This window comes from Henckelia pumila, chromosome 3, assembly GCF_033568475.1.
Source record: "Henckelia pumila isolate YLH828 chromosome 3, ASM3356847v2, whole genome shotgun sequence".
NCBI lineage: Eukaryota > Viridiplantae > Streptophyta > Magnoliopsida > Lamiales > Gesneriaceae > Henckelia > Henckelia pumila.
This window is the reverse complement of record NC_133122.1, coordinates 30,614,408-30,676,346: the sequence shown is the minus strand read 5'-3', so window position 1 is coordinate 30,676,346 and position 61,939 is coordinate 30,614,408. Positions and strand designations below refer to the sequence as shown.

Below are 61,939 nucleotides of genomic sequence, written 5' to 3'. Positions count from 1 at the left end.
GTAAACGAGGCATAACCATAGTTGATATGTGACAGCTTAAACTTTGACTTCAAAGAATTTTCTTATATAAAAGCAAATCCAGCCACTGATCATGAACATGGTAAATGTTATTATAAATGTTTTTTTAAATTTATGATAAAATGATGACTTTGTTTAAAGTATATCCGGTTTTGTGCAGATGTTATTGGAATTTTGATAAAAGTCTGACAACTCATCCGTTATATGAAACAAGACAAGATGACTTTTGGTTACAGAAGGGAAATAATTTTGTTGAACTCAATGTAAGTTCATTGACCATAATCACCTCATTCAACAATTATTTATAAGTATTTTTTCTTGCAGGCTCCAAACTATCACGATAAACTTATGGGATGATCTGGCCCTAAATGAAGGACAACTTCTAGAAGAAAATCGTACTCAGAACTCAATCGTGGCCTTCTGCAATCTTAAAATGAGTATATATAATGGTATCATCATTAAAATGTTTATCATTTACTTCTTTGAAACAGGTACAAACAATATTAAAGCTTGGTATATGGTTTTCAAAAGGGATTTCCATAAGATAATAGTCCATAAATGCTGACACTTTTATTATCTTAAACAGGACATGTATTATTGCTTTAAGGCAATCATATGTGAGATTGAAAATAAGTCAAAACCATGGTATGAAGCATGTGCCAATTGTCTAAAAGCAGTCACTAAAACAAAAAATGGAATTAGTTGTGCAAATTGGATAAACCAAACTGTTCAAGTCATTCAAAGGTAAAACCATACACATATGTTATATTGATGTTGAAAAGTATCTGTCAATACTTTTATATCATGTCAATCTCTATAGGTATCGTTTAACAATGGCGGTGCAAGACAATGACACATTAGCAAGACTTACATTATTTGAAGATGTCGCTTCAGATTTTATTGGCTGTTCTGTGAAGAAATACACTGAATTACTTGATAAAGTATACATGATTGTAACCGTAACTCTAAATTTTTAAAGTTCTAAATTTATTACTTACTGAACTGAACTGCCCATTGAAGTTATTTACTAATCTGTTAATTGAAATTATGTATTAACAGGAATCAAATGAAACAAAATTTCCCATTACTCTTGACAACACAATCAAGGGACAACATGTGTTCCTTTTCAAGATGGATCAAAAAATTTATAAACATAAAAATACACTGTCTATTGTAGTGGAAGCCTTCCAAAAGCCACAGCCAGAAATCTTCAACACAGAAATATCTCAAACCCAAGAGGTGCTAACCAGTTGCCGAAATCACAAAAGGAAAAAAAAAGAGAGATTCGTTGAAAATTAGAGATAAACAAGATGATGTGGAGGTATCAAAACTATCGACAGATGAAACCATTGAAATTAAAGATGACGAGAACATTGCTGAATTTACTCAAAGAAGAAAACGTATGTTGAATCAAAGGAAAGATGTTGGAGTTAAAGTGATTAGCATGAAAAAGGGAAATTATTGATTACTTATATTTTATGGCATGAGTAGTATTAATATTTGAAAAATCTTCTCGGAGTAAAACTGTTTTATATATATATATATATATATATATATATACATGAATGATTATTTAGAAATATTTTTTGACATTAGTGGGTATTCTATGAATTTTTCTTTCCAATAATTTTTTTTTTATTTTCGTCTCATTATTATCATATATATTTCACGTGCAACGCACGTACCTTTTTCCTAGTATACTAAAAAACACAAGTGTATTTTCTATTTCCATGTTCTTGAGATTCCAGAATTATCAATCATTAGGTTGCATTTGCATAATTGCGCACTTGCAAAAATTGATGCTATGAAATGATTCTAATGGAGATATATTTGAAGCCATGTAATAATTTCAGAAAACAGTGAGGATTTAAAATCGGTTGACAAATTGAAATATACTAGTAGGAGTTATTTTGGGCTTTATTAACATGGGCTTTTAGGTTTAATTTTGTTCTATTTTCGATTTTTTTCGTTCTTTCAACTCGTCATTTTTTTTACCTTTTTTTTTCTCCCATTTAATTTTATTTTTTTTTATAAGAACCAAGTGTTAGCCCAAAATGCTAAACGTGAGTTGAACAGAAACAATGTACCAATAACAAGTAATGATCGTAGTATAATACAACAGTATAACTAATGCTTAAATACTGAACAGTAATAAACAGCTGATTAAGCAGAAAGAAAACAGTAAATCATACAAGAAATAATAAGAAAACTGTAAAGCAAAACGAGGCCTGTAATAAGTACACTTTCTTTAAAACAGATTTGTGGCCTCCAAAAGATGCTTGAGGATCAACACGTACATACGTCTGTTTTCCATGATACAATGGAAAAACTAGTAGCAAACTAAACACAAATTCACTACTCCGGCGAACTTGAATCGTACCTTCATTTTATCATCAAAACTTAACGGAGGCCAAATGAAAAGCTAACAATATGAAATGCAAGAAAATTCTTGAGTGAGATCTTGAATATTGTGTGTGTGGATTGAGGAAATGAGCACACTATTTATAAGCTTCAAAAAGCACACCAAGAGTCATAAGATTAATTAACTCAATTAATCTTTCATTTAACTCAAGAACGTGGAGAGCCAAAAATCTCAAATTAATTCAATAATGTGGAGAGTCAAAGGACATTCTCACATTCATGATCCATTATTTTCATTCAATAATTTTATTTAAATATATTTCCAACACTAAGAAGTATCTAATATACAAGATTCGGTTTTCTTGATCCCTTAACGTTCTCTTTTTTTCCTTGTTTGTTTGCCAAATTTTGTATTTTGTTTTCTTTGTTTGTTCTTTTAATTTTATTGTGTTATTGAGACATGCCTACTTATTATTTTTTTATGATAATAATTAATTTAAAAATACATTTTTCAATTGGTAAATGTGGTGGCCCATATCCAGAATTAACGATAATGAGTAATTATCGTGTGATCATGTTAGATTAAGTAAAACATGATTAAGGAAATTCTAGATGAATTAACGGAGTCCAGAAATGGATCCAGGACACTCAAAAATGATGGATCTGGTTCGGCAGGTTCGAACGATCCGAACATGGACGGAGCCAGGCTTCGGAGGCTCTGAAGACTTCGGACGGTCCAAAGTGGGTTCAGACGATCCGAACTCATGCGGCCAGCTGTCCCAAAATAATTCGTCATTGGTGACGTCATCCGGGAGATGTTCGGACGATCCGAAGAGCCAGTTCGGACGACTCGAACAGTATATTGGACAGGTGTATGGTTGCATGCGATTGGTTGGACGCGTGGCGGAGATTGAACGATTCGATGAGACGATCGGACGGCCCGAAGCAGTTCGGACGATCTGAAGTCAGGATCGGACGATCCGAACGTACTCTATAAATATGAGGTCCGAGCTCCTCATTTGGTGCGAATTCCGAGTTCCTCTCCTTCGCCTGCAAGGCTCTATTTAGGGTTTTGGGTACTCTTATTTTAGAGTTGGAGTAGGGAACATATTTTAGTATAGTCAGACAGTGTCTGACACAGTAGCGGAGCAGTGCTCGTGTAGCGGAGCAGTGCTCGAAGCTGAGGAGCTGCAGCAGGGGTGTACCCCTAGTTGCAGGATAGTCGCCATCAGTGGGCTGACGACGGACGCAGGTATAGCTATGGTCTCCTTAAATTATTTAGGAGTATGCAATAGCTTAGTTAAGGCTTTTAGAGCTTATTGAATGATGCATGGGTATTTGCATTGTAGACTTGATGATAGGCTTGGAACCTAGAGTGGGACTACTAGGACTGCCTTAGAAAGGTACGTAAGTACTGACTGAGATTGCCAGCGGATATGCATGCTTATATGTTGAATTTATGTGTTTGCATGTTATTATTGTTATGCGGCATGTGCATATCATATTGTGCCTGAACATCTGTATATCTTTCGAGATGAGCCAGTTAGGGTTGCTCAGCCCTGTTAGGACGTTTGATATCGAGTACCCTTAGGTACTGATACCTCGAGGACTCCGTGGTCCGCATCCGTGATTTGGGAATGAGTGGTCGCACACAGTGGTTAGCTACCCCGATGTGACGAGCTTATATTCCAGGCGCCAGTCTGAGCAGTTTGTATACAGTTATCCCAGATATGAATACCCTATCATTTGCATGCATCATATTTGTATATTTATCCGTGCTTTCGTATTGAGCTTAGAGCTCACGTCCAGTATTTTCTGTGTATCTGGATCCCCTATTCGACGAGGCAGGTGTAGGTGCAGGATTGAGCACCAGGAGCCTGGAGTAGCCAGTGACCTTGAAGACAGCAGGATTAGCTGTAGGTTTTATTTAAATTCGATTCGATTGAGTTGTATAAATCGAGTTTGATTAGCCGGTTGTATTCTGCCGGTCTGCTTGTATTTAAGTCTTCCGCAGCGATTTTATTTAATGCATGCTTAATTATGCTCTTAACTCTGATTAGGTAGTGGATCCGGGTCGGGTCGCTATAGTAAAAATATAATAATATTTACACAAAACTTCTGTGAGATGATTTTACGGTCAATTTCGTAAGACAGATCTTTTATTTGGATCATCCATAAAAAATATTATTTTGTATGTCAAAAATATTACTTTTCATCATAAATATAGATAGAGTTGATCCGCTTCATGAATAAAAATGTGTGAATCCGTCTCACGAGAGACCTACTCATTTATTTAATGTTAAAATCATTTAACTTTTTTTAATGGTAATTGATGATGTCGGAATTTTACCTTGGGTTCGGTCTGGTAGAATGGATCCTCCAAATCCTTTATGAAACAGGTCGGTTCGGGCAACACTAAAATCTGCACAAGCAACAGCTAGGTCAAGGGGCGCCGAAAGTGTTTTCGGCGTGACCCCTCCGATGCCTAAGTCAGTGTCTTGAAGGCAGATGGTATGATTAATGCGAAAACTGAGAGATATGAGTGTGTGAATGTAAAAGTGAGAGTGAATGTGTGATGAATAATGAATAGTGAGTAATGAATGAATGCAACCATAACAGTACCTATATTTATAGGAAAAACAGAGTAAGTTATCTAGTCGAATTATAACATGTCCTGGAGTAGGACTCTTCATTCATTGGACCGCCCTTGAGTTTATCCCTATCTCATGAATATCTGTAGAATGATCAGGCTTATCTTCAAGGAATCTGAGTCCCACTTGAACTAGAAAAGTATGCACATCCCATTGGGCCTCAGCTCAGGTCAGGCCCATTAATAGCAGCCCAGGTCATGACAAGACCTAACAGGTAGAAAACTGGGCTGAAATTTACCTAATAATTATAATCTCATATTTGGGCCAACCCTCATAAACCCATAATGAACGGGTTCGGGTTAAAATAATTTCACGGGGTATCAATAGTACCTCCCTAACTGGTCTAAAAGAAGAATGAATTTAGACCAATAATGCAGACCGAACCTCGTACTCCTCATGCTTCTTTTGGGCAATCCAGACTTGAATCCGCGCAATGTGCTTCCAACGAAGGGCCCAGATCAGGATCCGTGTGATGTGCTTTCAACGAATGGTCCAGATGCCTTCTGACGTTTCACCTCCCGAAGCTAGATAGCCTTGACTTTTCCCGTCCAGAGCCGTGTGGAGACAATAAATGGTCCAGATCAACTCACCACCTCTATAAACATGTCAGTAAAAATTCGCATTTTCACCTTTCACTTGCACTGTTACGCTGTCAAAATTTCGAGAGCTTGCCCGACCCGGACTGCCTGTTCCCATCCTGCTTGTATTGTTCCCGAGCTACAGTCCTTCCACTTGTAAGTCTTACCTTCCCTTCATTAGGTTAGTTAATATGTCCTCCCCGGATGAGACTTCTGTTAAAGAAATAGTAGATTATGTTGAAGCACCCGGTTCTCCCCATAATCACCTCGAGCCTTCCGACTATGATAATTCAAGCACAGATCTGGATTAATCTAAGACTCGAGAGGAAAAATTAAAGCGACTGCATAGAATCAGATTGGACGAGGCCCGATTAACTGCTAAGGGTAAACAATGGTTTGAAATATTGGCCTCTTATCTAAGTCCCGACCTAGGTCCCTTTATTAGGGAGAGATCAGGCATGCCCAAGGGTTATGACCTCCTAATCCCAGGTCGGAAGGACCGGGCTCACAAACCACCTCCTGAGTTTTTAAGTTTTGGCATACAACAGATAAAAATGGGTTTAAGATTTTCCATCCCGAGCTGCGTGTCACACTTGTGTCAATATTTTTGCGTGTGTCCAAGCCAGTTATCCCCGAACTTTTTTAGTTCGATTTTATCACTAGGTGTCCTGTTCTGTTTCTTCCGAATTCCATTGGACATATGAAACTTTAACCAATTTCTGCAAATTAATAAAACAACCCCGGGCCATTTTTATATTTCCATGCGACCCGAATACCCATTTTTGAAGGGTAAACCTTGCTCACACAAAGGCTGGACAAACAGATATTTTTTTGTTAAACCAAACCAGCCCTGGGGATGCCGGTCCAATTGGGAAATGAATTTCATAACTCCTGAACCCCCAGCTCTGCCCACTCATGACTTTACAAACTTTATCAACACAATGTGAAGCCTGATTGAGGATGACCTACTCTGTCATTACGGCTTCAGTGGGAAGGGAGTAGATATCCAAGGGGATGTAGGTAGTACCCCTGTACCTGTACTACCTTTATTTAACCTTTTGTAAACTTATTTATTATTTATTGTATTTCTACCTGCCCAGACGACAGGATTAGATCTGCAGCCACGCCTGCCAATTTCAGAGCTGCTTTAAAGAATCTGAAGAGGAAGAAAACAGAAGAGGGTGAGGCCGGTGATCATCCTGAGCCCCATCCTATCGAGCCATCTAAGAATAAAACCTCCAAGGCCAAGGATCAACACAACACTGGTTTGCCCGAGCTTCAGCAACCGCCTATTGTTTCTTTATCCCGAGCTCGTGGCAAGGGCCCAGTAGTGGAGTTCGAATCCCTACCTGATGTTGAGCCTCAAGGAATGTCTAATCAGCCAGGGGTTCCAGATATGTATTTTTTCTCAAAGCCCGATCCCCAAGAAAGCTTGGTCATAATTCAAAACATGATCTCCCGATCAGATTTAAGAATTTTTTGAGCAGTGCCAGACCTGGAGGCAGAACAAAATTTTGCCTTGGCGTTTATGCAGGTATGTTTCTGCCACCAAAAATTTATGATCCCTTGCCTTAATTCTTTAACTTCTTTCATCTGCTTTACAGGCTCTTTCTTGGGCCGGGAAGAACATGTTGCCAATCAAGAGGCTTTTGTGACACGTATTTCCGAGCTAACCCGTAAAGCTCGTGAGATGAAGGATTAGCATGATGAGGAGGTGACCGGGATGAGGGTGGAGATTGAGTCCGGGCGAGATGCTCTTGAGGCTGCCAACAAAAAGGCTGCCAAAATGGAAGTGGATAAAATTGAATTAGAAAGCCGAGTGCGGGCCTTGACCAAGGAACTTGAGGCTGCAAAAAAGGTCGGGAAAGAGGAGTTCCTGAACTCCGCGGATTTTGCTAACGCAGTAGCGGAGAAGGCAACTACCTTATTTGATGAGGGTTTTAAGGGGTGCTTAGCCCAGTTCAGGGCCAATGGTTACTCATAAACCGAGCACCCCGCCCTTTTCCTGGATTGTACCAAAGCTCTTGATGACATGCCCGATGAAGATTTGGAGGAGACCGAGCCGGAGAAAACAACAGATCCCGACCCGAGCTCAAGGCCACAAGATTCCCCCGCCCCTTGATTATTCCTTGTTTTTACTTTATGAACAATGTTAAAAGCATGATCCGTATGCTAGACCCTGCGTGGTCATTTTGTTTTTTGCCCAGGTCTGTTTGATATACTGCTTGCGATATTGTCCATCAATGATTTTTATTCTTGCCCAGTTCGGGTTTGTTATTCCATGTTAGATGTTTTACTTCCTATGTATGACCTCGAGGGGCTTAAGGCCATAATTGTCAAAAAAGATTCAAAGTATGATAAAACCCAAACCGTATTATGGCTACGTTATCCATATGTCGTCCTATCAAAAAATGATTAACTTACTATTGGCATGCTTCCCAATGTATTGATTTTCCAGCACAAAAAATTATATCGAGCCTTATTGATTAAACTCCAATCTGAATTTTATAAAACTAAGACCTAATCTGAAGATAAAGTTCCATATGATAATCTTGAAACAGGATTTGTTCAAGTTACATCCGAACAAGAAATAAAACACCACTGACTAAGGCATTTTTCGGACAAAATTTAAACAAATGCCTGCTTATTTCAAGCATGCTTTGTCTATCCCGAACTGTAAGCATGTTTATCAAAATTTGTAATTCTATAAAGTATAAGTCATGTGCTCCTACGAATGTTTTAACATGCTCGAGCTGCTCAACGGCAGGGTTGTCTTGTGACAACAATTCTGTTTTAGATTTTGTTCATGTAATTTGAATCACCTGTGGTCATTTAGTTTCAGCCCTGCCTGAAATGTTAATACCACCAGTGATTGTGAATGGCACTGAAGTGGACTTTGAGTGCCAGACCTGCCTGGACTTTGAGTTCCACTGATGTGGGCCATTGAAGTGGACTTTGAGTGCCAGACCTGCCTGGGCTTTGAGTTCCACTGATGTGGGCCACTGAAGTGGACTTTGAGTGTCAGACCTGCCTGGGCTTTGAGTTCCACTGATGTGGGCCACTGAAGTGGACTTTGAGTGCCAGATCTTCCTGGTCTTTGAGTTCCACTGATGTGGGCCACTGAAGTGGAATTTGAGTGTCATATCTACCTGGGCTTTGAGTTCCACTTATGTATGCCACTGAAGTGGACTTTGAGTGCCAGACCTGTCTGGGCTTTGAGTTCCACTGATGTATGCCACTGAAGTGGACTTTGAGTGTCAGGCCTGCCTGGGCTTTGAGTTCCACTGATGTGGGCCACTAAAGTGGTCTTTGAGTGCCAGGCCTGCCTGGGTTTTGAGTTCCACTGATGTGGGCCACTGAAGTGGATTTTGAGTGCCAAAACTGAGGAATTTGAGTTCTACTGATGTGGGCCACTGAAGTGGACTTTGAGTGACATACCTGCCTGGGCTTTGAGTACCACTGATGTGGGCTTTTGTGCTATGTTTCAATTGATAATATGCTAATAAGAGAGTGTTTCTCAAAAAATAAAACATAATGACTTCTGGAAACATGAGTGACTCTTGACACATAATTAAAGGCAATAAATAACAAAAATATGACTAAATAGACGAAGACCATCTCAGTCACACAAAAACAGACCTGAACTTAGCTATTAAGGGTAGTATCTTTTCAAGTGTTGAGCATTCCATGGCCTTTTCCCTTTCTTGCCTTGAGCATCCTCCAAGTAATAAGCAGCTACCTCGGCCTTTCGTACCACCTTGAACGGCCCTTCATACTTTTCATCCAGCTTTTCTCTTTCTCCTTGATGTTGGATTTTTTGCATGACCAGGTCTCCTTCCTTGAAGACCTTAGGGTATACTCTTTTATTGTAGGCCTGGGTCATTCGCTTGCGATAATCTGCCAGCCTTATTGTTGCCCGGGTCCTATGCTCCTTCAGCAAGTCCAAATCCATTGCCCGCAACTCTTGATTGTTTTCTCCATATGCCATTATCCGCGCACTTTCCTTCCCTATCTCTGCGGAAAGGACAGCCTCAGTGCCGTATACCATGCTGAATGGTTTTTCGCCCGTCCCAGATCGGGCTGTAGTTCTGTATGACCATAGTACTGATGAGAGCTCTTCAACCCACTTACCCCTAGCTGTGTCTAGTTGTGTTTTGAGAGCTTGAACTATTGTCCGGTTAGTAACTTCCACCTGTCCATTCCCTTGCGGGTACACTACAGATGTGAAAACTTGCTCGATCTTCATTGCTTGACACCATGCTCGGACTTTAGATCCACAGAACTGTCTCCCATTGTCTGACACCAACCTGCGCGGGATCCCGAAACAGCACACTAAATTTTTCCAAAGAAAATTGAGCACTTCTTTTTCTGTAATTTTAGCTAGAGGCTCGGCCTCTACCCATTTAGGAAAATAATCAACTGCAACTAGCAATAACTTCCTTTGTCCCGTGCTGGCAGGGAATGGCACAACAATATCCATCCTCCACCGATCAAAAGGACAAGCAGCCACAACTGCCTTCATGTATTCTGCGGATATCCACTGTAAGTTAGCATGTTTCTGGCAATTATAACATGAATTAACCAGAGCTGATGAGTCTTTTCGCATAGTGGGCCAAAAGAAACCAGCTAAAAGAGCTTTCCGAGCTAGGGCAAGACTGCCCAGGTAAATTCCGCAGGAACCTTCATGAATTTTCCGTTATACATAATTTGCCTCGTCGGGACCCAAATACTTTAACAAAGGTTGAGAGAAAGATCTTTGTTGAGAGAAAGATCTTTTAAACAGAATTTGGTCGATCATGACGAAACGAAGTGCCCTTCGTTTTATCTCCTTAGATTTCTTATTATCACTCGGCAATTCTTTCGTGGTCAGATATTTGTGTATATCATGTCTCCAATCCCATTCTGGTACATGAGATAGAATATCATCAAGAGTTTCCAACTGAGATACGAGCTCCCGGCCTGAAACAATGGGGTCAGGTTGGTCGCTCAAGGCACTGGCTAAGTGAGCCAAATGGTCGGCCTTGATATTCTCAGCTCGGGGGATGAGCTCCAAGTTCAGCTCGGTGAATCTTTCCTTGGCTTTGTCTAATGCATTGGCATATTTCATCAACTTATCATCTTTGATCCCAAACTTTCCATTGCTCTGCTGAATGGCTAATTGGGAATCGGAGTATAGAGTAGCCCGGGAAATTCCCAAATTCCGTGCTGCCCAAGCAATAATGCCTCATATTCTGCTTCATTATTAGAGGCTTGGAAGTCCAACCTAATGGAGATATTAGTTTATTCACCCCTAGGCGATATGATAACAATTCCAGCTCCATTTCAAGTTTGACATGATGACCCGCCGACAAAAATCCTCCATAGATCTTCTTGATCTAACTGAACTATTTCTGCCAAGAAGTCATCTAGGGCCTGAGCTTTTATGGCTGATCGGGGTTCAAATTTAATATAATACTCGCTCAGTTCTGTGATCCACCTTACCAGTCTGCCTGATGCATATGGGTTAGCTGCAATTTTTCCCAAAGCACTATTAGTGAGTACGGTAATGGGATGCGAAAGGAAGTAAGGCCTTAATTTTCTTGCTGTGATGACTAGAGCTAAGGCCAGCTTCTTCTGTGTTAAGTAATTGAGTTCGGCTCCCTTTAAGGCATGGCTCACAAAGTAAATGGGCTGATGATTTATTCCTTCCTTCCTGACCAGGACCGAACTAGCTGCTCGAGGAGTAACAGCCAAATAGAGGAACAGTTCTTCCCCCTGAGTGGGCTTATTCAGTACGGGAAATTGCTTTAAGTAGGCTTTCAAATCCTGAAAGGCCTTTTCACTTTCATAGGAACATTCAAAATTTTTCGTCTTCCGCAATGCTTTAAAGAAAGATAAGCTTTTGTCCGCAGATCTGCTTATAAACCGAGCTAACGGTGTAATATTTCCTGTTAATCTTTGTACCTCCTGTATATTCCGGGGCAAACTCATAGAGATGATAGCTTGCACTTTTTCAGGATTGGCCTCAATTCCCCTTCTTGTAACCATGTAACCTAAGAACTTGCCAGCCCTGACTCCAAAAGTGCACTTGTTAGGGTTTAACTTTAGTTGATAATTTTTTTAGCGTCTGAAAGGTTTGAGTTAGGTCGGCAATGAACTGGTCAGCAGTTCGGGTTTTGACCAGGATATCATCCACATAGACTTCAATGTTTTTGCCAATTTGGTGCTTGAATACTTTATCCATCAGTCTTTGATATGTAGCCCCGTCATTTTTGAGCCCAAACGGCATGACCACATAACAATAAGTTCATGTGGAAGTCACAAAATTCACTTTGTCTTTGTCTTCCTTTGCTAAAGGGATCTGATGATATCCTTGATATGCATCCAAGAAGCTGAGTAACTCATGTCCTGAAGTTGAATCGACCAGCTGATCGATTCTAGGTAAGGGGTAGCAATCTTTAGGGCATGCTTTTTTTAGATCTCAAAAATCTACACACATGCGTCATTTTCCCATAGACTTTGGAACTAGGACTATGTTAGATAACCAGGTCGGGAAGTGGATTTCCTCCATGTGTCCAGCCCTGAGTAACTCTTCTACTTGCTCATTTACTACCGCATCTTTTTCGGGACCAAAGTGACGCTTCTTTTGAATAATAGGACGACAATCCCTTATTACATTGAGCTTATGTTCTGCTACCTCCCGACGTACCCCTACCAGGTCTGCAACTGACCACGCAAAAAAATCTTTATTTTTTTTTCCAAGCATTCCAATAAAGGTTTCTTCAACTGTGCTTCAAGGGTGCGATCAACCTTTACCATCCCAGAAGGAGGGGAGATCATGAATTCCTCGACTTCTTCTTCAGTAGTGACGGATGTGTCTTTTATCAAGTTGACTTGTTCCACGTGAGAGAGTCCAGGTCGTCCAACACTATCCGTTCTGGCCACCTTTTGTTCTATAATGACCTCTTCCACGTAACATTTGCGAGCAATAACCTGATCACCATGTACCTCGCCGACATCATTACCCATCGAGAAATTTATTTTCTGATGCAGAGATGATGCGATAGCCATAAAAATGGTCATGGCAGGTCTGCCTAGTATGGAATTATAAATAGATGGAGCATCTACTATAATGAAACTTACAATCCTGGTCTTACGAGAATTGTTTGTTCCCAAAGTTAGTGGCAGATGCACTAATCCAACAGGTCGGATTGCATGACCCGTGAAACAAAAAAATGATGTTACGACGGGCTCCATCTTGTATTGCCCTAAATCCATTTGATTTATTGCTTCTTGGAAGAGAACATTGACAGAGCTGCCTGAATCCACAAATATCCGGGCCTCATCATAATTTTCATGCTCACATTGCTTGATTGCAAAGAGGCTGAAAGTAGTAGTAGGATGCTTTTTGCTACTATCAAAGTGATGCAAAAAATATTTATTAAAATCCTTGAATTCCTTGATCTCCCCAGGGTGTAGCATATTGAACCATTGCTGGGCTGGTCCTATGAGAGTAGTTAGAAAAGCCCTACACTTGATCTGGTCGGAGTATTTATGAAACAGTGCTGCATTCTTGAAGCGTGCTAGATGTTCTTCTGGATCCCCTTTACCATCATACTCCCTGACATGAGGCAATTTAAAATGATTAGGGAGGTCGGCATCCAATATCTCCTGAGCAAAAAGAATGTTTCTGGTTGTGGTAGCTAGGTACCCGGCCTGCTTCTTCCTTAATTGCTCCATCTCCTCTTTCAACTTTTTGATCTCCTCCAGGTGAGTGTTTTGATCGCGGTGCAAAGGATTGACCTCACCCCTTTCTGCCAAATCCCTCTGGACGGCTTGATTTATCAACTGATCCAAATTTGGGTTATCTCCATTCTGATTAGCCATCGAAACTCTTTTTCTTCAAATTTCCACAAACGCCGCCAATTGATGATGTTGGAATTTTACCTCGGGTTCGGTCTGGTAGAATGGATCCTCCAAATTCTTTATGAAACAGGTCGGGTCGGGCACCACTAAAATCTGCACAAGCAACAGCTAGGTCAAGGGGCGCCGAAAGTGTTTTCGGCGTGACCCCTCCGATGTCTCAGTCAGTGTCTTGAAGGCAGAGGGTATGATTAATGCAAAAACTGAGGGATATGAGTGCGTGAATGTAAAAGTGAGAGTGAATGTGTGATGAATAATAAATAGTGAGTAATGAATGAATACAACCATAACAGTACCTGTATTTATAGGAAAAACATAGTAAGTTACCTAGTCGAATTATAACATGTCCTGGAGTAGGACTCTTCATTCATTGGACTGCCCTTGAGTTTATCCCTATCTCATGAATATCTGTAGAATGATCAGGCTTATATTCAAGGAATCTGAGTCCCACTTGAACTAGAAAAGTATGCACAGCCCATTGGGCCTCAGCTTAGGTCAGGCCCATTAATAGCAGCCCAGGTCACGACAAGACCTAACTGGTAGAAAACTGGGCTGGACTTTACCTAATAATAATAATCCCATATTTGGGTCAACCCTCATAAACCCATAATGAACGGGTTCGGGTTAAAATAATTTCACGGGGTATCAGAAATCATTAATTTAAATTAAATGAATTAAAATATATATCGTATTTCATATAAAATAAATTTAACAATAATTTAGGGATTGTTAGATTTTGGCTTTAAAAAATCACTTTTGTGTATTTATTAAACTCAAATTATGTGTTAATTTATGCTTAACTTAATTAAAATTCAAAAGATAGTTATATGGTGATTATGATTCTCCTTATGTGATTCTAATAAAAAATTCAATGTTAAAATAACTCTAATCAGATATTTATCAAACATTACCCAACTTTGATTTTTAAATTTCACATTTGTTTCCAAACACTATCTAATTTTGATTTTCTTAAATTTTTTTTAATATAGAAATTTAATCACTTCTACATAATATTTTGCATAATTGTTTAAAAATTTTACCCTTTAATTAACAAAAAATTCGGACAACACAATCATTTTTAACATTTAAATTTAACATTACTTGTAATAATCTAATTTGTCAAATTACCCATCTAACCGAATAAAGTCTGTTCATGTGACACCAAAGTCAAATTATTCATCTAACCTTAAAAGGCAATAATTCATTTCTATAGATAAAGGACAAAAAGGTCTATATCAAAATTTCTTTCTCTTAGGCTGCGTTTACTTAGCTTGATTAGAGTTAGATTGATTAATTATCATAATTTATCAAGTGTTTACTAGAAATTTTATCATTCATAATAAATACATGAGCCCGATATAAATATTATTAGGTAATGATTTTTATTCTCTTTTAATTGGTGTGATTGTATATTCATCCATTTAATTTAACTCAAGCTACCATAATTACCTTTTTCACATATCATTTATAAAAGCATATTTATAATTTACATTAACATTTAGCCACATTAAAATATTTACATTTATAATTCTTGAAGTATTAAAAGAAATGTTCACATAATTTTTTTTTATAAAAATTAGAAGAAAATAAAACAATAACACAATTAAATATAAAAATTTTAAATAATTATTACGAATTAAAAATGTATGATCTTATATTTGCGATAATGTATATTATATAATAGAAAAACATTAAGCACTTTAAAAAAATTATATATGTATTTATTTTGAATTAAAATCATTATTTAAAAAAATTAAGGAACATTATCAAATATTTTAATCATAAATTATTTGAAAAAATTAAATATATATAATATAAAAATGAAAAAATAATAATTTTCAACTATAATTATCAAAGAGATAAATTTGGAATCATAATTTAATTTTAATATCATTTCTAATCATAATCAATCAAAGTAAACATATGATTATTTAGCAATAATTATTCTAAATCCTATTTAATTACTTTAGGTTGCGTTTACTTGCTATGATAAACATATGATTATATTAATAATCCTATGCAATCACATGTTTACTTGCTTTTTTAAGGCATGTATTAACTCATAAAGCTCATCCATATTTACCTAATTTAAACTTTAAACATTGATGATTTATCACAAATAAATAGTGTGATAAATAATCATTTTAACTATTATGTTTCCAATTGAAAAAAATTATACTAATATCCATAATTTACTTCCCAAAAAAATAATATATGAAAACCCCATTTAAAAAAATTACATAACATGGATATAAATTTCAAATACTTTAAGATATATTAATACCTTTCATTTGATTTTAATATACGAAAGATCCATTTAAAAATTATAAAATATGAATAAAAATTCTAATAATTTAATATATGATTAATACATTTCATTAGATTTTATCCTTATTCATGGGAAAAAATATTTTAAATCAATTTATTAATTTTTGTTTTAAAAAATAAATAATATTTATAGTCAATAATTTTGGTCAATTAAAATAATTTACATGTAGATTAATAATAATTTACATTCTTCAATAAAAATCACAATCTCAATTTTACAAATAAAAACTAAAAATAAGATTATATATTATAAACAAAGGACAAAATTGTAATTCGTCACTTAATCATAATATCAATCACAAAATTGATCAATCAAAGTAAACGTGTGATTGTTTATGCATCATTATTCAACATCCTATAAAATTATTTTAATAGTCTTAATATTATTTATATATATATAATTTATCTTACTAAGTAAACACAACCTTAATAATCACGGTATAGTTTATCTATACAATCCAAAACGCAACTTTATATGATATAATCCATTATCATATTCAATTTAAAATTTAAAAGAACGACTTATCAATATCTTTTCACACTTGATATATTTCTTTATTTCTACCTCGCTAAATTTTTTATTTACATATATTTTTTCATTATATTGCACATGCATCACATTTGCATTGTAGCTAGTTATTATAATACTTCCTTACCCTTTAAAAATATTTTTGTTCTGTAATTGATGACACCAATCTAATATTAAATTTACACCCTAAAAATGTCTTTTCATTTTTCATTGTTGGGTAAAAGAGACAAAACGGTTCAATATTAGTATATTACTCCCACTATGGTCATCACACACTATTTTTATTAACCACGTTCATCACTTTATCTAAAAAATATCATTATCTTTTCAAATCAAATATTAAAAATAAAATAAATATAGATATAGATGTGTAAATACATAGAATTTATATATTATACTCCCTCCGTCTCAATTATATTATCCACATTTTTTTATTTGTCCCAAATATATAGTCATATATCATATTTAATAATATTTTTTTTACATTTTTTTACTAATATACCCCTATTAACTATACCATAAAAATTGTGCAATCATTTTTTAATACATTAAATAAGGATAAAATATGAAGTTTATATAAAATTTGTTTTTTCAATAAATTTTTTTAATCTGTGTGAAAAAAATTGGACAATGTAATCGAGACTAGGGAGTATCACACGTAAAGCGTGTGCTTGGATTCTAGTATTGATTAAGTTGGCAAAACTTATTTATTTCCTACAAGGCCTAAACCAACACCCAAAATAATTTCCACAACACCAAATTGCGCTCAGCAGACGATCTGATTCCGAGTTGGACTCATTAATCCCGGCCCTTTATTTATCTCACTCCTAGGTCACAAAGATTGCATGTATAGTGGAGATTTGGATTTGAGTTATAATGACTTGAAATGTCTCAAATATGGATTTGATTTGAATTCTGTTGAGTATTTAAAATTTATTGGTGAATGGATTTATCCAAACAAGTAAATGGATCTGATGCTAGTAACTTCAAATCTATCCATTCAAATAAATTGAACTCATCCTGCACACAGAGACTTAAAAGCATTGTTCTAAAAAATATTGATCAAGTCTCACTTAATTTTGCTGAAGTTTGAAGCTTTTATAAAACACTTTGGTCCACAGTGGTTAAAAAAAAATCAAACATAGATTGACCATACTATGTGTCATTCAATCCGTTAGAGTGGGAATTTTTTAAAAGAAAAAAAATTGATGAAAAAGAAGAAGAGACAACACAAATTAACTGTTGGAAAATATTGAATGAATTGTTGAAATAAATGGCTTGAAATGGACTTGAAAAGCTTATCCCAAGTGTTGAAACAAATTTGAAATTTGGTGAATAAATTGGAGGGAAACTTGTTTTGGTTTGTCCCACAATGGAACATGTTTAATGTATTGTTCACCTTATATAATCCAACTTTGGATTATGGGATTGGGCCCTTAGGGCACCGGATGTTTTGTAAAAGGGTAAGACGCTAAAATAGGCGAGGTCTTAACTAACTGTACCCATCCTGATCTTGCATATACCATAAATAAGCTCAGTCGATTCACAAGTAATCCAAGTGAGGATCATTGGAAAGCACTAATGAGAGTGCTTGGATATTTGAAATACACTTCGAGTTATGGAATAGTGTATACAAAATATCCTGCGGTCCTAAAAGGATATTGTGATGCAAATTGGATTTCTGACACGAAAGACTCCAAGTCTACAAGTGTAATGGTCTGGGCTGGCCCAACCATTCTTGCACTCATGGTCTTCTCCTCCCTGGTGGGGAGTTTTTGCCTTCCCAAAAATCGAACCTTGTACCCCAGGCTTAAATACAAAGTTTTATGATTCCTGGTACCATTGAGCCTGGGGTACCAGGAATCATAAAAATTTGTATTTAAGCCTGGGGTACAAGGTTCGATTCCTGGGGAGGGCAAAAACTCCCCGCCAGGGGGGAGAAGACCATGAGTGCAAGAATGGCTGGGCCAACCCAGTCCATTACAAAAAAAGGTACCAGGAATCATAAAACTTTGTACTTAAGCCTGGAGGTACAAGGTTCGATTCCTGGGGAGGGCAAAAACCCACTGCCAGGAGTGGGGAGGTCATGAGTGTGATGCCCATCGAACCATGCGGTCCGATCCCATGCTATAGGCTGGGGAGGGATGCGGTGGAAGGACGTGGGTCGTTAAAAAAAAGGGCGCCCTTTTTTGTAATGAACTGGGCTGGCCCAGCCATTCTTGCACTCATGGTCTTCTCCCCCCTGGTGAGGAGTTTTTGCCCTCCCCAGGAATCGAACCTTGTACCCCAGGCTTAAATACAAAATTTTATGATTCCTGGTACCAATTGAGCTAGGGAGGGCAAAAACTCCCCACCATGGGGGAGAAGACCATGAGTGCAAGAATGGCAGGGCCAGCCCAGTCCATTACAACAAGTGGATACGTGTTCACAATCTGTGGAGGAGCAGTGTCATGGAGATCCTCTAAACAAACTTGTATAGCTCGGTCGACTATGGAGTCCGAGTTCATTGCTCTAGATAAAGCTGGAGAAGAAGTCGAGAGGCTTCGAAAATTTCTAGAAGATATTCCATGTTGGAATAAATCGGTGTCTTCCATTACGATTCATTGTGACAGTCAGTCAGCAATAGGAAGAGCACAAAGTAGTATGTACAATGGTAAATCTCGACATATTCGTTGGAGACACAATACCATAAGACAATTGATCTCGAATGGGATTATTTCGGTTGACTATGTGAAGTCAAAGGAAAACCTTGCGGATTCCCTTATAAAAAGTATAAATAGAGATCAAATGTACAAACTACTAGGAGGAATGAGTTTAAAATCCACAAATTAAAATATTTATAGCGGTAACCCAACCTTGAGAATTGGAGATCCCAAAACCTTGGTTCTATGGGACAATTAAGTTATAAATGTTAGTTTGAGTACTTGGAATAATTACTCACTCATTCCTGGAATATCCAAGTATAAGTTACCTGCAAAATGTGGTGAGGTTAAGTTTTCTTTTAATGATTTCTATACCTATGAGGTAGAGTAACGTAGGATACTCGTGATAGGAGATTACCTATATAAGTGCAAAGTATTGGCTGCTTTTATTCCAACACTTATGAATCTAAGATATGGTCCAGGGCCGAAATGGACACAACGTGAGAACAAAATATGTTAGAGTATTGTTATGTAAGTACTATTGACTTGGTTTACATAAACGGTTGACTAGTTCAAGACATCGCGTCACTATGCAACTAGTAAATCCGATAGTATTTTACTAAGGTAGGTTCAAAGCCACAAACTACCTATCCTGATGTAACAATAACTCAAAAAGACTTTTTAGTAAGAATGCTAATATACGTAAAATTCATTCATGTGGGGGATTGTTGGAAAATATTGAATGAATTGTTGAAATAAATGGCTTGAAATGGGCTTGAAAAGCTTGTCCCAAGTGTTGAAACGAATTTGAAATTTGGTGAATAAATTGGAGGGAAACTTGTTTTGGTTTGTCCCACATTGGAACATGTTCAATGTATTGTTCACCTTATATAATCCAACTTTGGATTATGGGATTGGGCCCTTAGGGAATCATATGTTTTGTAAAGGGGCAAGACGCTAATCGATGCAACAAACACACACGCGCGACCGGCTCGGCTCGGCTCGGCGGGGCGGGGCAGGGTGAGGTCTTATGATCAATTATTCTATTTGGATAAAATTTGGTTAAAGAAAAAAAAATAATATTTATTATTTTTTTTAGTGCGCCCGATCGGTGGAAATTTACCGACCGAGCGCAGCCCTCACCTGCCAAGACAGAAAGTTTCAAAAAAGTTGGGCGCTCGGTCGGCCAAATTATACCGACCGAGCGCACCCTTATTTTTCCGAGGCAGAAGGTTTAGCCAAAGAGGGGCGCCCGATCAGTTAAAAATTACCGACCAAGCGCGCCTTCTACAGTCCAAAAAGTTGCGTCTCTTTCTGGGCTTTTTCTATCATGGGTTGCATCCTTACGCCATAAAACGTGTTCTTTGGAGTCATAGTATATATATATATGTATATATGACTGTTATAACGCAGAGAGAGAAATCTGGAAAAACATCTGATAACGTATACATCAGATTTCTGCAAAATCTCTACCTCACTTTCTCAAAAGAAAAGTATCAACTTATTTTCGTTCGCTGAAGTTCGTGATATTTGTAGTGCTGCTATATCACGATCGTTAGCCGTTGTATCTTAGGGACGATTTCCGCCAACGTTGAGCACTGTTAACGGGCAATTTCGTCTTGCGGATAGAGAGATTCTATCGCCTCGACTAGTTGCTGCGTTTGTTGCTGTTGCTGTACAAGTTTTGTCAGAATTCGGAGTACATCCTTATAACATTAACAATTTTAAATAAGTGATGTTAGCAATGTTAAATCATGTTTAGTAATGATGATGTGTGATTTTTTAGAGAAAGATTGAGGAAGAAGAAGAGAAAATTTTACTAGCAAGTAATTATTGCTAACAATGTAAAATTTTGGACAGTTAAATGTGGGCGCTAATGAATGTGTGGTAAATATTGACACTTTAAAACCTACGAATGATACTATTGCTAATGTTTTAAATACTATTGTTAATGTTTTAAAATTGTACAATTATTAAATTGGGCTTGTATTTGATTACATGTGAGCTAAAATGAATGATATAATAGATTAAATAAAATGATGTATCACACTTAAATTTATTATATTTATGAATTATTTACAACATCAATTTATTTGGGATAATTAAAATATAATTTAAATTGGAAATTTTTTTACATTTAAGCTCATAATAATCTCACTTAATCTCTCTTAAGTTTAAAAAACTTCAAGCTCTTTATCACACTTCTCACTTTTCATAAACTTACTTAAAAGTCGGGGACAAATAAATGATCAAAATAAAATATGCAAGTATATATGAAATAAATGTAGTGACCCGCATCCAAGTAAAGAGATTAAATAATTAATCATAATTAATTCTCCTAACTTCGGACGGTCCGAAGAAGAGGATCGGAACATTTGAACTAGGGAGAGTTTGGAAGCAACGATCGGGGATCGGAAGCTCCAAAGGAATTCGAAAGATCCGATCGGAGTTCGGAGGCTTCGAACTCTTGCAGTCAGCTGTCCGAAATACTACGTCATTGGTGACGTCATTGAGGGACGTTCGCGTGCTCCGAAGATGGATCGGAGGCTCCGAACTAGTGTCGGAAGGTGTTCTCTTGAAGCTAGACACGTGTATGGCTAGGAGAGATCGAACGCAGGGATCGGATGGTCCAAACCGGAACGGAGGCTCCAACGTGGGATCGGACACTACGATCTCCATCTATAAATAGGGGTGCCGATGCCTCATTTGGAGTGCATCATTCCCTCTTCTCTCTCTCGTTTCTTGCCTCTTATAGGTAGTTTTATGGATTTCTAGGTGTCCTGTTGATAAGTGTATTTTATACAATTAATTTATATATAATTTTAATTGTTAAATGTTTGTTTCGAGCAGATTTATGCGGAGTTTTGTTGTTTTTGTGCTTGCAGAGAATTATTAAATTATTGTGAAAGAAGAAGAAAAATGTGTGAGAAAATAATAATAAAAGAAAAGAAAAGAAAATAGAAGAGGCTGAGAAGAAAAGAGGAATAGAATCGAGAGAATCAAGATGGGCTTTTTCATAATGGGTCTAATGTTAGCGCTTCTTTAGCGCTAAAATTCTTGGAAGAGTGCTATCGCGCTGCTCTTGTGAAGAATGGGAATTAAATTTTAGAACCTTATGCGCGCCCGCCTGGCTATTTGGAGCACTCGCTCTGATCGTATTCTCAGAATTTTAATTATCGGAAAGGAAATTTTGGGCTTTCTTTTATTGGGCTTTTGGTGTGAACATATAAAAAAGATTTGATCGTGAAATTGAGGGAAGAGGCCGCCATAACACAATCACACGCATATCAGAGACAGGAATTGAACGTGGGATTTCAGGAAGAATTTCTAAAGGAGAATTTTGGGCGTACTTGAAGAACGAAGACGGAGATCGATAGTCCGAACAAGGCGTGGACGAAAGATTTGTTTCTTACTTTTTATTTATTTCTGAATATGTTAGGATTTATGAATTATTGTTTTATTCATAATTTTATTATGAACTAATTTTTTATAGTCTAGAGGTCGGATGAAACCTGGTATAGACGCTTTCATGAATTCTTGATTTTATTGAATTGAGTTTCTTCTAGATTAATTGTTTTTTTCTAGAATTGATTGTCTTTTCAATTATCTGATCAATAATTGAATTGTAATATTTATTTGAAATCTGGCACTCGAGAGAGGAGATTTTGAATAGGACCAATAGAAAATACACTGTTAATTATTTATATAGCTTGGGAGAGTGTATAATTTTAACAGAGCTTTTAAAAAAGAACATTGGTTTGTGATAGATCACTACATGTAGATTCTTAATAGGGATATTGGAATTGAATTGTAGTTGATAAAATTATTTGTTGCTCGGGAAAGGGAAATAATAAACTTAAGTGTTCTTGGCTATTAATTGACTGAAATTCATAAAGCTAAATTAATTAGGATTGATTGTTGTTGAAACCAGGTGAAACCTAAATCTCTAGACCATTTTTCTCTGATCGATTATTTCTGAAAGTTGTGTGCGTGCTATTAAAAACTCATTAATTTTTTTATTCTGCAAATTTTTGAAATTTTGATTTTCTAGATAAAGTTTAGACTATTTTAATTACAAACATTGAATATTTTTATTTTACTCTCTGTGGGAACGATACTTGATTTTTCACTATATTAAAACTTGACACTCGTACGCTTGCGAGTATTTTTCACAAGAAGTTTTTGGCGCCGTTGCCGGGGTGTAAATTTTGATTATTTTTTAGTCTTGTTACCAATTAGTCTAGATTTTAATTTAGAGTTTTTTTTTTAATTTACTAATTGATTTCTTCTTATTTTTAATTGCAGTCTATGCGACGATCTCAAAGTACGAATTCTTTACTGTTTGAACCGGAGATCGAGCGCACTGCATGTGCATTAAGAAGAATTAGAAGAGAAGAAGTCAATAGAATGGCTGAAGAGAATGTAAATCAAGCTCCCCTGGTGCCAATTAGATCACTTTCGGCCGACGATCCAGGCTCACTATTTTGGAATCGCTCGAGGGACCATTAACGCCAACAATTTTGAACTGAAGCCGGCCTTGATCAACATGGTTCAACAGAACCAATTTAATGGGAGCTCCACTGCTGATCCTCACCTACACATACGCATTTTATTGGAGATAACCGATACGGTAAAAATTAATGGTGTCTGATGATATTATACGTTTACGCTTGTTTTCTTTTTCTTTCAGGGATCAAGCAAGGAGTTGGTTGGAGTCGCTGCCGTTGGGGAGTATAATTACATGGGAGGATATGGCAGTGAAATTTCTTGCGAAATATTTTCCACGTGCTAAATCTACCCAATTGAAGATCGAATCAGCACTTTCAGGCAGATGGATTCTGAACAGATCTACGATGCATGAGAAAGGTACAAAGATTTACTTAGACTTTGTTCTAACCACAATTTTGCAGATTGGGAATAAATCGAGTGGTTTTACAACGGACTAAATGTGTCTACAAGGATTAATGTGGATTCTGCTTCTGGAGGTACCATATTTCCGAAGGACCCTGTACAGGCCTACGATATGCTGGAACAGATGACAATCAATAGTTTTCAATGGCCATCTTAGCGTATGGGAGTCAAGAAGCCAGTTGGAGTGTATGCAGTGGATCCTCTCACATCTATCACTGCCCAATTATCTGCACTGACTACATAGGTAGCTGCGTTGAATAAAGTGAGTGTTGCAGAACCAGCAGGTGTGCCGGGTTCTGTGGACGAACCTTACCATCCTCATGAACAAGCCCAGTAAATCAATTAAAGAGGTTATGGAGGCTATCAAGGTAACCCTGTCCCTAATACATATCACCCTAGTATGCGTAATCATGAAAATTTTTCTTATGCTAACAATAAAAATGTGTTGAATCCTCCTCTGGGATACAACACAATTAAGGGTGAGGGTAAGCCATCTTTGGAGGACGTTTTTAGTAATTTTGTGCAGGAATCTGGTAAGAGGATGGCGATGACTGAGACTCGCCTTGATAGTTTAGAGACACATGTAGCCAACATGGGTGCTGTGTTGCAATCTATGGAGACTAGCATTGGGCAGTTGGCGAATGCCTTGAAGGATAACAACAAAGGCCAGTTTTTTAGCAACACTGAGGTAAATCCAAAGGAGCAGTGTAATTCCATAGAGTTGATGAGTGAGAAAGACGTTGGAGTCCAGGAACATGCAGCTGATGTAGAGAAAGAGAAGGAAGTCGAAGAGAAGGAGCCTGAACTTGAAGAGAAACCGATGTATAAGCCGCCACTTTCATATCCACAAAGGTTCAAGAAAAAAGCATTGGATGAACGGTTCTCCAAATTCTTGGAAATTTTCAAGAAAATTCATATCAACATCCCCTTTGCTGATGCTTTGGAGCAAATGCCGAACTATGCAAAATTTATCAAAGAGGTGATGTCCAAGAAATTGAGACTGCTAGAGAACGAGGTGGTCAATTTTACTGAAGAATGCAGTGTCGTGCTTCAAAAGAAGATGCCACAAAAGCTGAAAGATCCAGGGAGTTTTACTATTCCTTGTTCTATTGTTGGTTCTCATTTTACTACTGCACTTTGTGATTTAGGGGCCAGCATTAATTTAATGCCATTATCTATTTACAGGGCCTTGGAGTTGGGAGAGATGAAATCGACCATGATTTCATTGCAGTTGGCGAATAGGAGCATCATATATCCATTGGGTATTGTTGAAGATGTGCTAGTTAAGGTGGATAAATTCATCTTCCCAGCGGATTTTGTGATCTTGGACATTGAAGCGGATCATGGTGCTCCACTTATTTTTGGGAGACCATTTTTAGCTACGGCGGATGCAAAAATTGAATTGAAGAATGGTGAATTGTCAATGGGTATGAAGTACGAACGAGTGATTTTCAATCTATTCACGAAAGCACCTAATCCACCCATCGAAGAATTATGCTTAATTGAGCCGGTTGTGAAGAATAAAGCGTCAAGTTCATCAACAAAGGAGGCCACGAAAAAGAGAGCAAAATTTAAAAGGCGGTTCATGGAATTTATTTGGCGAGTGAAAGAGAAATGGAAAACTTAACACCGGTGAAAGTCGGGCTGACAACTCTAGACCAAGCACTTTTTGGGAGGCAACCCAAAATTTTTGTGTTATTTTATTTTTTTGTTTTATTTAAATTCAATTTATGCTTTAATTTTTATTTTTGTTCATTAGTTATTTTATGATTTTTGAATGCATTATTGGGAATTTTGGAGGCCTAGTATTACAAAATTTTTGAATTTTTTTCAGGAATTTAGAAGTTTGGGCAGAAGCTTGTGCGCGCCCGCTCGTCACCCATCCCACGCCCGCCTCTCCTCTACGCATTGATGCAAGCCCAACTGCGCAGCTATACGCACAATTGCGCTCTTCATTCGTGCAACCCCAAGCACAATCGCGCAACTCTTCTGCGTAACAACTTGTGCAGACGAGCCACCTTAACAGTGCTTCCCATAGCGCAAACGCGGATCTCATTGGCGCATCTCAAAGCGCAAACGCACATCTACACCAGAAATTCAAGTGCTAACAATCTTCTGCAAGCGCGATAGCGCTCCTGGACGGCACCTACTCTTGCGCTAACAAGCTCTTCAAGGGCGCCAACCTCCTGCGCAGATGCGATCCTGAATACCAGCGCAAAAAAGTGCGCATCATCCGAGATCTACGCAACTCTGAACAGCAACACTCCTCGCATGACAGCAACCAACAGCGCAAGTCTACAGGCAATATCCAAGCAATCTCAGCGCTACTGTACAGCGCACCCATCCTAGAACTAAGCGCCCCTGAACCGAGCAACCTACATACGCAATCGAGCTTATGAAGAGCACCATGGTCGCATGCTAATGTGCTGAAGTGAGTTCCTTCTATGAAGCTAAAGAGGATTCTGATGTTGATATGACGCCGAGTACTGATTCTTGGTGTCAAAGGTACGAGTCCCGTATTCATTTTATGTGTTTTCAATCATTAGGGACAATGATTTTAATATGTTTGGGGGGGTGAATTAGTGTCTGATATTGTTGTGTAGTTGATAGTTGATTAGTTGAGTGTTATTGTGTGCTTCATAGATAAATTTTTTTTTTTTGAGTTTATTTGTTGTGTTAGTTGAAGTTTTGAGTTGAATTGAGTCGAGAAAGAATTGGATGCATGGATGATGAAAAAAAAAATTGTGCTATAACTGAAATCCATGACTGTCTACCTATCTGACAAATATTTTTGAGAAAATGGAACCAATGAGATGAACAATTTCTTATATACTCTGTGATTAATACTTGAATCTGTTTTTTGAAACATACAAACATAGAGATGATTGAGGCATTGTTTGGATTTTTGGGCCTAATTTTCATTGAAATAAGTTTATCCTTAGTTGCCCAATTTGAGCCTACACGTATATTAGTACTATGAGGTAAAAATGCTGAAATTGTTGAAAATCATCATTTACTGCTGATGATTATTTTTGTTCTGCACTGATTGGAATTTGTATTATTTAATTGTGGATTGAGACTTGTCTAGAACTAGTTCGAACACTCTTCGAGGCAAAATACGGGCATAACTGTGATTAAAAATGATTTAGGCAATTTTTCTGAAATCGTTTGAGCCTTTCAAGCTACCCTATTGTTATATGTTATCTTTAGTACCTTGTTTGAGCCTTATTAAAAATCGAATGACATGCGTGTAAACGTGTGATAAACCCTCATTCGTTATTGTTTCAAGTTCCTACATTGACTACCTGAATAGTCTAAACACTAATTCCTACCTTTAAAGAAGTAATTTGAATGCTAAAATGTTATATTCTCCTAAGTTATATTTGTGAATATGGAATGGTGTGGTAAAAAATAATTGAAAAAGAAGAGGGTAGTAGGAAAAAAAAAAGATATGAATAGGGGATGAAACAAGTTGAAAATATATATATATGTTGGTGAAAGAAAACTTGTTGTGAAAAAGTTGTGAAGAAGTTGAAAAATCAATCGGAAGAAAAAAGTGTGAAGTGTAAATAAAAAGGAGTTGAAATTAGAGTTGAGCATTAGTTACTCCTTATTTGAATTCTTATTCCTTCATTTGTAGCCATGAGCCAAGCCTTACTTTATAAGCTAATTAAGTCCTATTGACCGAGTCTCAGTTTTTCAATATACTAGTGGAGAATAGTTGCGAGAATTTAACATATGAACTGTTGATTGATGCTTTTAATGATTATGAATTTTGATCTAAACACGCACACACTATTATTCTTTGCATTTACCTGATTGTGAGTGTTTTTGATTTTATATCATATATTTGTTCTCTTGCTACCCTGAAAAGTCCTCATGATCTATGGATGTTTGAATTGAATTTGGATAAGGGTGTTTTGAACGTGAGTTGCGGAGATTGTGAGGTTATGAGGTTATTTAGTTATGATTTAAATTTTCAAGTGTTAGTAGGTTGGATGGGATTGAATTTGAATTTTTGAAGTTATTGCTGAGGCCATTACTCCATAATATTTATTGGCTATTCTTGTTGGTGTTTGGTGATTTGAAGTTTTTGGAAGTTATTATTTTGATAGTTTTGCTCGGGAGTAGCAAAAGTCTAAGTTTGGGGGTATTTGATAAGTGTATTTTATACACTTAATTTATATATGATTTTAATTGTTAAATGTTTTTTTCGAGCAGATTTATGCGGAGTTTTGTTGTTTTTGTGCTTGCAGATAATTATTGAATTATTGTGGAAGAAGAAGAAAAATGTGTGAGAAAAGAATAATAAAAGAAAAGAAAAGAAAATAGAAGAGGCTAAGAAGAAAAGAGGAAAAGAATCGAGAGAATCAAGATGGGTTTTTTCATAATGGGCCTAATGTTTGCGCTTCTTTAGCACTAAAGATTCTTGGAAGAGTGCTATCGCGCTGCTTTTGTGAAGAATGGGAATTAAATCTCATAACCTTATGCGCGCCCACCTGGCTATTTGGAGCGCTCGCTCTGATCTTATTCTCGGACTTTTAATTATCGGAAAGGAAATTTTGGGCTTTCTTTTATTGGGCTTTCGGTGTGAACATATAAAAAAGATCTGGTCGTGAAATTGAGGGAAGAGGCCGCCACAACACAATCACACGCATATCAAATACAGGAATTGAACGTGGGATTTCTGGAAGAATTTCTGAAGGAGAATTTTGGGCGTACTTGAAGAACGAAGACGGAGATCGATAGTCTGGACACGACGTCGACGACGGATTTGTTTCTTACTTTTTATTTATTTCTGAATATGTTAAGATTTATGAATTATTGTTTTATTCAGAATTTTATTATGAACTAATTTTTTATAGTCTAGAGGTCAGATGGAACCTGATGTAGACGCTTTCATGAATTCTTGATTTTATTGAATTGAGTTTCTTCTAGATTAATTGTTTTTTTCTAGAATTGATTGTCTTTTCAATTATCTGATCAATAATTGAATTGTAATATGTTACGCCTTAAACACATATAAATCTCGAATTATGAGATTAATGTTTTTAATGCATTAACAAGTCTTATTTCTCTATGTTTTGATGATTAACAAAACTAGGTTAAAATGTTACTAATATTTACATTGAGCTTATTACAGAGTTAAAATTTTCAAGATGAATTAAGACTAAATTCATACTCAAGATCAGAAACAAAATTCGAAGAAGTATACTGCTACGGGATCGGAAGCTCCGATTGGAGATCGGAACCTCCGATCATGATCAGAAGCGTCTTTGGAAGCTAAGGGTAGATCGGAAGCTCCGATCAGGGTTCGAAAGCTCCGATCTATTTCCAGGGAATTTTATATTGTTCGGAATGAAGAACGGAAGCTACGAAGAACAAGTTCGGAAGCTCCGATCTATGATCGGAAGGTCCGATCATTTTCTAAGAATATTATATTGTTCGAAAGCAGATCAGAGGCAACGAAGTGAAGCAGATCGGAATCACCGAACGTGATCGGACGTTCCGATCTTGAACGGCCGCCTGATAATCTTGTCCGAAAGACTTTTGCCCGACAACACATTTATTACGCCGATCGAAAGCTTCGAAGTGGATCGGACGTTCCGATCCAGTACACCCGCGTGTCTCAGAATTCAAATTTCGGAAGCTCCGATGCAGGGATCGAAAGTTCCGATCGATGCCGAATTTTTAGCTATAAAAGGAGGCATTCTGAGGCCATTCAACACATCCCAACATCTTCAAGTCTCTCAATCCTCTCAAGCATTATTCAAGCCATTTGTTGAGCAATTTGTAGCCCTTTTGAGTGTTCAAAATATATTCACATATTGAGTTGTATACGGGGTTGAAAAATCGAGGGTTGTTTGTTTGTGAGTTGGTTGCTCGGTTTTGTAAACACTTGTGTGTGAAGCCAAGTGTATTTTACGAGTGTTGAGGCTATCCTTGGAGCCCTTAAGGCCAAGAGTATTGAGTTGTATCGGCGCGGTGATCGTGTCAAGTTGTAAGGCTATCCTTGGAGCCATCAAAGCCAAGACGTTCGAAGTGCTAGTAGATCCTTGGTTAATCGGCTTAACCAAAAAGGGAAGACGTAGACGATTTATCGTCGAACTTCCATAAACATCTCTTATCCTTTTTACTGCTTTATTTACATTACGCATTTATTTACCGCACATATTATTTGATTGCTTAAGTCTTCCGCTTGCGTACTTTCATAATCTTTTTAAATTTCTAAAGTTGCCAATAGAACCTAAATCCCCCCCCCCCCCATTAGGTTCTAATAAGTGGTATCAGAGCCTCCTTTTTCAAAATATTTTCAAAAAGGTTCTTATGGCAAATCCAGCGAGCGACTATGCTCAAGGGCAATCAACAAATCGTCCTCCTCTTTTCAATGGCATAAACTACGGATATTGGAAAAACCGAATGTCCCTATATATCCAATCCGTAGACTATGACCTTTGGAAGGTTACTGTGAAATGTCCCTACATACCTACTAAAGAGGTTGAGGGTGTCAAAATTCCTAAGGGAATGGACGCCTTTTCCAAGGAGGATATGAAACTTATATCTCAAAATGCTAAAGCCATGAGTATTCTTCATTGTTCCTTAGATATGAACGAGTACAACCAGATCTCAATGTGCTCATCCGCTAAAGAGATATGGGACAAGTTGGAGATATGTCATGAAGGGACTAATCAAGTAAGAGACGAAGATCGATCTACTCCAACTCAAATATGAAACATTCGAGATGGAATCAAATGAAGATGTAGATAGTACTATGTTCCGAAGGCTTACTCAAATTATCAATGAGCTAGCCCAACTCGGGGAACAATATCCAACCAAACAAGTGTGGAGGAGAGCTCTACGCGCCTTACCCAAGGAGTGGGATGCCAAGAGGACGGCCATCATCGAGTCAAACAAAGGCGACACCGCATCCTACGATCTTGATCAACTACATGGGACTCTAAAAACCCATGAGCTGGAATTATCAACAAGGAAGGAATTAAAGAAAGAAGATACCAAGGCAAAGGGGATTGCTCTATCTAGCCAATCCAAAGAAGAAGATGATGATGATGATATGGCGCTCTTCACAAGAAAGTTCAAACGATTCATGCGAGGAAACAAATTCCAAAAGAAGCCGTATAAGGAAGTTACTTGCTACAACTGTCAACAACAAGGCCACTATGCAAATGAGTGTCTTCTTAAGAAGAAAGTTGACAAGGAAAAGAAGAAAGCACTTCTAGCCACTTGGAGTGATAGCGACGATGACGAGGAGGAAGCCAACATCTGCCTCATGGCTAAAAGTGATGACATCGTCTCCGACGACGATGATGAGGTACCTTCCTATGACGAACTACTACATGCATATAAAAACATGTTTGATATGGCTAAATCTCTTAGAAAAGAAAATAGAAAACTCAAACATGAATTAGAAACTAAGGAGCATGAAAACCTAAGATTAAAGGATGACATAGCTCACTTAGAGAAATCTTTTGATAAATTCAGTGTAAGCAGTAATAACTTGAATAATTTACTAAGCATGCAAAAATATAGTTTTGATAAGGGTGGAATAGGGTATGGTAAGAAATCTATAAATTTCACTAGTCTAATTGCTAAAGCAAAAATGAGATCACCCCCTGCATGTTCTTACTGTTGTAAAATAAAACATGCTAGACATAAGCGTAGATCTTTAAAATATCAATATGATAAAAAGAGCTATATGAAATGGAGGCCTAAGAGTACTTAACAACTCATTAGTCGGCATTATGAGATCATGATCCAAGGGAGTTCATCATAGACCGGTTTAAACTGCCTTGACTTGCGACTGGTCTTCCTGATGAACGCTGCTCTGTCCAAGGAAATAGGTTTTTAAAGAGGCATAGCCCTACCTACAACTGGGAGAACTCTTGGAAAGTGGCGATGATGTCGCTATGAGAGACTGAACTCTTGGAAATCTGTTTTGTATTTTTTTTTTCTAACACTGTGGATCCAAAAGAACTAAAGGGTACCAAAATAAATTTTTTTGTAGGAAAATAGGAAAAATGTTCTCCCTAGCATATGGTATCTAGACAGTGGATGTTCTAGACATATGACGGGAAACAAGGAGCTTCTACAATCCATCAAACCAAAGGAGAAGGGAACTGTCACCTTTGGAGACAACAGCAAAGGAGTTTTCGAAGGAATCGGCTCAATAGGTATATCTGAATCTTGCTTGATTGATGATGTACTCCTAGTGAATGGGCTTAAACATAATCTACTAAGCATAATTCAATTGTGTGATAGAGGTTATGAAGTCAAATTCACTCCCCAACACTGCACCATATCACTCATGACTGACAAATCCATAAATTTCAAAGGTTATATAAGTGAAAATGTATACAAGGTTTCTTTAAATAATTTATTTTTATCAAATATTAAAAGTCTTGTATCTTTGAATGTTGATGACAACATTCTTTGGCATAGACGACTAGGTCATGTTGGTCCTAGTACCATAGAAAAACTTTTTAAACTTGATTTAGTTGTTGGTATGCCAAAACTCAATTTAAAATTAGATTCTATTTGTGATGCATGTCAACTTGGCAAACATACAATGGAATCTTTTAAAAGCAAAAATTTTATACCAAATTCTATGCCCCTTGAACTTCTTCACCTAGATCTATGTGGTCCCTCAATGAACGCTAGCCTAGGAGGGAAGCTTTATGCATTTGTCATTGTGGATGATTTCTCACGTTACACGTGGACATTGTTTTTAGCCCACAAAAATGATGTCTTTGATTATTTTAAAACTTTTGTGAAACGTGTTGAGAATAAGAAAAATCTTTCAATAAAGCAGATCCGTAGTGACCACGAAACTGAATTTCAAAATGAGAGTTTTTCAAACTTTTGTGAAGAGAAAGGCATCGGTCATAATTTTTCTTGTCCTAGGACTCCTCAACAAAACGGGGTCGTTGAGAGGAAAAATAGGACACTTGTGGAGATTGCGAGGACCATGATATGTGAGCATTCTCTACCAAAATATTTTTGGGCTGAAGCAATGAACACTGCCTGTTACATTATCAATCGCGTATCAATAAGGCCAATTCTCAAGAAAACTCCATATGAATTATGGAGAGAAAGAAAGCCTAACATTTCTTACTTTCGAGCGTTCGGATCAAAATTCTACATACACAACAATGGTAAGGACAACCTTGGCAAATTTGATGCCAAATCCGACAAAGGTATCTTTCTCGGATATTCTACCTCAAGTAAGGCCTTTAGAGTTTTTAATAAACGCACTTTACTTGTTGAAGAATCTATGCATGTTATTTTTGATGAATCTATGTCTACTATTGTTCACACTAACATTGATGATGTAGAATTACTCGAAGAAGAGTTGGCTTCCTCAAGCCTAAATGATATAGATGTTTCCGTTGAGGAAACACCACTTCCGAAGGATTGGACGCTTCACAAAGATCATCCTATAGATCTTATTATTGGAAGTCCTTCGAAGGGTGTAACCACTCGTTCTTATCTTAATAATATTTGCAATCATCTTGCTTTTTTTCACATGTTGAACCTAAGTGCATTGATGATGCTTTATTAGATGATTCTTGGATTATTGCTATGCAAGATGAATTGAATGAGTTTAAACGCAATGATGTTTGGTATCTTGTTCCTAGGCCGCACGATAGATCTATCATAGGAACTAAATGGGTGTTTAGGAATAAACTTGACGAGCATTACACTATTACTAGAAATAAAGCTAGGCTTGTAGCTAAAGAATATAGTCAAGAAGAAGGCATTGATTATGATGAGACTTATGCGCCTGTTTCTAGACTAGAATCTATTCGCATGTTACTTGCTTTTGCTTGCTCTAGAAATTTTAAGTTATTTCAAATGGATGTTAAGAGTGCATTTCTTAACGGTGAATTGAAAGAGGAAGTTTATATTGAACAACCTGATGGTTTTGTTGATGCATTATTACATGATCATGTGTATAGACTAAACAAAGCTTTGTATGGTTTGAAACAAGCTCCTCGAGCTTGGTATGAAAAACTATCAACTTTCCTTATTTCAAATGATTTTTCAAGAGGAAAGATTGATATTACTTTGTTTACCAAACATGTCAAATATGATTTATTGATTGTGCAAATTTATGTTGATGATATAATTTTTGGTTCTACTAATGAAATTCTTTGTCAAGAATTCTCTAAGTTGACGCAGGATCACTTTGAGATGAGCATGATGGGGAAACTTAATTATTTCCTCGGATTGCAAATCAAACAGTGCAAAGATGGGTTCTTTGTGAACCAAAGCAAATACATCAAGGAGATTCTAAAGAAGTTTGGAATGGAGAACACAAAATCATCATCCACACCAATGAGCATAGCAATCAGACTCGACAAGGATGAAAATGGTAAATCTGTAGATCAATATTCCTTTCGTAGTATTACTGGCTCCTTATTATATGCTACTGCTAGTAGACCAGACATTATGTTTAGTATTTGCTTGTGTTCACGATTTCAATCATGTCCAAAGGAATCACATTTGTTCGCCTTAAAATGCATTTTCAAATATCTTTCAAATACTCCAAATCTCGGCTTGTGGTATCGAAAAATTCTTTCTTTGATTTAAAAGCTTATTGCGATGCCGACTTTGGTGGATATAAGGTGGATAGAAAAAAAACTAGTGGAACCTGTTTCTTTTTAGGAAACTGTTTAGTTTCTTGGTTTTCCAAAAAGCAAAACTGTGTTGTGTTATCAACGATCGAAGCCGAATATATGGCTTCCGGTAGTTGTTGTGCGCAAATTCTTTGGATGAAGCATCAATTGCTCGACTATGGTGTATCTTTTTCAAAAATCCCTATTTTCTGTGACAACACTAGCACCATATGTCTTACAAAGAATCCGATTCAACATTCGCGCACCAAACATATTGACATTCGTCATCATTTTATTCGTGACCACATCGAACGAAATGAAGTTGAACTTCAATATGTTGACACGTCAAATCAAATTGCCGATATTTTTACAAAACCACTAGATGAAAATACTTTTATTCGTTTGCGTGGTGAACATGGCATGATTGAATTGTAATCACTTGTAGGCATAAATTAAATTTAATGTCATATTAAGGGGAGCTTAATATTAAATTCAAGCAAATTAATTTTGGATAATACAAATCAATTGTATTTATTCAAAATTAAGAAGCTCACATTTTTATGTGAATTATTTGCTTAAATGCTAAATAAAATAAATTTTAAAGAGTCAAAATCATGCTTTCTTCCTAAGGCAGATCGGAACCACCGATCCAGATCGGAACTTCCGATCTGTATCTCGCCATTTTTCAACTTGCGCGGTAAATTTTCCCTCCAAGATGAGGATCGGAACCACCGATCACGATCGAAAAGTCCGATCCCCATCTGATCCGTCTTTTCAAATTACTTTTCAGTGCCTTATCATTAATTACCGCCTCAGGATCGGAACGTCCGAAGCCTGTTCGGAGCTTCCGATCGACACGTGGCCTTACCTCAGTGGACCGCACGATCGGAATGACCGATCAGGATCGGAGCTTCCGATCGTTCCAACCCCTATAAATATCAGATCGCTCAGTCCGATTTCTTGCACCTAAATTTCTTCTCTTTTCTCTATTTCATCCGATTCCAACCTATAAAAATGCCTGTCAAACGCCGTCGCGATCAAGAGAGTTCTAGTCGCCCTATTATTATTCGTGATCCTACCCAACCAGCTGTTTCTAGGCCCATTCCTGATGATTATTTGCATCGTCCTATTCATCCGGGTCGTATCTTAGATACTACCTACTTGGCCCAATCCCATCTTTTACTGTTGAACTTAATCAATGCTCAACATTGGGAATCCTTTTTTCAGCCATCTGTCCCCGACCGAATCTTTCCTCCACTGATTCATGAGTTCTATGCAAACCTTGAACTCGAATTAGGGCATGGTGATATCACCATTTCCACGATCGTTCAAGGAAGGCATATCATCTTTTTTTCTGCTGATCTGTCCTCCTGGTTTGATCTTCCTAGGAATGGACCCGGTGAATACTTTTCCCAAACTTGGCCACAAAATGATCCAAACTTTGATCGAAATCTCTTTCTTACTACTATTCTCGGTCGACAAGCCACTGGCGCTGACGATCGAATCCATCTCAAGAGTCTTTGTCCTGATTTCCAAATCATTCAAAAACTCATTACCACATCCATAGTTCCCCGCAGTGGAGACCTCTCTACTTGCAAATATCTGGATTTGTATATCCTTTTTCATATCATCTCCTCTCGACCTTTTAACCTTCCGCGCCTTGTTATGCAGACTATGCATCACACGGCAATGACGGCTAAAAAGGTTTTCTTTCCTTTTGCCCGGTTTATTAACCGGATTTTGAGTCGTTTTGATATTGATTTTGAGGGGATCCCTTCTCTTGAAATCCAGTCGAGTCATATCATCAACCATCAGTCTATGATCAGGATGGATTTATCTTGGAATCCTGTGTATTCTCGATGGGTTGATGATCCTAGTCGAGCTTTTTCTAGATTTTCTCCTATTTCTGATTTTCATCGAGACTTTTCCTCTCTTCCTCACTCTATCCAAACCAAAGGTTTTCCAACTGGTCCGCCCAACACTGATATTCCATCTTCTTCCAGTTTTGAGGCCTTTGCATCTACCATTGGTGATCTTCCTTTCCAAGCTCCTGAGGTTACTCCTATACCAATAAACCAATTTCCTAGCGACCGACTCTTCGAGGCTCTTCATCGCACTGAGACGAGTATGCACACTCATTTTACCGAGTTGACTGCTAGAGTTGCCTCTCTGGAGACTCGATTTGATGACTTCGCCGCTCGCTATCCTCCTCCGCAGCATGATGATGACTCTTAGATTTTTATTTTATTTTTATTTGTATTTTTTCTCTTTCTTTGTATTAAAAATTATTATTGTAATGAAATTGTTGCGTATTTTTTTAATTCTATGTTTCATTACTTTTTGCTTATCACAAAGGGGGAGAATTAATGGTTAAAATATTAATTGGAATAAAATTTGTTATATTAATTGGGATAAAATTTGTTTATCTGATAAAATTTGTTTATCCGTTGCTTATAAAAATTGTTTATGATTATCGTATATTTTATCTCCTGTTTTTTAACCAAGTTTTGTGATCATCAAAAAGGGGGAGATTGTTACGCCTTAAACGCATATAAATCTCGAATTATGAGATTAATGTTTTTAATGCATTAACAAGTCTTATTTCTCTATGTTTTGATGATTAACAAAACTAGGTTAAAATGTTACTAATATTTACATTGAGCTTATTACAGAGTTAAAATTTTCAAGATGAATTAAGACTAAATTCATACTCAAGATCAGAAACAAAATTCGAAGAAGTATACTGCTACGGGATCGGAAGCTCCGATTGGAGATCGGAACCTCCGATCATGATCAGAAGCGTCTTCGGAAGCTAAGGGTAGATCGGAAGCTCCGATCAGGGTTCGGAAGCTCCGATCTATTTCCAGGGAATTTTATATTGTTCGGAATGAAGAACGGAAGCTACGAAGAACAAGTTCGGAAGCTCCGATCTATGATCGGAAGGTCCGATCATTTTCTAAGAATATTATATTGTTCGGAAGCAGATCGGAGGCAACGAAGTGAAGCAGATCGGAATCACCGAACGTGATCGGACGTTCCGATCTTGAACGGCCGCCTGATAATCTTGTCCGGAAGACTTTTGCCCGACAACACATTTATTGCGCCGATCGGAAGCTCCGAAGTGGATCGGACGTTCCGATCCAGTACACCCGCGTGTCTCAGAATTCAAATTTCGGAAGCTCCGATGCAGGGATCGGAAGTTCCGATCGATGCCGAATTTTCAGCTATAAAGGAGGCATTCCAAGGCCATTCAACACATCCCAACATCTTCAAGTCTCTCAATCCTCTCAAGCATTATTCAAGCCATTTGTTGAGCAATTTGTAGCCCCTTTTGAGTGTTCAAAATATATTCACATATCGAGTTGTATACGGGGTTGGAAAATCGAGGGTTGTTTGTTTGTGAGTTGGTTGCTCAGTTTTGTAAACACTTGTGTGTGAAGCCAAGTGTATTTTACGAGTGTTGAGGCTATCTTTGGAGCCCTTAAGGCCAAGAGTGTTGAGTTGTATCGGCGCGGTGATTGTGTCTAGTTGTAAGGCTATCCTTGGAGCCATCAAAGCCAAGACGTTCGAAGTGCTAGTGGATCCTTGGTTAATCGACTTAACCAAGAAGGGGAGACGTAGACGATTTATCGTCGAACTTCCATAAACATCTTTTATCCCTTTTACTGCTTTATTTACATTACGCATTTATTTACCGCACTTATTATTTGATTGCTTAAGACTTCCGTTTGGGTACTTGCATAATCGCTTTAAATTGCTAAAGTTTCCAATAGAACCTAAATTCCCCCCCCCCCCCCCATTAGGTTCTAACATAATATTTATTTGAAATCTGGCACTCGGGAGAGGAGATTTTGAATAGGATGATTAGAAAATGCACTGTTAATTATTTATATAGCTCGGGAGAGTGTATAATTTTAACAGAGCTTTTAAAAAAAAACATTTATTTGTGATAGATCACTGCATGTAGATTATTAATAGGGATATATATTGGAATTGAATTGTAGTTGATAAAAATTATTTGTTGCTCGGGAGAGGGAAATAATAAACTTAAGTGTTCTTGGCTATTAATTGACTGGAATTCATGAAGCTAAATTAATTAGGATTGATTGTTGTTGAAACCAGGTGAAATCTAAACCTCTAGACCATTTTTCTCTGATCGATTATTTCTGAAAGTTGTGTGCGTGCTATTAAAAACTCATTAATTATTTTATTCTGAAAAATTTTGAAATTTTGATTTTCTAGATAAAGTTTAGACTATTTTAATTACAATCACTGAATATTTTCATTTTACTCTCTGTGGGAACGATACTTGATTTTTCACTATATTAAAACTTGACACTCGTACGCTTGCGAGTATTTTTCACAACACCTATTGAGAATTCGGAAGTAACAGAGCGATCCCGCCGGTGTAGCGAAGCTGTGCTTAAGTTTTGAGGCAGTCTCCATCAGCGGACTGACGACGGACGCAGGTATAGCTATGGTCTCTTTAAATTATTTAGGAGTATTCAATAGCTTAGTTAAGCTTTTAGAGCTTAAATATTGATGCATGAATACTTTGCATTGTAGAGCTAATGATAGGCTTGGAACCTAGACTGGAACTCCTAGGACTGCCTTTAGTAAGGTACGTAAGTACTTACTAAGATTGTCAGCGGGTATGCATGCTTATGTATTGCATTTATGTGCCTTGTTTTGCATGAGATTGCATGGATTATTATGCGGCATGTGCATATCATATTGTGCATGTACATCTATTGAGATGAGCCATGTAGGGCCGCTCAGCCCTGTTCTGACGATTGATGTCGAGCGCCCCACGACCGACGGGTTAGCTGGCACTGGCATCTGAGGGACATGGTCCACGTCCAATATGAATGAGGGAAGCAACCAGGGGTTTGATTCCTCAAATGTCGCTACTCATATCCTAAGATCCTGTCTGAGCCGTTTGAATATAGTTATCCTAGATATGGATACCCAGTCATATTCATTTGCATGCATCATGTTTGTATGTTTACCCATACTTTCATATTGAGCGTAGTCGCTCACGTTCAGTATTTTTTGTATGTCTGGACACCCCATTCGACGGGGTAGGTATAAGTGCAGGATTGAGCAGCAGGAGCTTGGAAAAGCCAGTGACCAGTGAAGACAGCAGGATTAGCTGTAGGTTTTATTTTAATCTTATTCGATTGGGTTGTATATCGAATTTATTAAATCGGTTGTATTCTGCCGGTCCGCATTTATTTACATTTTCCGTAGCGTAATTTTAATTTCTTGCTTAATTATGATCTAAACTCTATTAGGTAGTGGATCCGGGTTGGGTCCCTATAATAACTCTTTCTCAATATCATGAAAAACACTTAGAACCATCCCGATTAACCTCTATGGCTAAACACAACCGGTCTACGACTGATCTTTTAGTGTGTTTTTGTAATTCAGGAAGTTTGTATTTTGTTCAAAAGATTTGAAACAACTGCATATTGAGATACACTGATTCGAACTTGTAAGGGATAATAGGTTGCACATAAACAAAATTAGGTGTTGTCACAAAATGTCGACAACACCTTCAATAATAACTTGAGTAAATGCAACGGAAAATAATAAAAGCGTGAATAAAATAAACTAACAACCACTAAATAGACTCAGATATTTAAGCAAGAGTATACAATACTCTTGCAACGCCTTATGGCAAAACTTTCACTATAAAATAATCAAAGAGTTTAAAAAACCCTAAAACTAGTGAATTATTGTCAAACTCAATTTTCTCAAAGACACGTGAGAAAATAAACAATAAAACTTCTCCTAAAAATTCTATATGCATTAGAATAAATAAAACGAAGAAAGGAGAAAAATCCTTGATGCCAAACTCGTGAGCAGCACACTTTTCGATCTATGATCTTCAAGTTTTCTTTAAGGATTCAAGGCAATCAAGTAATTAATCATGACCGACACGAGCTTCAGCATATGATCCTAAATTCTCTCAAGTTGAACGTATAGAAGCTCTCAGAAATCTCACAATGTCGTCCTCTCTATTAGTCTCTCTTTTTTTAAGCCTTTCACGCCTATTGTATAAATAAGTAATCCTTATTCACATTGTTTCCTTGTAGACATAGGAATTCTTATATTCGATCATATCAAATCTGCAAATATTGAGAAATAAATCAATTATATATGAGATAGTAAATATTATAATCAGGTACAATGATATCTCAAATCTACTTAAATAAGGAAATAAATAATATTAAACTTTGTCTCCAAAACTTCAAATCCAAGAAAGGAAAAAGACTTTAATTAAATATTTTCAAACTTAAGAGATTTTATAGGAATAAATATTCCTTTCAATCTCCCCCTTTTTTCCTTTTTGGACAAAACTCATATAATCAAATCAGCACATATCCCAACTCCCCCTAAATTTCAAATTTCCCCCTGAATATAAGAACGGATTCTCCCCCTAAGTATAAGCAGAGGTATTGTCACAGAATGTTGGCAACATCTAGCTACAACACTTCTGGATCATCAATCATCAGTAAAGGAGAAACAAATACCATATTAAAACACAGATAAGGGAAAACAGTTTTGATTAGGAGCAGAGCAAAACAACTTATCAACTAATACTAAAACCCAAAACAGAAACTAAACTGAACTAAACCAACTAAACCAATCTAGAATTGATTGCTCTCAGATGAGCCACCACCATCATCAGCATCTTCTTCTTCTCCTTGTTCAGCTTCACCATCACCATCTTCCCTTTTTTGTCCAGAAGAGGGACCTACTCCAAGGAGACTGTGGTTGTGAGCTTTCAATGCCTCATAGTAGGCAAGATCTTCTTTGGCTTGATTGATGTTCTGCTTAGCATGAATTTTTTGTGTCCACGGATTGAATGAGGAGGGTGGAATAAATATAGCAGTGGCAGGATAGGTGTTGGAAACATCTACCACAAAACTAGTGCATGATGCTTGGTAACAACAGTAGAGTTTCCGGATGGATTCTAGGTCTTCACAGCTGTCTTGTGCAACACAGAATACAGAGATGTGAGCTTGGCGACAGACAGCTTCTGTGGATGAGCTGGAAATTTGGTAATAAGTCCACCAGTGATGAGTGATGTCATCACATCCAAGGTAGGAAATGCAGCAGCATCAACATTGGGACAATGAAAGAATCCATTGATCACTGCAGGACTAAACTCAACAATCTATCCTCGAACATACACTTTCCCATATTTAGCATACCTCGGGTCCTTCACGGCTTCAGTCAGATTACAATAAAAGTCCAGAATCAGTGGTCTATAGTAGGTAGCTGTAGAGGTTACAGTAGCAAGCATATTTCGAAGCTTAAGGAAGCTTACTAGATTTTGTGCTTCATATGATGTTGGATCGATGTTGTGATCCACATAAAAATCTTGATTGGCATGGTGTTCCCAATCTTCAGCAGCTTTCTGAGAATAAAAGGAGGAAGAATAGGAGCTGCTTATATTGTAATATTCAGCCAAGGCAGCGTCCAAGATGTTGTCAGAGGTGTTGGAAGCACCTTCCGAAACATCTTCTTCATCACTGTCATCATCAGATCTCTCATCTTCCAACTCCTTATCAGCATCAGAATCTTCACTAGATTTAGAATTAGAGCTGTCAGATTTATGGGGGCGGTTATCAGCATACTCTTGCAGCATCTCCTCGTCTGGCTCATCATCAGAATTGTGAGGAGTAACATCAGATTTCTGTCCTTTTTGGTGCTTTAAACCAGCCATAAATTTGTCAATGGAGGTTTTCTCATCATCGGAAAACACAAGAGGAACAGTCGTGGATGGCTCCTCAACAATAGGAACAGATGGATATGCATCTTTTGTAGTAGCAACAGGTAATTGATTCTTTGACTCAGTATTCTCATCATCAAACGAGTCGTCTGCTGATTTGCTTTCAGCAGCAATCGGGACCAGAATGGCATCTCTAGTAAGTCTATGTGATCTTGTTTTCCCCCCGTTTACGACGCACAAGATTGAAATCTTCATCAGAACTAGAATCTCCAGAGGAGTATTTTGTTCCCACCAGAGAAGGTCTCGATGATTGACCCTTCCCGCAAAATCTTTTTGAGGCGGTGTAGTCTGGGTTATATCCAGCTTGTCACTTGGATCAAGTGTTTTGCGGGAAACACCTTGTTCAGTACGGACATATCTGGTAAATTCTCCACATCAAGATCGTTTCCAGGATCTCCAGGTGCGATAACATCCAGAGGCACAGGTTCCTCAGTAACAGGAACGATAGCTTACTCAATTAGAGGGTCTGGCGACGGAGGTGTTGTCACACCTTGAGCAGCATCCTCTGTAAAACCCATTTCGGAGCGAATATCATGAGAATCAAAATTCTTTCCTGCCATTTAAATTTGCAAGAGTGAATAACAGAGAAAAATTTAGGGAAAAGGAAACAAGCGGTGTGTAATCAGAGAAGAAACGAGAGTAAAAGAAGGAAATACCATATTTCCAAAAACATATAAGTACCATATATATTACACAACCTTCTCTCCTATTCTAACTCTGAATTACATCCCCTCCAACGGTAATAAAATTCCCCCAATGGTAATAAAAATGAACGGCCACAAAATTTGATTTAAATTAGGAAACTAAGACAATCGATTTTCGAAAATAATCTAGGCCAAAATATTTCCAAATTTAACTCCTCATAGATATATAACTCCACTGAAACAAATTCAATCACAATCCAATTAAAAATTCCAGAGGATCGGGAAAAAATTCAAAAATTTTGTTTAATCAAAACTTCAACTTCTTAGCTAGATATATTCACACATAAAAATACATATGCATGTCCTAAATATGTATAAAACAGAGTGTGACATAAAAAATAAAATGCGATCACATGAAAAATATATGTTGACAAGTGAAGTGTTTTCCACGATGTTGGCAACATCTTCCAACAACACTTCAGGATTCAAAAAAAAAAATTGTTAACCAATTAATTATTAGAGAAGTGGTAGTCTGCATACTAAATGAATGATCTTCAACGGAGCCCTTTAGGTAGTTTTCTCCATTTGCTTCTGATTTTCAATCAAATTTGATTATTGAATTTATTACGTACTTTTTACCATATTTTTATTTTGATTTCTGAATTTGCGAGATCACTTTTTTACTTGTGACAGGATCATGGAATACACGAACATCCCTCCACTACTTTGTGATTTAGTCAGAACTCTTCATCAATTAATCCTTATTAAACTGTAAAACATTTTTGCAAGGAATCCTGAATGAAAATTAGTTAATGGTGATAAAGTATCAAACACTTCACAAAAAAAAATGGATGCATGTATGCAACATGCCTAATGATCCTAAAGATGCATATGCATGAAAAGGTGTTGTCTCAAAGTGTTGTCAACACTCCTGACAACATCTATGTTTTGTTTATAATTCACACATACTGAGAGACTTCCTTGGAGAATCTCTCGAAATCCAAAGCTTTTGTGAATATATCAGCTAATTGGTTTTTAGTTCCAAAAAACTCAATTAAGATCATGTCTTTCTCGACCAAATCTCGAATGAAGTGATGTCTAATGTCAATGTGTTTGGTTTAGAGTGTTGTACTAGATTTTTGGATATATCAATGACACTAGAATTATCACAGTACACAATAGGAGTATCACTCTTAATTCCATAATCATTCAGCATTTGATTCATCCATAGAATTTGTGAGCAACAACTACCTACAACAACATACTCAGACTCGGTAGTAGAAAGTGAGACACAATTTTGTTTCTTAGTATACCATGACACCAAATCATTTTTCAAGTAGAAAAATCCTCCCGAAGTGTTCTTTCTCTCATCTATTTCCCCATCCCAGTCAGCATCACTAAACCCTACCAAATTTAAATTGATTTCTTTAGTGTACTACAAACCCAAATTCAAAGTACCCGCCACATATTTCAATATACGTTTTACGGCCTTCAGGTGAGAAATTTTGGGTTAGACTGGTATCTAGCACACAAAAAAATACTAAACATGATATCAGGTCTAGTAGCACTCAAATACAAAAGACTACCAATCATGCTTCTGTAGAGGGTGTTGTCAACACTTTCGGCAACATCTTCCCTCGACAGTTTTTCATTAGACCCCATAGGTGTATACATGTGTTTAGTGTTGTCATTCAAAAACTTTTTGACAAGATTTTTAGCATACTTACTCTGATACAAGAATATACCATCATGAATTTGTTTTACTTGCAATCCCAAGAAATAAGTTAACTCACCAACCATGCTCATCTCAAATGTAGAAGACATGCACTTCATAAAATCATTAACAAGTTTATCATTTGAAGTACAAAAGATTATATCATCTACATAAACTTGTCAAATTAAGATATTACCTTGAAACTTTTGCACAAATAAAGTCTTATCAACTTCACCTCTTTTTAATCCAAGATTGAGCAAGTACTCGGTTAACCTTCCATACCATGCACGTGGTGCTTACTTCAATCCATACAATGCCTTTTTCAACTTATACACATAATCAAGATGATTTGGATCTTCAAACCCTTTAGGTTGTTTAACATATACCTCTTCATTCAAGATCCCATTAAAAAAAGGCATTTTTTACATCCATTTAAAAAAGTTTCATTCCCATATAGCATGAAATAGCAAGAAAAATTCGAACTGACTCAATGCGGGCTACAGGAGCAAAGGTTTCATCAAAATCCACCCCATCAACCTGTGTATATCCTTGAGTTACCAACCTAGCTTTATTTCTTATGATGTTTCCTGACTCATCAGTTTTATTTTTGAAATTCATTTTGTTCCTATGACATTACCATGATCAGGACATGGTACCAAGTAGCAAACATCATTCTTAAAAAACTGTTCTAGCTCTTAATGCATAACATTGAACCAAAATTCATCTTTCAAGGCTTCTTCAACCTTTTTGGGTTCAATGTTTGACACAAAACATGAAAATCTTACCTAAGAACACGTAGATCTCATGCACATCAGACCAGCCATTTTTCTGTAGTCTACCTTCTCTTTCCTTTGAGTTTGCATGTCTCCATGTACTTCTCCAATGACCTGTGAGATTGGATGGTTCTTCTGAATTTTCCTAGAAATATTCTTACCAACTTCATTCACCTCACTGTCTTCATCCTCATTCTCATCAGTGAGATGTTCATCTTCAGTTTTTGGAATTTCTGCAGAAGGTATTATCAGAAGTGTTGTAACACCTTGGACAACATCTAACTTTCCAGAATTGTCAAGCAGATCTTCAATCTCATCATCAGTTGTTTTATTTTTTAGATCTGCAAAATCATCAAACACAACATTAATATACTCAAAAATAGTCCTAGTTCTCAAGTTAAACATCTTATAGGCTCTACTATTTGATGAATATCATAAGAATACACATTTATCACTCTTTGCATCAAACTTAGCAAGATGATCTCTATCATTCAAAACATGACATACACATCCAAAAAACATGAAAATACTTAAGGTTTGGCCTCTTTCCCATGAGAATCTCATAGGATGTCATAGTAGTATCATTCCTCAAATATACTCTATTTGAAATATGACATGCAGTGTTCAAGGCTTCTGCCAAAAATGTTTTGAAATATTCTTTGATCTTGACATCACTCTTGTCATCTCTTGCAAAGTTCTATTCTTTCTTTCAGCAATTTCATTCTGTTGTGGAGTTTTAGGAGCAGAAAATTCATGAGAAATACCTCGTTTATCACATAAAATTGCAAAGAAAGAGTTTTCGAACTCCTTACCATGATCAGTGCAAATTCTGACTACCTTCAATTATGAAGATTGAAAATCTTATTGAGCAGTTTTTTGAAGGCATCAAATGTGTCTGATTTTTCTCTAAAAAATTCACCCAAGTATATCTCAAAAAATCATCAACATAAACAAAAGAGTATTTTTTACCTCCGAAGCTTTCAACATCCATTGGACCCATTAAATCCATATGTATAAGCTTAAGAAAACATGTTGTCTCAGATGTTGGAAACATCTGGTGCGACACTCTAGTCTGTTTCCCTTTTTTACATACTTCACACACAAATAGAATACCAAATTTCAAAATTAGTAACAGCATCAAGCTTACTTAGGTTTTTTAAAATCTTGAAATTTGAATGACCCAATTTTTGGTGTCATAGGTCAAATTCTGTCACTTTTGTGTGTCTACAAGTCATCTCTTCTCCAAGTTGATAACAGTTACCAGATGACGTTGTACCTGTCATTACACACAAGTTAGAACTATCAAAAACTTTGCACAACTTCTTATCAAATTGAACATGCAAATTATCATCACAAAGCTGGCTAATGCTTATTAGATTTGCTGTAAGCTCTTCTACATGAAGTACATTCCGAAGCTTAGGCAAACCAGCAGCATTCAATGTGCCTTTTTCCAACAATGTTTCACTTTGAACCTCCTCCATATGTTACTTTTCCACTTTTTTTATCAACATAATCAGTGAGAAACTTTTTGGAACCTGTCATATGACGTGAGCTACCGCTATCAAAGTACCAAGCACATGAAACATTAGTTTTCAAAGCAGTATAAATCATATAACAGTGAATATCAGTTTTTGGTACCCAAAACTCTCTTACAGTATCTGTTCTTGGAGATGTTGTGGGAGGTGTTGTGCAATACCTTAGGCAACACCTTCGATGCAGATCTCTGTCTGTAGTCTTCTTGGCAACTTAAAACAGTATGGTTTGATATGACCAGGTCTATGACAGTAGTGACAAATAAACTTACGTTTACTCCAAGACTTTAAAGGAGCAGTAGGTTGTGGCTTTGGTTTTGGAGGATTGGTGGATGTGTCCTTTTTTGTTGAACTTCCTATACAGCTACTTTCTTTGATAAACACGGGAGCTTTTGAGCATTCACCAACCTCAAATTTACTGTTCTCAAATCCTAGTCCAGACTTACCATCTCTTTCCATTATGAGCAGTGAGTCAAGCTTAGTTGTGTTTGCATTAAACTTTTCCAGCGTTGCTTTAGCTTTTGCAAGTTCTTCCTTTACCTGACATAATTCCAGGTCCTTCTTTTTTATCAAACTTTCATGCCTAGAAACAGCAGCCTTCAAATCAGTATTTTTTTTGAAATAATAGTGTTCAATTTATTCTTATCAATCCAGTCAGCATAAAGTTCTTCATACATCATCCAAGCTTCTTCCATAGACAATGTTTCATCACCTGCATCAGCAGTACACACTTTATCAACAGTAGATGAATTAAAACAAACTGACCTTTGGGAGATATTGCGGCCAGGTGTGGCAACACCTGCGGCAACAACTAAAGGATTGACCTGTAATTTTTTTTAATTTCCAGTAGGGCAGATATGACAGTGTGACTTTCTTCATCTTTATGTTCTTCATATTCTTCAGATCCATCACTCAATGATGTGTTCATGCCCTTTCGAAGAGTACTAGCACACTCATTGGCATAATGTCCAAAGCCTTGACATGCATGACACTGAACATTGTCTATCTTCTTCGAAGTAGACTTCTTTTTCCCTTCTAACATCAATCGAGGCTTATGAGGATCAGGAGATCTTTTTGTTGATTGATCTGGTTCAACAATTCTTAAGGGTTTGTTGAAAAACAGTGGAGCCTTAGGTTTTTATCATTTTTCTTAACTTCCTTCATCCTTTTTAGATAATCATTGAACTTCTTGGTCATGAGTGAAATCGTATCATCCTCAAGATTAGATTGAAGAACTTCTTGACGAAACTGAACATAATCCTCATACGAGTCATCTGAAGTTTGAAAGGCTATTGATTTTCCCTTGTCCTTCTTTGTGCAGTAGTATTCATCTCAAATACTTGAAGAATGCTTATTAGTTCTGTCAGCTTCATCTTTGAAGTGTCTTTTACTTCTTCAAGCACCCAAATCTTACCATTGAATCTCTCAGGCAGTGATGGAAGGACTTTATTCACAAGTCTCTCATTGTCAATCGATTCTCCAAGTGTGAATGCTTCAGTAACCAGCTCTCGAATATGTTGATCATATTCAGAAATAGTTTCATCATCACTCGTACGAAGGTTTTCAAACTTTGAATTCAGCAGCCTCATCCTTGTTCTATTGACACTTTCAAACCCTTCACAGAGCTCTTGTAGGGTATCCCATGCATCTCAGTTGTCCACGTGGTTTCTGGCTTAATGATGTAGTCACCATCCTTTTCCACGATCTTTGGAGCAGTCTAACCAGTAAGTATGCTCTGCCATGCATGTTCATCCATAGCTTTTATAGTAAAACACATCCTTGTCTTCCACAAAGAATAATTCGTGACATCAAGAACCGGAGGTTTCAAAAATGAGTTTGCAGTAGTAGATGAGTCCATATTATTCCCTGTAATAAAATAAACAAACCAGGATCAGATCTTTGTGTATCAAAAATATGTATCTAATGCCAATTGTAAGGGATAATAGGTTGCACATAAACAAAATTAGGTGTTGTCACAAGATGTCAACAACACCTTCAATAACACCTTGAGTAAAATGCAGCGAAAAATAATAAAATCGTGAATAAAATAAACCAGCAACCACTAAATTGACTCAGATATTTAAGCAAGAGTATACAATACTCTTGCAACGCCTCAGAGCAAAACTTTCACTATAAAATAATCAAATATTTTACAAAACCCTAAAATTAGTGAATTATTGTCAAACACAATTTTCTCAAAGACACGTGAGAAAATAAATAATAAAACTTCTCCTAAAAATTCTATATGCAATAGAATAAATAAAATGAATCAAGGAGAAAAGTCCTTGATGTCAAAACTCGTGAGCAGCACACTTTTCGATCTATGATCTTCAAATTTTCTTCAAGGCTTAAACACAATCAAGTAATCATGACCGACACGAGCTTCAGCATATGATCCTAAATTCTCTCAAGTTGAACATATAGAAGCTCTCAGAAATCTCACACGGTCGTCCTCTCTATTAGTCTCTCTTTTTGTAAGCCTTTAACGCCTATTTTATAAATAAGGAATCCTTCTTCACATTGTTTCCTTGTAGACGTAGGAATCCTTAGATTTGATCATATAAAATATGCAAATATTGATAAATAAATCAATAAGATATGAGATAGTAAATATTATAATCAGGTACAATAATATCTCAAATCTACTTAAATAAGGAAATAAATAATATTAAACTTTGTCTCCAAAAACTTCAAGTTCAAGAAAAGCAAAATACTTTAATTAAATCTTTTTAAACTTAAGAGATTTTATAGGAATAAATATTTCTTTCAAAACTAAAAATAACTAGTGGACTATTTAAAATCATTATTAAATAACTTCACCAAACAAATCAAGAACTTTATTATTATAATTTAAATTTGTAACTTTAAATTTGTCAATCCAAATAAGTGGGTGTTTGTCTAAACTTATTAAAAAGCTTATAAGGTCCTAGAGCTTAAAATGTTTTATGACCTTATAAGTTGTGGGGACCTCGGGTGCTAATCTTATCTTAAGGGACAATTAATGAATAAGCATCATTAATGAGACAATAATAATTCAATCCGAAGAAAATTAACCAGAACATTTGGCGACGCAAAACTATACATTTGGCGATGCAAAATCACGTCGCAAAAAGAACCAATTTTTTTTTTAGCTCGGAGGGTGTTGCGCTCGATCTGCCATCTATGGCCGCTCGAGGCTCCCTGTAGTAACCCAGATTCAATTTTAAGATAATAATATGTTAAACAAGATTAAGGGTCAGAATCAAGAATTGGATTTTCATTTTTTTGAGTCAGTTCGGATGGTCCGAAGAGAACTTCGGATGGCCCGAACTCAGCAACTCGGGGGCTCCGAAGATGGCTTGTTGACTTCGGAGTTAAGGAAAGTTCGGACGATCCGAACTAAGGATCGGACGCCCGAACTCCCTCATGCCATGCAAGTAGGATTACTCAGCCATGGATTTTGACAAGTGTCGGATGAAGAGAAGTTCGGACGATCCGAACCTGAGTTCGGAGGCTCCGAACCCGACGTGGCTTGCATGCATGCATTAAGCTAGAACGGACGATCCAAACCCCAGTTCGGAGGGCCCAAACTCGACCAAAAATTTTCTTATAAATAGGACTCATTCGATTTCAATTTGAATTACAAATTTACGAGTTTCCTTCTCCAGTTATATAGTGTGAGTTGTACACTTGAGGGCCCTATCGGTTATAATCGAGGTTCTGGAATAACCAAGGTGTGGTTATAGTAATCCGGGACCAGCGACTCCAAAGGGCTATCTACGAATGAAGGTATGGTTCGGAAATCTATTTAAGTTTTGGGAGTACTTATTAGCTTAGTTAAGGCTTATAGAACTTGTGTAGTGATATAGTGAACTTTTGAATATAGGCTTGGAACCTAGGATCTACTATACTTGAACTAGCCTAGAGGTACGTACACATTGACTGAGATTTCCAGCGAGTATACATGTTTATATGTTGCATTTATTTGGCATTATTATATGGCATGATATATGATTTACCGTTTTCATATTCATATGTCATGTGCATATACACGTTGAGCCTATACCTTTTTATACCTGCTTATAGAGCCGCTCAGCTCTATACTTGATAGTCTGTCACTGAGAGTACCGCGATGGCAGGGACATGTATGTCTGACTACTCTGGTGTACTAGACGAGTGTGGTTGCACCCAGAGGTTGATCCGTGCAATGGCAGCACTCATGTAGCACCGGTACTGAGCATGACTTTTCAGATGACCTTTTACCAGTCATCATGTTGCATGCATTATATACATATGTTTACTCATGTTTATATACTGGGCGTTAGTGCTCACGTCCTAGTTGTTATCTTGGACACCCTATTCCACGGGGTAGGTCGCAGGATGGACGGAGCTGGTAGTTCAAGGCAGGACTAGGGAGCAGGAGCCTTGAGGAGTTAATTATACAGCAGGATTCGATATAGCTGTATAATGTTTACTTTTAAGTTTTTCGATATAGTTGTATCACTACAGTATTAAGCCTAGATATATTTTATTAAGTTGATATGTAATTTATGGATTATGTTTCCGCACGTTTTACTCTGTTAAGTATTTTGCTGTATTAAGTTTAATGAATGCTATTAGTTGCCAGTTAGTAGGTGATTTCATGCAGGGTCACTACATTTTTGGTATCAGAGCATGCATAGATTTTGGGAATTAGTACTTGGGATTTAGTTTAGTCTTGAGTAATTCTTGCGCATTTAGTATTTTTAATGTGTAATTCTTTTCAGGATATGGCTGACGAGAGTCACGGTAGTGTTGGCTAGGGAGGTGGTCATCATCATCATCATCGCCATCATGATGATCGATATTGTCCTCATGAGGGTAGACGTCGTTACTCTATCATTAAGTTCATGCAAGTAGGACCGAAACCCTTGGTGGGAGGCGAGAATCCTGAACAGGCAAGAGGTTGGATGTCTAAACTCGAGAGTGCGTTTCGAGCTTTCGATTGCACTGAGGAGCAGGAACTGGAAGTTCTAGAATTTGTTCTAGAGGATCGAGCATGCTTATGGTGGGATGCCAAAGCTACTCAAGCACGTACGGAGAAAGGACAGGTGACTTGGGGGGATTTTTGTCTGCAGTTTCAGAAACTATATTTTCCTCCAGCAGGTTGACAGGCACGATCTATGGAGTTGCTGACTCTGAGGCAAGGATCAATGACTATTGATCAATATCAGCAATGATTTCTTGATCTGCTACCTTTTAGTCCTCATATCAATGACAGTGATGCGTCCAAGTATGATATCTTTCTGCAAGGCCTGAATCAAGATATCTACTCACAAGTTGTCGTATGTGATAATCCGACATCTTATGAGACTTTGGTGAACCATTGCCGTCAAGTGGAGAACATCAATAGGCGGGCACTGTTGAAGATGCCAGAACAGCCTAGTGGATCTCTTGGGCCTAGGGCTCAATCTGTTGTGCAATATGGACCTATGTCTTCTTCTACTCCTACTACTTCGTCTAGTTCTTGTGGCTCACGAGGTACATTACGCTTTGGGAAGAAAATGAAGAAGAAGGAGGAATTTTGCAGTCACTGTGGTGGGAAGCATCCTGTAGCTTCATGTAGGAAGGATACTGGTGCTTGTTATATTTGTGGTGAGCAGGGACATCTACGGAGAGATTGTCCTCAGCGCATGGGTTCTGCTGGTAGATCGGGATCACAAGTTGGATCTCAAGCTTCTACTTTTCCACGTCAACAGTTAGCACCACAGAATTTTTCTGGTTACCGTCCACAGACTCAAGGGCAGGTGTTTTCTCTGTCTCAGGAGCAGGCTACTGAGGGAAGAGATCGCATGTTGGCAGGTACCTTTTTGTTATGTGGTATTCCTGCATTTGTCTTAATTGATACTGGAGCATCGCATTCCTTTATTTCTAATCGCTTTGTTAAGAGACATAGATTACCTTATGTATCATTAGATATGGATTTAGTTGTATCTACTCCGCTGGAGCAGGAGGTAGTAACTAAGCGTCTAGTGATGGGTTGCCTTCTAGAGTTTGAGGGTCATGTGTTATCGGCTAATTTGATGATATTAGCAATGACAGATTTTGATTGTATTTTGGGAATAGATATGCTGACTTTGTATCACGCTACTTTGGATTGTTATCAGCGTCTGGTATAGTTTCATCCGGATGAGGGTGATAGCTGGTACTTTTGTGGTGAGGGTGCGCGACCTCCAATGCCACTTGTATCGGCTCTGAAGGCATGTCATGTCTTGGAGTCAGGTGGGGAGGGCTACCTCATTTATGCAGTTGATATGTCCACGAGTAGTTCGAGTATTAATCAGCTACCGATTGTCAGCGAGTTTCCTGATGTATTCCCTGATGAGATTCCTGATTTTCCTCCGGTTCGAGAGGTTGAATTTGGTATTGATCTAGTACCAGGAACGACGCCTATATCCCGAGCACCTTATCATCTAGCACCGTCAGAGATGAGGGAATTGAAACAGCAGTTGCAGGATCTACTTGATAAGGGATATATTCGTCCGAGTGTTTCTCCGTGGGGAGCACCTGTTTTATTTGTCAAGAAGAAGGATGGATCGATGCGATTATGTATTGACTAGAGGCAGTTGAATCGTGTCACTGACCGGTTAAATCGGTGTGATATGAATCTACTGGCAAGCGTACCAGGTCAAGTAATAATAAAGTGGACTGAGAGTCCAAGTATCGATCCCACAGGGACTGCAGTCAATTCTCAAGAATTAATTATTTAGCTTAATCTAGACAAAAATCATAAAAAGGAATTTGATTTAAATAAAATAAGAATTTATAATAAAAACTGCTTAAAAATAAGAATTAAAATAGTTGAAAAGAAAAATATTTAAAACAAAGATAACCAAGACACACGTAGGTATCGAACAAATCATGTAACATGTAATCGATTCAGGACTCATATTTAATCTTAATTCACGGGAATTCTCCTAATTTGTTCAAATGACTATTTTTAGAACAATCAAACCTATTCAAATATTGATGAACTAATCTTTCGTAATTCTAATCAAATTTGAATGCATTAAATATTTATGAAAATTCAGTTTACACCCAAACCGCATAATGAAACCGAATTCTATTTCTAGTCGGTTTTACAATATGTTGATTATCAAAGCAATCAAAATCAAAACCTCATCTGTCGACTTGGAATCGATTAACATGCAAGCAAACAGTTGATCAGGATATTCACAAGACAAATATAAATCTGACAATTAATAAAATAAAATCAAGCATGAAAAATCCCAAACAAACATCCAAGTTTTCTACATAAATTTGTTCGGTCCAATCACGCCGTCTTGGTTGAAAACAAACTACTCAATAATTAAAAACAATAATTCAAAAATAAAAATAAGAAGAAGAAAAGAAAAGAAAAGAGAAATCTTCTATTCCAAGCCTGTAGCCGCCTCTCGCCTTTGCGTTGTGCGTTCTCTGCATGTTGGGACTTCGGAACCCTCAAAAATATGTTATATCTTGTATATATATGGTCCGGAACGCCTACCAGTTAATTTTCTCTCAAAACAAGGATTTTTAGGAACACATATGACCCCGGAACATGCGCGCGTGCGCAGAATAGGCCTCGCGTGCGCGCAGCACATAAAAACAGAAGTCTGGAACTCCGACTCGCGCGCGCGCAGTACAAATTTTCTGCGCCGAGCGACAATGTTCAAAAATTCATAATCAAAGATCTAGCCGTCGGATTGAGCTGAAATTTGGACAGAAGCTTTAAAGCATTTTGAAATTTAATCTGAACGGTAGAGATCGGATTTAAATTAATCTAAAATTAAATTTGATTTTTCGAACAAAGCTGCTCCGTAATTCACACTTCAAAAATCCATTTTCCTACAAAATCAATCCGAGGAGTGAAATACACACACATGCACTAAAACACATAAAAATACATAAAAATAATATGAATGCACACAAAATAGACATAAACTTATCACGAAATAATGCATACAAAATGCACTTATCAACACCCCCATACTTAGACCTTGCTCGCCCTCGAGCAAGACATGCAAAAACAATATGCAAACAAAAACATAAGTAAAGACGATTCATAAATGTGCACAGCCTCCGAGAAGTTCAATCACAAAACCAAAAACACAGACATGCTCTCAACTTTTCATAATACACTTTCGGTTTAACGTGAACGTGTGTGTATGAAATGTCATTCCGGTTTCATGCAACTTAGATCGAATTCGTCTCAAATTTGTTTAGAAACCTATGATAAATCAGTGCAAGTATCACAATCTAGTGCCCATTCCTTCCAACGACCTCTAGACTAAACCCACCTCCCTTGAGATAATGAATTACACACCTCCGGATTTTGCACCCGGTATTGCTTTAGCCCCAATAATTACCCGCTGACTTAGCTATAACTGAATAGGATACGAAAAATCATTCTATTTTTTTTTCTAATCCCCTCGTCTATAGCCCAGATTGAGCATCAATCCCATTTAATCTGCATACTTAGCCTTAAATTTAGTCTTTTATAGGATTTTAATCCTTTCAAAGCCCGGATGGAATTGAAATTTTTTTTTTCTAGGTGCGCCCAAGATCATAAGTGTAAACTAGAGCCTCATCAAAATTCATAGAACACAATCAAGATCCACAAACCACCAATTGTCGTGCAATGGTCAAACAGACAGAAACTTCATCAAATCTTTCGCTACAATTCACTGGTCTAACATTAGTGCTTAAAAATATTCACGGTTCAACCTAAAGTTTCTCATGTCAAGTCAAGAGCAAATTTTTTTCAAAAATCCATTTTTTCAAATAAACTTCATCATCATTGGCTATTATGACTCATCCTACTCATAAAAATGCAAACAACAACAAAAACAAACTAAATGCAAACAAACACAAAACATGACAGATGCAACACAAACATAACAAACAATGCAATATACTAGTCTACCCTTCATACTTATCCAAAGCATTGCCCTCAATGCTTCAGAACAATGAACATAATGCATAACAAACACACAAATGCAAAGACGAACAAAAACACAATGAGAAAAAAAATAACAATCCTCTGGTTTTTGATTCATCCTCTTCCTCCTTGACAATATCAGCTGGGACAGCAGCAGCAGTCTCGATATATCGGCAGGCATGACAAACTGTTAGTCAAATCATTGAATCTCCCCCAAGAAGCATAGAAGGGCTCCGAGTATTGTTGGTCAAATCTTGTGAACACCTGTCGATGATCCATCTCCAAGTACCTCACAAGTAAGAAAAATAATAATTAATAATTAAAAATAAAAAATTAATGCAAGAAAAAAAATGTCTAGTCTCAAGCAAATAATATATCCTAATATTAACTGAACAGTCCCCGGCAACGGCGCTAGAAACTTGACAGGTTAAATCGGTGTGATATGAATCTACTGGCAAGCGTACCAGGTCAAATAATAATAAAGTGGACTGAGAGTCCAAGTATCGATCCCACAGGGACTGCAGTCAATTTTTAAGAATTAATTATTCAATTTAATCTAGACAAAAATCATAAAAAGGAATTTGATTTAAATAAAATAAGAATTTATAATAAAAACTGCTTAAAAATAAGAATTAAAATAGTTGAAAATAAAAATAATTAAAACAAAGACAACCAAGACACACGTAGGTACCGAACAAATCATGTAACATGTAGTCGATTCAGGACTCAAATTTAATCTTAATTCACGGGAATTCTCCTAATTTGTTCAAATGACTATTTCAAGAACAATCAAACCTATTCAAATATTTATGAACTAATCTTTCGTAATTCTAATCAAATTTGAATGCATTAAATATTTATGAAAATTCAGTTTACACACAAACCGCATAATAAAACCGAATTCTATTTCTAGTCGGTTTTACAATATGTTGATTATCAAAGCGATCAAAATCAAAACCTCCTCTGTCGACTTGGAATCGATTAACATGCAAGCAAACAATTGATCAGGCAATTCACAAGACAAATATAAATCTGACAATCAATAAAATAAAATCAAGCCTGAAAAATCCCAAACAAACATCCAAGTTTTCTACATAAATTTGTTCGGCCCAATCACGCCGTCTTGGTTGAAAACAAACTACTCAATAATTAAAAACAATAATTCAAAAATAAAAATAAGACGAAGAAAAGAAAAGAGAAATCTTCTCTTCCAAGCCTGTAGCCGCCTCTTGCCTTTTTGTTGTGCGTTCTCTGCCTGTTGGGACTTCGGAACCCTCAAAACTATGTTATATCTTGTATATATATGGTTCGGAACGCCTACCAGTTAATTTTCTCTCAAAACAAGGATTTTTCGAAACACATATGACCCCGGAACACGCGCGCGTGCGCGGCATAGGCCTCACGCGCGCAGCACATAAAAACAGTAGTCTGGAACTCAGACTCGCGCGCGCGCAGTACAAATTTTCTACGCCGAGCGACAATGTTCAAAAATACATATTTCAAGATCTAGCTGTCGGATCGAGCTGAAATTTGGACAGAAGCTTTAAAACATCTTAAGCTTTAATCTGAATGGTGGAGATCAGATTTGGATTAGTCTAAAATTAAATTTGATTTTTTGAACAAAGCTGCTCCGTAATTCACACTTCAAAAATCCATTTTCCTACAAAATCAATCCGATAAGTGAAATACACACACATGCACTAAAACACATAAAAACACATAAAAATAATATGAATGCACACAAAATAGACATAAACTTATCACGAAATAATACATACAAAATGCACTTATCAGTCACCATCATGAATAAGTATCCTTTGCCGCGGATTGATGATCTGTTCGATCAATTACAGGGTACTTCTGTTTACTCGAAGATAGATATGAGATCTGGATACCACCAGATGTGGGTACGAGACTCAGATATTTCTATGACTGCTTTCAGGATCAGATACGGGCATTATGAATTTCTGGTAATGCCATTCGGTTTGAGGAATGCACCGGCAGTCTTTATGAATCTGATGAATCAGGTATTTCGAAAATATCTGGATAGATTTGTCATCGTCTTCATTGATGATATTCTTGTCTATTCTCATGACAAGGATGAGCATGCACAACATCTGAGAATTGTTTTACAGACGTTACGAGATAAGCAGATGTATGCAAAATTGAGCAAGTGTGAATTCTGGCTTGATCGGGTAGTGTTTCTCGGTCATGTGATTTCCAGTGAAGGAATATCTGTTGATCCAAGTAAGATAGAGGCAGTGCTGAATGAAAGAGTGGGTGCCCTGTTAGCCAACTTGAGGCTAAGGGTTTTTATGACTCTATGTATAAACAATCTTTGTTTAATATAATTTACATTCAGTAATGGCATTTTCTTTGTCTTTCTTCATATTGTTATATTGTGATATACTATTGTTGTTTTGATAAAGACCTTGAATATACTATAGTTTAAGTAAGATGATATAGTGAATAAAGAGAAATCACTATTATGAAACACATCTTATAGTCACTGTATATTCTAAACAGTTCCTAGTCAATTGAGCCGTCCGCTAATAAGGATAAGGATCGCTCAAGATTGAGACTACCATTTGTGATGTCAAGTACCACGTTTCATTGGTAATGAACATGGAGATGTTCAAAGCATGCAAATGGATATTCATATGATGAATGATCGAACTACCCTATTTGGACTTTCCAAGTGGTTATTATTATTTGAGTGGATAAGTCCGCGGTTTTGGTTATACACCATTAGTCCTTCCTACTTGAAATATCATTGAGACTCTATATGCTAGTACTGTACTTTGAATCGTTTACCAACTCTATTGGGGTCATCAGGTGTCGGGATTGGGTACAGTTATGACACATATAGGAGTCGATGCTTTGTTGTCAAGGATTCACCACATACTTGCGAGTGTGGATATCCTATGCGATCTGAGGAGATATTAGTGTGACGAATCTCTGGCCAGAGTACATGATGTGTTTTAGGTTACTCGATTTTCCTAGTAACACATGCGATGTCAATATTTGATCTCCAAGATGTAATGCATAGTTATCGAATCTCGAACGACTCTCGATGCACCAATGGTTGTTGATTCGATCGGGATATATGGTTGAAGGGACCGTACTGTACGCTAACCAAAATCTACTGGTTCTTGCAGGCACTATCAGTGATACCTAGGGAATCATGGGGCGATGTTGCTAGGCGCTCTTACCATGATTCGATGGGTAAGTCGGAAATTGTTGTTCCGAGTGACAAGGATTTGTGAGCCCACTGCTAGCTGTATCCCTGAACCATTGAGGGTCATACAAGTAATGGATTATTAAACCCCGTTGAGATAGTTAAATTTAAAGAGTTAAATTTAATAAAAGAGAAGTTGGACTTCTTAACTAAAGGGAGTGGAATTTCCTAAAATGACATAGGGATGGACATTTTTGGAAATCACTGAATTCGGATTCAGAAAAATTATCTTGACTTTAAAAGGTGCAAAAATAGTTTCTGTGCACATTGGTAAAATCGGTTTATCAATCGGAGTCATGATGAATTTTATATTAATTTTTATAATAACAGGCTTGGCTTGTTGGGCTTAAGTTATGGATTGTAGGCCCTAAGGAGTTAGAGTTTTAATACAATTATAACTTAATCTAGTCTAGAAATTATCTATAAATACATGTGTAGTGTTCGAAAATCATAAGTTTTCAGTCTTGCAATTTTCGAATTACACACATATATTTTCAAGAGGAATTTTCGAAAATCCTTTGCTCCTTTTTGAGATAATCCAGTCTGTAATTTTTGTGAAAAATTACATTCTGAATTGACAGATCAAATCTGTTTATTCTCTTCGATAAACATCTGATTGATTTCTAGTGCAATCAATCAGAGGGTTTTAGTTTTCTATTCGTGGACTTAATTCCGGAGGTTGATCGTGATAGTCATCGGTTCCCGGGATTTACAAGAAGAGCAGATTAAATTCTGTTGGAGTCCATAATCAAGCCTTTGCTTGAATAGGTAAAATATTTAATTGTGTTTATTATTTTACTTGCAACAATTTTAATCGTTAGGATTTGATACCCACGATATGGAATCGTTCCATATCGAAAAATAAAATTTTTAAACTTCCGCTGCTCCGGGTATCACATCCGTGTGATCAGAGAACGCGTGTTCCAATAGTGGTATCAGAGCCAGGTTGTAAACTTTGATCAAACGATTAAAATTAATCGATTGTACAAAATTTTTAGCCTCGGTTTTTGAAACAAAACAAAAAAATTTTAAAATTAAATTTGAAGGGAAACAAGGGCAATCGGGCAGCGAGCGTCACTGCTTGGGACAGCGAGGTAGCGCACGGCGCTGCGCACGGGCAGCGACGAGCTGCTCACCTCCACGTGGGCAGCCCTGTCCCACGTGGAGGCGGGGCTGCCCAGGAATGTCCCGGGCAGTCTGGAAATTTAAAAATTTGATTTTTTGGATTTTTTTTTTGAAATTTTAGTTTTTGGTCCGATCGAAAATTATTTTTGATTGGTTCACGAGGCATCGGATCAAATTGTTTGAGTCCGAAATTTTTTAAAATTTATTTTTGGATAAATTTGAATTTTTGGAAAATTTATAAATTTTATCCGTTAAATTAGATTTTATAAAATTAATTATTTTGGTACAATTGATGATAAGATATGATCTTATGAAAGGATAAGATAAAATTTGATTTTATCTTTTTAATTATGATGCCATTGCATGTTATCCAATTATTTAATTGTTGAATTAATTATTGGATAAAAGGATGATCGATTGCCATGACCAATATTATAGGTGTATGTTAGGTTGTTTACATTTGGTTTTATTGTTGTTGGATTTTATTAATGGGCTTGGTTTATGGCCCAATTTGAATTGTCATTTGTAATAAAAAATGGGCATGATTTATGGCCCGTTCCCACCCTTAAATATGTATCCCCTACTTGTCATCGAAATTTATTGTAAATTTATTAGACGTAGTGGGAGATAAAGATTTGAAGACAAAGGTGGGCCCAGCAGACAATAAAGAGCGAAGAAATGTAAATTGGAAGCTCAATGTAATAGGATTGCATTGCATACTTGCATATCACCTAGGATTGGACTTAGACTCGTGATTGGCAACCACGGGTCGATTAGTGATTGGGATCGATCATCCTTTAAATAATATATGATATTATTGTTGTATGCATGTTTAGACTAAATTGTATGAATCCCGCAAGTATACAAATATTACATGATAAGACAATTTTCAAAATTAAAAATCTCTCAATTTAAATATGATTTAAAATTGATATCAAGATAAACAAAAGGGAATTTAAATATTGTTTAAATGTTCCTACCTTCCATCAACGATCAATGTATGAGATGTTACCCGCGGGCACGGTCCGGATCATATTATTAGGGGGCCCGTTCGTCGAAAAGTTGTACATTGGATCGACACATGTTGTAAGTTGGGTGGAACTCCCATGGGATTGGCTCATATTATTGGGGATCCACATGGCGACCGTCCATCACAACTTAATATTGATGGGTCATCTTGACATGTCACATTAAACGGCGTCATATTATTGGGCCCTTATTGGACATGAGGTAAAAACATGGGGGTTGCTTTAGAAGCAATTGGGCTCTACCTTTTGAAAATTATGGTTGGCTGATATTATTCAGGACTATAGTTTGTCAATTGGACTCCATGTTCCCACTAAGGAAACAAGTTTCCCGTTTTCACTAGAGGGTAATGAAATCGTTAAAATAGTGGGAGTGAAATTCATAAAATTAAATTTCGCCATATTTTATGTCTTAGTAGATTAATTAAATAATCACTGATTATTGTCTGTTTCTTTTTCAGTATTTCATTACAATGAATTCGCGCAATCCACTATACTCAATTCTCGAACAAAACAAATTGACTGGCGCAAACTATACGGAATGGTTCCGTAAATTAAAGATTGTTCTAAACTCGGAGAAAATTTTCTACGTGTT

At 37.0% G+C, this 61,939-nt stretch overlaps 1 protein-coding gene across 1 annotated transcript; it reads right to left on the bottom strand.

Moving 5' to 3' along the window:
- Positions 1–10,304: 10,304 nt before the first annotated feature.
- Positions 10,305–11,635, bottom strand: LOC140888373 (uncharacterized). The gene is made up of 2 exons (XM_073296054.1): positions 10,942–11,635; positions 10,305–10,813 (listed from the first exon to the last, which is right to left on the bottom strand). The coding sequence occupies exons 1-2, from the start codon at positions 11,633–11,635 to the stop codon at positions 10,305–10,307; spliced, it is 1,203 nt and encodes a 400-aa protein (XP_073152155.1).
- Between the last annotated feature and the right edge of the window lie 50,304 nt (positions 11,636–61,939).

Coding starts and splice junctions, on each gene's coding strand:
- LOC140888373 (XM_073296054.1), bottom strand. CDS start 11,635: ATGGTTACAAGAAGGGGAATTGAGGCCAATCCTGAAAAAGTGCAAGCT. Junction 10,814..10,941: donor TTTTGTCGGCGGGTCATCAT/GTCAAACTTGAA, acceptor TTGCTTGGGCAG/CACGGAATTTGGGAATTTCC.